At 49.4% G+C, this 64,869-nt stretch overlaps 7 protein-coding genes across 11 annotated transcripts; 5 read left to right on the top strand and 2 right to left on the bottom strand.

The window, feature by feature from the left end:
- The first annotated feature begins 9,459 nt into the window (after window positions 1-9,459).
- Window positions 9,460-10,530, top strand: G0S2 (G0/G1 switch 2). The gene is made up of 2 exons (XM_076357808.1): window positions 9,460-9,513; window positions 9,891-10,530. Exon 2 carries the CDS (start codon window positions 9,933-9,935, stop codon window positions 10,239-10,241), a length of 309 nt encoding a protein of 102 aa, XP_076213923.1. The 5' UTR covers window positions 9,460-9,513; window positions 9,891-9,932; the 3' UTR covers window positions 10,242-10,530.
- A 6,619-nt stretch (window positions 10,531-17,149) lies between these two features.
- On the top strand, window positions 17,150-21,955 carry LOC143169994 (11-beta-hydroxysteroid dehydrogenase 1-like). 2 transcript variants are annotated; one of them, XM_076357880.1, is made up of 6 exons: window positions 17,150-17,276; window positions 17,889-18,019; window positions 18,617-18,728; window positions 19,381-19,566; window positions 20,393-20,536; window positions 21,793-21,955. In XM_076357880.1, exons 1-6 carry the CDS (start codon window positions 17,189-17,191, stop codon window positions 21,942-21,944), a joined length of 813 nt encoding a protein of 270 aa, XP_076213995.1. In that variant the 5' UTR covers window positions 17,150-17,188; the 3' UTR covers window positions 21,945-21,955. The 2 variants fall into 2 exon arrangements, with proteins under 2 accessions (XP_076213995.1, XP_076213994.1); XM_076357879.1 differs by lacking the exon at window positions 21,793-21,955 and adding an exon at window positions 21,354-21,574.
- Window positions 21,956-23,296: 1,341 nt separating this feature from the next.
- Window positions 23,297-27,094, top strand: LOC143169960 (11-beta-hydroxysteroid dehydrogenase 1-like). Its single transcript, XM_076357817.1, has 6 exons — window positions 23,297-23,482; window positions 24,070-24,200; window positions 24,792-24,903; window positions 25,036-25,221; window positions 25,776-25,919; window positions 26,376-27,094. Exons 1-6 carry the CDS (start codon window positions 23,395-23,397, stop codon window positions 26,594-26,596), a joined length of 882 nt encoding a protein of 293 aa, XP_076213932.1. The 5' UTR covers window positions 23,297-23,394; the 3' UTR covers window positions 26,597-27,094.
- Window positions 27,095-27,661: 567 nt separating this feature from the next.
- TRAF3IP3 (TRAF3 interacting protein 3) lies at window positions 27,662-43,935 on the top strand. Of its 2 annotated transcripts, XM_076358076.1 has the most exons (16): window positions 27,662-27,745; window positions 30,571-30,932; window positions 32,224-32,326; window positions 32,875-32,932; window positions 33,146-33,170; window positions 33,591-33,620; window positions 33,892-33,987; window positions 38,004-38,075; window positions 38,342-38,482; window positions 39,220-39,357; window positions 39,610-39,745; window positions 40,500-40,562; window positions 40,642-40,701; window positions 41,238-41,389; window positions 42,769-42,882; window positions 43,063-43,935. In XM_076358076.1, the coding sequence occupies exons 2-16, from the start codon at window positions 30,636-30,638 to the stop codon at window positions 43,144-43,146; spliced, it is 1,569 nt and encodes a 522-aa protein (XP_076214191.1). In that variant the 5' UTR covers window positions 27,662-27,745; window positions 30,571-30,635; the 3' UTR covers window positions 43,147-43,935. The 2 variants fall into 2 exon arrangements, with proteins under 2 accessions (XP_076214191.1, XP_076214192.1); XM_076358077.1 differs by lacking the exon at window positions 42,769-42,882.
- Window positions 43,936-43,948: 13 nt separating this feature from the next.
- C22H1orf74 (chromosome 22 C1orf74 homolog) lies at window positions 43,949-45,103 on the bottom strand. Its single transcript, XM_076358079.1, has one exon. The coding sequence runs from the start codon at window positions 45,101-45,103 to the stop codon at window positions 44,270-44,272; it is 834 nt and encodes a 277-aa protein (XP_076214194.1). The 3' UTR covers window positions 43,949-44,269.
- A 519-nt stretch (window positions 45,104-45,622) lies between these two features.
- Window positions 45,623-53,896, bottom strand: IRF6 (interferon regulatory factor 6). Of its 3 annotated transcripts, none has more exons than XM_076357752.1 (8): window positions 53,876-53,896; window positions 49,597-49,773; window positions 48,484-48,688; window positions 47,910-48,032; window positions 47,660-47,806; window positions 47,037-47,429; window positions 46,505-46,623; window positions 45,623-46,190 (listed from the first exon to the last, which is right to left on the bottom strand). In XM_076357752.1, exons 2-8 carry the CDS (start codon window positions 49,768-49,770, stop codon window positions 45,969-45,971), a joined length of 1,383 nt encoding a protein of 460 aa, XP_076213867.1. In that variant the 5' UTR covers window positions 49,771-49,773; window positions 53,876-53,896; the 3' UTR covers window positions 45,623-45,968. The 3 variants fall into 3 exon arrangements, with proteins under 3 accessions (XP_076213867.1, XP_076213866.1, XP_076213868.1); XM_076357751.1 differs by lacking the exon at window positions 53,876-53,896 and adding an exon at window positions 53,343-53,405; XM_076357753.1 differs by lacking the exon at window positions 53,876-53,896 and adding an exon at window positions 51,528-51,540.
- A 4,358-nt stretch (window positions 53,897-58,254) lies between these two features.
- GUCA1B (guanylate cyclase activator 1B) lies at window positions 58,255-63,006 on the top strand. The gene is made up of 4 exons (XM_076357909.1): window positions 58,255-58,458; window positions 60,545-60,694; window positions 62,130-62,244; window positions 62,879-63,006. The coding sequence occupies exons 1-4, from the start codon at window positions 58,255-58,257 to the stop codon at window positions 63,004-63,006; spliced, it is 597 nt and encodes a 198-aa protein (XP_076214024.1).
- The last annotated feature ends 1,863 nt before the right edge of the window (window positions 63,007-64,869 follow it).

The following is a 64,869-nucleotide window of genomic DNA, read 5'->3' as shown; positions in this document are numbered from 1 at the left end:
TGAGGATCAGGAGCTCAGAGAAAGGGTACACACAGAGCTGGAAAAAAAAATATTGTCCCTTAGGCTACAGTACGTGAAACATGGGCTCAGCTTCCGCCTCCGCTGAGGTGTGCCCGCAGCTCTGGGTGTGCCTGCCCTTACCCTGTTATCGCTCAGCAATGCGGTAACACCACATTCCTCCTCCTGCAGCGAAGATGCCTCCTCCCCATCTCAGCTGGCAAGCAAAAAGGAAGCGGGAAGAAACACTGGAACATTTTACAGAGAAAGCAAGAGATGAGAGGTGCCACGAGCTGCCGACACCATTCCTGCACCTGGCTGTGAGCAGACCCCTGTGCAGTCAAACCCATCAACAGTGTAACCTCGTGCAGTAAAGTGCTAACCACCTACCCCAGGCTCTGCGAGAAATCACATCAAACCCTCTAACTTCCTCCTCTGGTGGAGTGACTACGCTGGAGAAGGCAAAGGAGAGGAAGGTCTGACGGATTTGGGTTTCTGCATGGCTGCTGGTGATGCTGGACGTGGCACTCTCGCAAGCCTTTGCCAAACGTCCGCTGCTCGGTGCCTGTTCTGCCTGGTTTAAGGCCATCCCCTAAAGCACTGGTAGTCAAACTGGGAGGCTGAAGCTGCTCTTGGAAAGACTGTAAATGCCACATAGCGATCCTGCCAGAGCCTGCAATGCTGAGCATTAATCGCTCTGAAATGGTGATGCTCCACCCCAAATTACTGTAAAGCACAGGACATTGCAATTCTGCCACACAAACAAGGGTAGGACTCCAAAATGCTACCTCAACCACACGCTGTTCAAAAGAATTATCCAAAATACCTTGATCCATCCTTTCCTCCTCCAGCCTGCCCCCAGTGTCTTGCCAAAGCAAGGTAAACCATCACCTGGAATTTCAGGCTCTGCAAGTTCAAACAAGAACAAAAGCAAGGAATAGTCTCATTTACAGAATATCTACTGCAAATCAATAAAAGCACGAAAGAAAAAAAAGCAGCTGTGGTCAGCTGGGTGCTCAGGGACAGCGTGGCTCAGTGCAGGGGATCCCAGACACAGCCCTGTGCCCCTGATGGGACTGAGGAGATTCAGGCTGGAATGCTGCTCCAGGCTGTACTCTGCCCACTTTACCATGCACAGATGACAGCGCTGTCCTGAGTACCAGGGAGTGAAGATGCATTTCAGATTGAGACACATCAAGACAGCAGGGCCAGCTAAATAGAGAGGAGACCTAATGGTAAAAATGTACTACAAAAAATAAGTGTTGGAGCAATCCTCTGTGATCAGTGGAAGGGACAAGAAAGATGCTCTCAGGACTTCCAGTGCCTTTTCAGTTTAGCCTACAGCTGCACCAATCTGTGCCGAGCTGCATCAGAGCCCACAAGCCTCGGAGGGCTGGGTAAGACATTCCCTGGAAAACAAAGAAAACTAGCTCCTGCAGGAAACTGTGCTCCGAGTCATGGGACATACCCTGCCCTAACACGGCGTTAGGGGACACAACTCTGCTGGAAGAATCTTCTCCAGGACGAGATGCGCGACCAGCTCCTGAGGAGCTCCCGCTCCCCACCGCACCATCACAGAGCCGCTGCCTCCTCGCACCCGGTGACGTTCATGTGGGTAGGATAATTTGACATCCTGCTCTGCAGCGCACGTGTGACCTGCTAAGCAGCTTCTCTATCCTATCCTGGATAGAATATCCTGCTCGACAGAGGCAGAAAAGCTCCACATCATGTGATCCTGTACCCATGGCAATGGGCTGGCATCAGATCTTAGTGCCAGTGATGGGCTGACAGGGACACACTTTAGAGGACCCTGTCCCTTCCGCACTGGCAGCAACCAAGAAAGATGCTGCTGCCCTGGTTTTAAGTTTCAGGTGGAAAGAGATCACAGCATTGAGAACAGAAATGCATCACAGCCAGCTGTTTAAAAGCAAATCTCCCCCTAAAAATGAGGGAGGGTGCAGAACAGCCATGTCAGCTGGGGACACGTGTCACTCAGCATCACAAGCTCACATTCTGCAATGGCTAATACCTGCCAAGCCACTGCTTTTATAATTAGGGTCCTTAGCCAGACAGGCAGCCAGAGCCCCGCTGCCACGTGCGGTCAGATTCCCCACACTCTTTCTAGGCTCTGATGTCTGTGACGGAGCAGGACGAGCCACGGTGGAGGGAGGCACCGCGAATTCATCATCCGGCAACTCCCCGGGTGCTGCACCCAGAGTGCACTCGGTAACGAATGCACTCAGGCGGTGGCAGACAAAGTTGAGAAGGATGTGACTCCTGCATGAGTAGCTTTGCTTTACTTCCTCTGATCTGACATTCACTTTCTGTTTGGATTAAAGGCACACGAGTACTTTACTCCTTTGGGAGCTTTTCTGAGGACGCCATCCAAGTTCAGTAGCTTTCGATTCAGTTGTTGAGGTGTGATACTAGTTAGTCAGCACTGACCAGTCTGGTACAATCATGTTCAATTAGTTTTTAACTTCTCCCTCTGGAGTTCCTCTGAACACAAAGGTAACTGGAAATCAGGGGCAGAGCACTGCATGCAAGAACACTTAATCTCTTGAAACCTAAAACCTCCATTAAGGAAAAAGGATGCTAATTGAGCATAATTTTATCGCTTGAGCATATCAACATTAAACAATACTTAATGCTGCTGTTGCATTTTTCATTGAAGGACTAATAAATGCCTGAAACACAATTCCTGAAAGCACATTTACTATATGGGCAGCTGCTATTACAAATGGAAAAATAAGGCAGAGGGATGATTTGCATAGTGATGCTGAGCAGGATCTTGGCACAGGGGAGGGCAGATTCTGGAGTCCCAGTCCCCTCCGGCCCCTGCCTTCCCAGAGCTGGGATGAAACCCCAAACACTCTCCATCGTTAGGCCAGGTACAGCCTCCGTGCGTCTTGTCAGATGCATACAAATGTTTGTGGCAAAAACCTGGAAGGTGGTACGAGACCTGGAGGTGGAAGCACTGAAGCTGCACGGGAAGAGGGAAACTTGGCAAGGGTTTGTCAGGGGTAGGAAATGCTGTCCCATGTAACTTTTTGACAACTCTCTCTGCTGATTTCAGTGATAAAACAATGTTTCCTCCTCCACCTAATCTTTCCATTTCCCATTTTAATTAAAACCTGACCAGCAAACCACCTCTTCACTCCAGCGCATGCAGATGATTTAAAACAGTCTTTGCTACTTGTCATGTTTTCTTTTAAAAGCATTTCAGGAATTTCTAATGGAATTCCAATTCATGTCCTGAAAACCCTACACCTGCTCTGAAAGCAAATAAAACTTTGAACCGAAAACCAGCTGTCCTAGTTTAGGTCTAAATTCAAGTTACCCTGGGAGCTGGCTCCGGAGGGCAGTGCCCCTCTGACTCAGCCTACATAGGCTGCTGCCTCCCTTTGTGGCCCAGCTACGGCATGTGCCCGGTGCCGGCTGCAGGCAGGTCTGGGATGCCAGCTGCATGCTGCCTCGGAGGTGGCCGGTCCCCCCCGGCACAGCAGCGCGGGACCTGCTAGATACTGCCTGCAACCAGCCAAATGCCAGAGGGCAGCTGATCTGTGCACAGCAATTGCCCCAAATCCCAGTGAAGGCAGGACTAGCTCTCCTCCTTCAGGAGCGATGCACCAGCTGTAGGTTAAAGCTAAAGCAAAGCCTGTCAGTATTTGCCCTTAAGTCAGATTTTTCCTTTTTTCCCCCTCCACCTCCTTTCCACATCCAGTGGAGTTTCATGTGCCCAGACACACACAGGATTGGCACAGGACCCCACACAGAGCCGAATGGTCTGTGGCTGCCCACCTCCCACGGCACAGCCCTCCCCAGGCACCCACCAATACGGGCAGCAAAGCCGGCAGGGTCAGCGGGCTGGGAAGCCTGCCTGCTTTCCACTGGGAGGTTTGATAAAATTATCCTTGCAGAGAAACATCTTTATTTTTGTCCTGTCCCCATTTTCTAAAGGAGAAAATATTCCATTAGGAAAGCATCCAGCTGCCATCTGGATGATTTTGGCTTTTCCAGGCTATGGTGATGGAGCAGGGAGGGGGTCTCTGCTATCCCGCTGCTGCCAGCCAGCGAGCCCCTCAGCACAGCAACCCTGCCTCCACCTGCAACCATCAATGGCAGAAAGTTTAAACTAATGGGGTATTTAGGAGCCCACTTTAAGCCATGTGTCCTCCTTGACACCCCAAGTGGTGACCGAAATGGAGGTCACACTATTTTCTGCTCCTGGTTGCCAGCTTGTTCCTCCCCCCAGCTGCTAGAATTGAAACAAGGGACTCGCTGTGCATGGGTTTTGATCCTGCCAAGGTAAAATACAAGTGTTTTGCCCTGGTTTTACTCCCCTCCCCGGGCAGCACGTCAGGCTGGAGTGGGCGAGCACAGCCCCACGTCCCAGACCGCACTGTGGAGCTCACACTTGTCGTGGACAAAGTCCAGCAGCGCCTGATCCTTATCTGTGCATGGACATGTGGAAGATGAGGCAACACATCTTTCCACCTCAGCGGTGCTCCTGCCAAGACCCACTGAGATGATGCTATGCCACATTTTGGGAACTGTCACCAAGAGGCAGAGGTTAGCCTGACGTTTTGTCTCAAGCTCCCCTCCGCGACTCTGCAAAACCCACAGCCCCAGAGCCACGGCCTGGGCTGGTGGGAAGGCACCTCCAGTAGCCATCAAGGCCAAGGTGCCGCTCGGCACGGGGCTGGCCTCCCAGCTAGGTCAGGATGGGCCCCCAGACTCACAATTCTTGCACAAAAGCATTGCATTAATTACATTTTAATGTCATAATATTAAATAAAAAAAAATTTTCAATTCAAAATTTGGGTTCAGACAAGAGAACTTTGCCAGGCCTACAGCAGGTGGGCTAGAAGAGCACCCGGGTGCAAAACTGCATGAAACGGGGGCAATACTAGGTGCTAAGCACCAAAGTCCCTGTGGCTGTTCCTCTGCAACCTCCTCCCCTCCAGAAGGCAGCCATCACTCCTTGAGATGGCACAGCAGAGCACAGCCACAAATTGGCCGGGTGTCGACAGCCACATGGCCGTCTCGCACTCCACGCTTACCTGTCTTCACTCTGTGCCCATCGCAGCCCGTGGGAAGGCTCTTCTGCGCCCGCACCAAGCAGGCACACAGCGCTTCAGTACAGCAGAAACTGCCGGGGTAAACCAAAGTTTTATCATTTTATTCATTTTTAATAGGGACAGGCCCTTAATATGGCTTGCTGGGCTTTGGGGTTTCCTTTTCTTTTTATAGCCCTATTTTACTTAAGTGTTTTGGGGGGACAATGCCTATAGCACACTTGTGCCTGAGCAGACCAACTCTCCCAAAGATTTCTTGGCACTTCATATGGGGATGCTCTGGCAGCAGGGGCTGGTCCTTACGCCACGGTCATTTCCCTTCCAGCACCTCCCAGCCCCTCTCCTGGCAGCTCTCCCCCCCCCGAGCCACCAGCACGCACCCGCGGCGTGCCCAGCACCTGCTGTGCCCCTGCCCGGGACGGGCAGCTGCCCGTGGCCCCACTGCCAGCACGGAGCTGCGCACCGGCCAAGGGACGCAGCTGAAACCAGAGCCGAGCCATCTGCACGCCCTGCGGCTCGCCAGCCCGGGAAGCCGACCCCTCTCCTGCAGAGCTGGAAATGCTCACCGCTCCTCTCCTCAAGCACGTCCACCCACAGCAAGGGCAGAGCTGACGCTCCCGGTGCTCCCATTCCCAAGACTGTCACCAAGGTTACCCCCCATGCAAAACGAGCCATGCCAGCAGGAGGGTTAAATTTGGGCTCCTGCGGGCAGAGCTGCCCCAGAGCAGCAGTGGTTGCAGCACGGCTCCGCCTGCACCCTCCAAAGCAATTTCAAAGCAGCTTTACCCAAGCTGGAGGCTCCGGCACTGTGCACTGGCCGAGCTCAGCATGTGCAAAGCCGGTGAGCAGAGCCAGGCTGCGGAGTGTCATCTCCCTGAGCTGCTCTGAGCGGTCGCACATCTCTGCCTTCCCCAGCCGGCAATATTTAGGTTAAGCCTCAGGTGCTTACGCTGCCTTGCGAATTCAGGCAGAGCTCTTCTTCCAGATGACATTAAACTCATGCAGTTTTCCCAACTATAAAGCTGGGTTTAATCAAAGTTGCAATTAAACCTGACAACCTCCTTGTGCAGACTCTCCTAAATAAGATTAGGAACAGCTAAAATTAGTCTAATTTAATATTAATCATTAATCCTTTTATCCACTCTTAATCCAATTTAAATGTCCACACAACGAGCTTGCACAGGCTTTGTTACTCAAATTTAAAACAAAATTGAATTAAACATTATTTAATTAAATCAACACAATCTGAGTGCTGCTATAAAAGGCATTTGCCACAGATGATTATCAGCTGCTTGGTTAACCCTCAAAGTTATCCTGGGCTCTCCCTACCACTCCAGCTCTTAGTCCTTCGGGATTGCATAGACATCTCCATCCGTATTTAATGGATAAAAAGTACCCCTCCTAGCCCTCAGGTTGGAAAAGAGACTTTTCAAATATAAGGTTCAGGAGGCAAAGAAAATCCTGCCTCAAAAAAAAAAAAAGAAAACCCAAAACAACTTTTTTTGGGCAAAATGTCATGATTCCAACACTTCACACTGACCTTTGTTTCTGGGATTGCGTACTGCACAGACACGCTGCTTTCTGGTGTTTGTGCAGGGCCTGAACAGCTTACGCTGCTCGCCGCTCTCCGGGGCTGGAAGGAGAGAGCACATCTTACACCGCGAGGAGCCAGTAGCCTCACCGCACAGCCAGCCCTGGCTGGAGCTATGGTGACCTTGAACTTTCCCTGTCTAATTGCTGTCTCCTCCAGCTATCTTTTCTGCAATGGTCATTTTTCAAAGCATCGCAGAAGAGAAAAACATAGCTTGAATACAGGAATCAGCTGCAACCTTTGCTGCCAAGTTGGCAGAGAAGATAAGGACCTTTTATTTAAAGAAAAAAACCCAGACGCTGAGGAGGGATAGACAAGTCTTTAGCAACTTTTACAGCCAGTCTTGCAATACCGTTTCCTAAGCACATTCAAAACTTGCAAAAAACCCCCAAGATTTCACTGGCAGAGTTTCCTTGAAGCATTCTGCTTGCTGTGAACGACCTCCCGCCCGGTGTGGGTGCTGCGGGGGGCAGGAGGGGCAGCGACGGGGAAAGCCTCCAGCCTCCCTCCGACGTGCGGGATGTGAGGAGCGAAGGGTGACTCACTGCTCCACACAGGCCCACCACAGAGCTCGGGGGGGGGGGGGGGGGGGGGGGGGGGGGGGGGGAGAAAAACACCCCTAACACCCCCCCCCCCCCAACAAATTCAAGCACCACGTCCCTTCACGAGGCAGGCCAGCCACTGCCCACGCTCCCGCGGTCAGGGAGCTGAGCAGCGTGCGGGGCACTAATGCCTGCACCCCAGGGAAGGCAGGAGAAGAGGGGAGGAAGACAGCACGGTCCTCGCCCGGAGGATTGCAAACGAGAGTTTGGAATTGCAACTCCAACACAAGCCAGACTTTAGGCTGGTTTTAACTATAGAATCAGAGAACGGTTTGGGTGGGATCGGAAGGGATCTTAAAGATCATCTAGTCCAACCCTTATGAGCCAGTTCAGTGATTTTAGGGCAGAATTTGGGTAGTATCACCTCGCAGGGCAGTTTTTCAGAAAGGAAGGTATTTAAATCCTCCAACAGAAGAAAAAAGGGACCCGGCTAACTAACACACACTCCAGCAGTTCCCACATTTCTCAGAGCTCTCTTCTGCCCCTTTCCCACACTCAGAGACGAAACCGGTGCTCGGCCTCTGGCTGCAGCACCAGTGACGCCGCAGGGGCAGGAAAGGGAAACACGGCACCAGTTATTCACGTCACAAGTTAATCACAAGTTATTCACATCACAGAGAGGTTTCTCCCAGCCAGGCCGAGATAAAACCCAGCTCAGGGGCGTCAAACCCCCATTTCCTGTGCCACAGTCCCTCTTCTCCATGTGCTGGGGGCAGGGAGTAAGAGAACCCCCCTTTTTCCCTCCCCGGCTTGAGGACAAGCCCCTTCGGCTCCAGCTTGCTTTGGGGGCTGCCTGCCCACCCTTTGGGCTGCACCTCGCCAGGGTTTACAAACACCCCTGGGTGCCCCTCCAGGAGATTCAGCCTGGGGAGCCACCAGGCAGCAGCCTCCTTTACAGCATCTTTCGAAGGATCCCTCCTCTGAGCTTTACCTCTTTCCACATACACCAACAGCTCCTTAAAAGCGCTGCTATCACATCAACTCACACGGTATTGCAATTTCTACGTGCTGCCCTGGCAGAGCAATTCCCATCATCTCAGCCATAAGGATCAGATGAGAAATCTGTCCAGATGCCATCATCTGCTCTGTGAAGTCTGAAGTTGTAAACCCCAACAACTTCTTGTGGCTTTAGCATCTTCTCTAAGGTCAGCAGCCGCTGCAACGTATATGGTTCTTCCAGCCAGAGCAGTATATGTGCACCGATGGAGCCACCAGCGGAAGCAGATGATGTAATCTGCTGTATGTTATTGATGCAATGCTCTTCGGCAGCAAGCCAGGAAAGCAGTGTGACAGTGCTGCCTTCTGGTTTTCCCCAAAAAAGGAAATACGCTGCCCTGTAGGTGAATCACAAGGAGTGACACTTACAACGGGGTGTTACAGAGTTTCAGCATCAAGTGTAGGAAAAGTGAAAAACAGGGTCTTAACAGGTTGCCTGTAACTTTCACTAATTTAGGGATTTCCAGTTACTCTCTTATTTCCAAGAAATCAAGGTGCTGTCACACACTGCATCTATCCGCTTTCTAGCGGCTCCCCTTGCCATGAACCACCTATAGAAACCTTTAACAAACATCTTCAACGCCTTGTCCTGGGTAACACTTTTGTTATGCTTCTCTAAGGCTTTTTTTTTTTTTTACCCACTTCACTACAAGAAAGGGCAGCAAGGCACAAAACATCTGTTCTGCTGAATTGGACTTTGCACAAATCCAAGCCCTAGATCCAAACTCTGCAATATTTTACAACCTACGGACACAGACCCTCTCCCTCACGCCCAAGTTCTAGCTCAGTAAAGCTCCTACTAATATATTAAACGTTTCTTACAGAAGCAGCCACAGTCATACGGTAAGATCCCTGGCTGTGAAATCAGACTTCGGGGTAATTATTGGGGGGGGGGGGGGGGGGGGGGAGGGAGAACACTGACAAGTTTTGTAAAGGGGGGGGGGGGGGGAAGAAGAGGTTTTTTTTAGCCTGGCCGGATTAAGGGCAGGAGCTGCCAGGGCGGCGGGGGGGCGGCCCGTGCTGGCGGCATGCTCGGGGCAGCGTGCTCGGGGCAGCGTGCTCGGGGCAGCGTGCCCGCCCCGGCCCGGCCCCCCCGCCCGGCCCCGCCCGCTCCGGCGGCGATATAAGGCAGCAGCGGCGGCGGGCAGCAGCTGCCGAGCGGAGCCGAGCGCAGCCCAGCCCCGCCGAGCCCACCCCGCAGCGCTCACCGCCCCCTCCCCTGCCCCGCAGCAGCAGCCGCCGCCTCTAGGTAAGGGGGTGCGATGGAGTGGGATGCGCGGGGGAGGCGGTGGGATGCGCGCTGGGGTGCAGGGGGATGCTGTGCAAAATGCGGGGGCATGCCCTGGGGGGCCCGGCTGGATCCCCCCCCCCCCCCTCCCCTTGCCGCAGCCCGGCTCCGGCTGCACGGGGTCTGCTCTGCTGCGCAGCTCCCTCCTACAGCTGCCCGGAGGCCGGGGCGATGGGGTGGAGGTGCTTCGCTGAAGCAAGCCTCTAGCAAAAATAAAAAATCCCCACTTAAAGCAGGGCTGGGGTGTCTGCAGAGAGCTTGGACTGCCTGGAGGGCTGTGACCGCTACGGGGAAAAAGCAGCTGGATTTAACTAATATCCCTCTCTCTTCTCTTGTAGAACGGACATCTTCCAAATCTGCTGAAAAAAAAACAAACCATAATGGAAACCATGCATGAGCTGATCCCCTTTGCCAAAGAAATGCTCAGCCAGAAGCCCAACAGGAAAATGGTCAAGCTGTACATGCTGGGCAGCGTGCTGGCTTTCTTTGGTGTGGTTATTGGGCTGGTGGAGACAGTGTGCAGTCCTTTCACCTCTGCAGGGAGGCTAGAGGAGGAAGAGGAGGAGAAGAAACCTGCCCCGACGCAAGAGCAAATGCTTCCTCAGAAACAACAGGATTTGATCTTGGAAAAGAGCAAGAAGCCGGTGGTGATGCAGAGGGCCCTGGTGACCAGACAGCACGCCTCCTAAGAGCCCCGCCGCTGGAGAGGTGCCTGCTGAGCAACCAAGCACAAGAGACTCTGCTGTCCTGTTGTACCTGGTGGTGGTTCCAGCAAGAAGAGAGAAGGGTTGGCTGAAGGAGAAGACCGCAAGTGCAAGACTTGAAAGAAGTGGATGGTTATATTTGCTGCTGTGCAGCAGTGGGGAAAAATACCTTTTGTTGGTATAAAAATGTGCAAGATGCACAGCATGGTTTCTTATTTTTATTACAGATGCATTTTACAACATTTTGCAAAATCAATAAATATTTTATATGGTACCAGTGCTCTCCAGCTGCATTCATTTCAAACCCTTCTCTTACAGATTTGCAAGTAGGTTTCACTTGCACCTCTGGCTTCCCTCAGGCATAGCTGGGGAGATCCAAGGAACAGTTGAGGATGGTGGCTGCACCCTCCAATAAAGCCTCCCTTGGTGAGGCCCCTCTGGGACTGAGGGGGCTGGCATTTCCGTACCTCCAGCAGCTGCTCCCTTCCAAAATGGGCCAAGTGGGGTGAAGGGAGGAGGTGGCATTTGTCTCACACAGGTGACAGACACATGCCCTGAGCTGGGGTTGTACTTCATGGGGTTATCTGGGTTTAACGGCACAGATTTGTGTCTCTTCTGGGCACACATGGCCATGGCACTGTTTAAAAAAAAAACCCTGACCAGCCCCTAGCAATCCTCTAACAGGCTACAGCTGCTGTACAGCTAAAAAAGCTTAAAAAAAGTCTTCTACCTTTCCTGGGATCCTTCACAAACCCACCACAGACATCTAATTGTGCAGAATAATATTAGCTTCCAGCATTACAGGGGTGTCACAGATAGAAAGACTGAAGCATGGAGAGACACAATAGCACAGTCAGCCTGGAGTGTGTGGAAACAGGGATCCAAGCTTCAGGGCTGTACCCAGGGCACTACCAGACTCATTAGAGGACTTTCATGTATTTAAAAGTCTTTCCTGGGCTTAGTAAGAATCTGTTGCATTCAGGACTATGTCATGTTAGTCAAATAAACCCTCCAGACAGCCACAGCTGAAAGATCCTGACCACGCTGCAGAAGGGAGGGAAGAGAAATAGTCGCTGCCAGTCATGACTGGGGCAGAAAAATCCCTCTTTAACTGCTCAATGGCAAAGGCATGGCCAGCGGGGCAGAGGTAGGAGCAGGCTACACACCTTGCACAGAAACTGGGAGATGTACCAGCAATATGCCACTATCTAGCTAAGAGCAAAACAATTGATACAAACAGCAGGAGATAATGGAAAGTGAAAAAGCGCTGCCTGACACCAGTGCCAAATGCATAGCTCCTCCCAGAGCCGCACAGGTCAAGACCAGAATCTGAAAATATAAGGACGCAACTGAAGTTCACCCTTACGTTTTCATAATACATAACCATGCAATTAATTTTGTTGACAATTATTTCTGTCAAAAAACCCAGCAGCACATTGTGGAAGAAGAATCCTACTGAGTCTGCACAAAAACTCTGTTCAAGCTTTGAATCAAGTATAAAGCACCTTTTCCTCATGGGGAAAAGAGCAGAGTCCAATTAAATTAAAAACAGCCTTTCAGAAATACTTCATTTAGTCCATAACCAAGCCTTTTGGTCTCTGGCAATCCAACACCTCATTGATACCAGTGGAAATTTTGTGGGCAAATATGAGAGGAGAATTCAGGCCTGAAGAAAGCCATCAGCTGACGAGTGTCCATCGCGCACACACACACCCCCCACTCCAGCTTTAAGCAGGTTATACGTTTGCAGCATGGCCTCAGGGACAGGGAAGGCTGACCTGGAATTCCCTGTGGCACGCTCGGTGCATGGATAAACCAGGGACCTGAATGTCCGTGGCTGTGTCAGCCATGAAAATATTGCCAGGTCTGAGCTCTCACACATTACTGTAATTCAGAAGCATCACTGCTGTGGCAGAGCTGAACAGTTGATAAATGGATTAGATTGAGATGAGAATCACGTCTTTGTCCAACACAGCTGCAAAACCTGTCAATCGCACATCAGTTCCCAAGATTAGCCCTTCTCTACACGTTGTAGGTGTCTCACCCTGCCCTATGGGAAAGGGAAAAAATTTAAAAAATTAAGAGAGAGAGCTGGTCTCAAGCAGCCCAGCTTGCAAGTCCAGGGGTGACTAGGGAGCTCCAGGCAAGCCCATCCGGGATGACCTCCACCGCTTCTGGGTTTGGACCTCAGGTTGTCATCTTCACCCCACATACATGGCCTCCTCGCATCGTGCCGGCACCCTGCTGCCCACACCTCCTCTCCACAGTTATCCAGTCGCAGGGTTTATAAGCTTAAATCAAAGAGGTTTTCAAAGAGGTTTGTGGAACAATCAAAATAGTTCCTCCTAAGACAGTTAATGGGATTAGACAGCTAAACCATGCACTGCGCCAGCGGTTCTGGAGCCAACTCGGTAAAATCATGTCCTGCGGAAGACAATCTCCTGCCTCCTGACGCACTGCAAGCTCAGAGGTTGTTACCTCTCACATATTACCCCAAAAGGTTAGCCTGAGAGGTCAAGCCATTACCATTTCCACAGCAGATTGCATTGATATTAGACAGGACCAGCTCTCTGCGGAGTGGTGAATTAGACACATATTAATGGCTGATTTTACCACAATGACCATATAAAGCCTTATTTAAACCACACAATGATAAATTCAGTGTGCATGGAGGCTTAGCAATCCATTTAACATCACCTTAACTATACTGAATGACAGACGTGCCAGATGCAGTAGATTAAAAGGCTTCAGCAAACTTCCCTGTCTTTAAACCATGGCACAACTCTCCAAACCAGCCTCTTTCCCAGCCCCATCTCCTGAACACACACCCCCCCCCCCCCCAATCTCTATTTCAACACCAGACAAACTGCAGAAAGTCCTGGCCAATACAACTGCCACAAATACAACCCCACGCAACCAGCAAACAGCATCCACACACGCTGTCAACGGAGCATGGTGGAGTCATTCTGAAAGCCCGTGTGTGAATTGCAAAGAGAAATTTTAATTATACATGCTGGGATATACCAGAGAGCAACCAGATGGAATAAGATGTACAGTCAGTACTAGTAAGGACACCTCAGGCGAGCTACAGTGTAGAAGCATATGGAGCATTTAAGACTGAGTTAAACCAAAGTCCTGAGGGATAAGCTCCTGAAGAGAGCTACATGTTGCCCAAGGTGTGAGTTAGATTGCCGAGCGTCACATGAGATTGATTTCTGTTATTCTCTTTCTTTTAAGACTTGTCTGAACCCAGTTTACTTTAACCTGTAAACGTGACATTTTCCTGGTGCATTAAATCCTCAGGAAAGTTGCAGCTGACATGAGATCCAGTCGGTATTTGTCTGTACCCATCTTGCAACACCTCTTCAAAGATCTTATTTCAGCTTGGAGCCGCTGTCCAGGCTTTCATCATACGGAGTTGAAGGCCACCTAAAACCCAGCAGCCCTCCCTCACAGGCCAATCGCTTCAAGGGCATGAGCCAAATGTTTGAGAGTCCTTACTCGCTATTTGCAGTTTGGACTCTGGATGTTTCAAGAGCTGCCAGGCTAAAATTAAGAGCCCAGATAAGCGTATCAGCCTCTGCCACCCAACACCAAGGGCATTGGGAACACGGGCAGCAGCCAAAACTTAAAGCAGCCACAGTACGAACAACCAAATAATCAAGGCAGCAATTCCTGATTTGGTCACACAAGAAAAAAAATAAAATTTAGTGCTTAGACATGGCTTAAACATCACAGTATTTTCTCTAAACCGGCAGCGAGTAGAAATATCATGTCAAACTAAACCCAGTCTTACAGTCATCTCAAGTCTCCCTTGGGACCTGAGTGTGCATTTTTCAGGAGCGGTGCAGCCGTGACAGCGATAGCGTTCGCAGGATGTCGGCACTGCCCAGGGGCCGTGCCCGGGAGCCATGGTGAGGCGCTGTGTAGCCGTGCCGAAAAACACACGCATCTGTCACAGCTTAATAGCATCATGTTGACACGCACGTCAGCCTAACGCAAATATAACTGAGAGCAGCCCTTTATATCGGTGATATGTGTAAAGAAAGGAATTAAATCTGTGCTTGCGGTAAAGTATGCTGGGAGAGCTGGGTATGAGAAACAATGTTTTAATGTCTACAAAACAAAGGAAGGCGGAGGGGGAAGGAAAATCCTCTGCATTTAACAAAGATTGGATAATGGGTTGAAAAAAGCCAAATATCACTCAAAACAGGAAAGAAAAAAAAAAAATAAAGAAGAAGAACTGGTATCCCAGTTCCTGCCAAGCGCTTTTGAGTCCCTGAGCTGCATGCACAAACCCGCCGGAGGCCCAGCCCTGCCCCTGGAATGCGCTCCCTCCAGGCAGCGCCGGGCTGTGGGCATGGCCGGGGCTCTCCAGCAGCTTGCCTCTGCTGCTCTGCCAGTTTGTTGTCAGAACAAGTTTCCTTCACATCTTCGTTTCCTTCCAGTGAGGTCCAGGCAGCACGAAATGAAGAACCTCCCCTGCACAGAGCGGTTAGCACAACACCAAGCATCACCCCTTGAAAAACACTGCTTCAAACGGACGAGTGATACAGAAGTGATGTGCAGCAGGGGGATACATCCAGGAAAATTCGGGTGAAGCCGTTTCAGAAGCAAGAGGCTGCTCCCCTGTGCTTCTGGGGCTCCATCTCACCGGGCCAGGCACGCCACCGGGCTCCCCTCTGCCAAGGTGCAAAGGTTCGGCAGCAGCGGGGCCAGGACCGGCCTCGTGGGCTAACATCAGAAAACATTTCTCTGCAGTCACCTCTTCCCACCCTCCTCTCCCTTCCCTCACTCCCCACCTCCAAGAAAAGGTTAAAACAAGTTCTTAAGTTGCATACAGCAAAACAAACCCAGAAAAAGCTGCGAGTGGGAGTGAGGAGCAGCAGCACCCTGGAAGGGTGACAGATGGCCAAGAGCAAACCCACGTGGGCAGTGAAGCGTGGCCAGATCCGGCAGCTCCTGCTGCTGCCGCAGCCCCAGCTCTCCCAAGGACCACACTAGCAACCACCCGGCACACTTCATTTCAACACAGGACACACACACACAAATTTTCTTTTCTAAAAAGTTTATGTCCAAAATATTCAGTATTTCAGTCCTTTATTATCAGCTACTTTGTTTCACACAAAAACCCAAAGCAAACTTGCAATTCTCATTAAACAACACACCAGCAAGGCAAGTGCAGCATCTGGCTCTGTACCCACCGGGCTGCCTCTGGCCCCGTCTCCCCGCACCGATGCAGAACAAAGAGCACGCGGACGGTGCACAAAGGTTGACAGTTATTGCTTTACTGCAGTATCCTAATGCTAGTAATAAACAACAATATCTGAAAAGAGCCTCTCTCCCTGCCAGCAACACAGACAAGATCCAGCTGAGGTAAGGTTAATTCGTTCATTTTTTTCAAGCCAAGGAATGAAGTGGCCCCATGATCGCGACCCAAGTTCAATGCAAAGGGAGGCAGGAAAAGGCAGAGCTACTGTACTGGTGTTATCTGACCAAGTGTGGGTTGAGTGCTTCTTATCAGAGGGAAAGTTGAGACTGAAGTAGAAAGGGGGGGGGATATCTATAAAGCTGAATCAATGCCAGAGAGCTCCACTGCCCAACCAGATATGTCACTAAGTTAAATAATCTTTATTTTAAAGCTGCAATAGGGGGAAACAAAGTTTTCTTTAAATAATTCTTCCTGGCTGGTTATGGTGGAGGGGTCTGAGAGGGACAACCACAGCATTATGCCCATGTAAATCAGACCGTGGTGCAGCCCCTGCACTGCAGATGAGGCTCTCGTCCCAGCAAACACGGCTTTCCCCACTGAGAAAGCGGAGGCTCTAGCGAGGCAGCTCCAGGACACGAAGCTCCTGCAGCATGCCCCCATCCCACGTACCAACAGCAGGTACTGGTACTCTGCGATGAAGATCCCAGCGCCAGACCAAAGCTGAAGCGTAGTTTACCTATTGCACGAGATCGACGGCATTGAATTTGCTGCTGCCTAGACTCAGGGAGCTAGCAGACATTATGTGTTTTTTCCTCAGACTACATTCATTTAAAAAGAAGAACAAAGCTCTTGCAAAACTCGAAGCAGGAACCACGGCATCAAGGACCCTTATTTCTCTGCAGAAATCAATATTCAGTATTTCATTGCAAACCTCCCTGTGCCTGAACAGCTCCTTGGCGCTAGGGCGGTTGCACCCCCAGTGATGGGTTCAGCTCAGCCCCTGCTCCCTCATCTGCTCACAAGAGTAGGTAGAGGTGAAAAAATAAACCCTGCCTCAGCAAAGCATTTTTGGAGCTGTTTGGGGGCGGTACACGCTGCTGGGCCCCTACTGCCCAGCATCCCGGTGGCAGGCAGCTGCCTCAGGGCGCAGAGCAGAGATACCCCTGGGGAGCACGGGGCCTTTGCTGCATGTCCTGCTGCATGTCCCCCTGCAGCACAGCGGCCCCCGGTTGCTCCCCCAGTGCCTCACCCACCATGAGGCTTTTAGCAGCGATCAGACCTGGGCTGCATCTCTGCACGCACCCGCTTACTGTGCCAATGGGAATAAAAGACGATGTTTAACCACCTGCACTAGGCTGCCTCTGATGTTCTTGAAGTGAAACTTGATGCTGCTCAGCAAAGACACACCTCTTCCAGGGTGTTGTGCAAAATTCTGCATTTTAACGTAGGACAGGAAATATGAAAAGAGCCAGGCAGAACCCAAACAGCACTGCCGGTTAGGCCGAGGTTCACCAGCCCCAGCAGGGAGCAAATTGGAGGGTTTGCTTCACTTACCCATCCACCCGTGATTTTCCAGTGCTTTGGAAGTTGCAGTTCCTTCACTAACAGGTTTTCAAGGATTGGCATTGCTGCTTCCCTCTGGAGCAGCTCTGCAGAGGGTTGGTTTTTTTTTTTTCCCCTCCCTTCTCTTTCATGCTTTATTTCCTGACTCCACAGTGGGATGGGTTGGTTGCAAAAGATTCTCATTCCCTTTTTGGGATTGGTTTTGGCCTTCTGGTTTTATTCTGCGAGGGAGAATTTCAAACCGGGTAAGTATTAAAAGTGAATCTGTCTTTAAGGAAAAATATTAAACGCCACATTTGAGTGTTTTGCATAGAAACTGTACAGAGCTTGGACCAAACCATGTCTGAGCCTTTGTGTGGTGGCTGATACTGGAAAGTTGTTTTAACAAAGATTTGAAGTCAAACGAGCAAGTAATATGCAGAAATAGTTCCTGAGGGAGCAGGTGAGGCAGGGGGTCTGAGAGGGAGAGGGCTCTGAACACTCCATTTTCCAGTGTGTAGCAAAAGAATTTATAAACATGACTTTTAAATGTTGGATTTTAAGTTTTGAAGCATGCACTTAGTGGATGATTTTTATTACAAAATAGTTGGGGTGTTTATAAGTTGTGTCCTGACTTGTGGAAAAGACTGCTGGAAGTCGAGCGCTGTCCCCGTGTCACTGCATTCAGTGAGGAGCTGCAGCTGCTTCTCAGCCCAGCTTTTTCCAGCAGACGGACGAGACATCCTGGTGCCAGATGCTCTGCACTTGCAGGCTCACTTAGCTTCCAATTAACTACTTACTCTCAGGGGCATGAGGGGATTTTATTTTATTTTTAAATAGGGTTTGGATAAATTAAATCCCTGTGCCTTGGTCCCCAGAGATGCTGAAAGGGAAGCGGGTGATTGTCACTGGAGCAAGCACTGGAATTGGTGAGCAGATGGCGTATCACCTGGCACGGATGGGATCCCACATTTTGATCACAGCACGGACAGAGGCCAAGCTACAGAAAGTAAATGGCAAGCTGAGCACTCACACATGCATGTTCATGGCGGTGCACACACAAACATATGAAGGCCAATCTCACATCACAGGTACATGCATGAATATATGCACACGTAATTGCCATGGCACAAATACCAGATAGGCGCAGTGACATTCACAGGTATGCATACCTGCACTGTCTGGGGCTCCTGCATGCGCAGAAATACCTCTCATGCAGATACATGCACTCTGCATAGCAAGCACATATGATATTTGAACTTGCTTAGTTATGTACACATATCCCCATACACACAGGTTCCCTCAGCACACACACCCTCATTCCACTGCAGTGATATACAAGCTCCTGCTCACCCTATACGCATGAAATTCCAGCACAGACTGCACCGATAAAGAGCCAGACTGCCTTGGGTAATGCATTCACCAAAGGAATAATTTTTCAGGCTCCCTTTAAAGCTTAAAAGGCTCCAAACCTACTCCCGAAACTCCAAACTGCTGTTTTAAGGCGGGGACACACCACAGGGAGCACAGACACCCTCTTTTGCTACCACACCAGGCTTCCCAGGGCAGGGAAAGGGATTTCTGACGCGTCATGTTGGTGCGGCAGGTGGTGGAGCGGTGCCTGGAGCTGGGGGCAGCCTCCGCATGGTACATCAGCGGCACCATGGAGGACATGGCCTTCGCTGAGCACGTGGTGAAGAAGGCAGAGACCTTGCTGGGTACGTTTGCAGCCTGCTCTCTGCAAATGACAGCAGAACATTCTGTCTCTCCTTGGCCATGCCACTTTTTGCCACACGCCCACTAAAAAAAGCAGGAGAGATGGAGATGGGGTGAGACAGGAGAGATTTTTCCCTAATTATGCCCTTTGCAGTCCTGTTCCTCTGCCCGGCTTCATCGCTCCAGCTCAAACTGAACTGCACTCTCGATTTCAGCTCTGTGCCCTCATGATATCCTGTTCCAGTATCATAATCCTGGATTTCATCACCCCCAGCTACTGTGGTCTGAAACCGTCCGTTAGGCCCGTGGCAGCCTTGGTATTGCAGTCACGAGTCACGGCTGTGGAAATGCAATGTTTCAGCTCCACGTGGAGCACACCCTCTCCTGCCCCAGGCCCACAGACAACTCAAGGGTGATCCCCTTTGTGCCATGGTATTTGTGTTTTGAACCAGGGCGGGGGGGGAAAATCACAACAAAACTTTTACTGGCAGCCACCATCCAGACTATATCTCTACTCCAGAGATGACAGACCATAGCTCTGACCCAAAAACCTGATTTCTTTTGATGACAGTTATCCTGCTCCCAGGAAAGGCTCTGCTCTGCTGGTTGTAGCCCTCTCCCACCCAGCACTAACGTCTGCTCCTCTGCTTGCAGGAGGCCTAGACATGCTGATTCTTAATCACGTCGGCACATCGTACTTTGGTTATTTCAATGGGGACGTTGGGCACGTACGAAAGCTCCTGGAGATCAACTTCCTCAGCTATGTGGCGATGACCACGTCCGCCCTGCCCATGCTGAAGGAGAGCGAGGGCAGCATCGTAGTGGTTTCATCCATGGCAGGTGAGTGGGGAGCGAGGTAGGTGACATGGGATTCAGTCGAAAGACACTGTGGGCCGATTTTCAGAAGCAAGCAGCATGCAGAGACACCAGGCATCATAAAGGAGCTGTAACTGCTTAATGTGCAAAAAAAACCCCACCAAAAAACCCAAATCTAGATCTTTTTTATATTTTCTTGATGGAATTTGTTCTCTGATGCAAGCCAATCGCCCCAGCTTGCTTTTTGACCAGCCCTGTAATTAAACCCCACACCCTAGTGTCAGGCTCATTAGAGCAGCAGAGCTCATACCTCCAGTTTTATGGAGAAAAGTGGAAACGCAGTAATTTCTCACTGCGTTGGATCTCTGACTGTTCATCTTGGTTTGGTAGGTCAAGTTCCTGCTAATATTTGTAGAGCGAGTTATTGACTGACTCTATTCACAAAAACATGACTCTGTTCTAATAAATTTCTGTTAAGTCAGAAAACTAAATTACTAACAGATGTGCCCACTCACAGCCGGTATGTTAGTTAGTCTTCTGGCAATCAGCTTAGCTCAGTATCCAGAGACAAGAGTTTAAACTTTGCTCCACCTCTCCCCTCCGACGGTTTCCTGGTTACTGCTGGCTGCTCGTACCCTGAGCAGAGACAAAAGACATGGTGTTGGCCTTAAGACCTTGAAAGAGCTGGAAGCTGACAGGAATACTTGTAATGCTGCTGTTCAGGTGCCAGGATGACATTTCACTAGCAGTAAACTCCCTTTGGGTAAAATACTTTATCTGATGAAGGGCAAAACACAGGTTTGGGCAGAGCAGCTTTCCGTGCTATAACAGAACTTCACTCTGTGTCCAGGTAAAGTCGGGTTTCCCTTTACGGTCCCCTACTCTGCAACTAAGTTTGCCTTGGATGGATTTTTCAGCTCCCTGAGGCAGGAATTCAGCATTCAGAGCGTTAACGTTTCCATCACACTCTGCATCCTTGGCTTCATTGATACGGGTAAGATCAGTGCTGTTTGATCCGGCTGATGAGGAGCCGAGCATCACCTTCTCAGCTTCTTATCCTGCCCTTCGCGTCCCTCTGCCACCGACTCTCCCCTTTCACCTCTGCTGCTGCTTTTCCTCCAGCCCTGCTGTAGCACGAGTGCATGCAAGACACTCCGGTCTCTGGGGGGTCCTACCTCTTCCACCAAAAAAAAAAAACCCACAGCCTCAGAACTAATTTCTTTCCCCCCGCTACATAAAACCAGCTGCCGCACACGGGCTGGCACAGCCTAACATTCGATTAGTACAAACGGGCGTGCCAGCCACCTGTACTGATGCAACAAGGTACGGGAACGCACGCGCACGGTCAGGGCAGCGGAGAGGAATTTAGCCTCACGAATTTCATAGAATCATAGAGGTTGGAAAAGACCTCTAAGATCATCGAGTCCAACCATCGACCCAACACCACCATGCCCACTAAACCATGTCCCTAAGCGCCTCATCTACTCGTCTTTTAAATACCTCCAGGGATGGGGACTCCACCACTTCCCTGGGCAGCCTGTTCCAATGTTTCACCACTCTTTCAGTAAAGAAATTTTTCCTCATGTCCAGTCTAAACCTCCCCTGGCACAACTTGAGGCCATTTCCCCTCGTCCTAAATTTTCCTCCGTTTTGACCCGCGTACCGATACGCCCGATTTTAACAAGCGTTTCGCAAGCCCCCGCTCTCCCCGCTTCACGTTAACGCAAGGAGCCGGCCCTCCTCGGCCCCTCGGTTTTGCTCCTCGCGGGCCGGGAGCGTCCCCCGCCTGAGTCCCTCCTGCTCCCGGGCAGAGAGCGCGGTGCGCGCCGCCGCCGACCTGCTGCTGGTGTCGCCGGCGCCGCGGGAGGAGTGCGCGCTGGAGATCCTGAAGGGGGCGGCGCTGCGCCGGCGGGAGCTCTACTACCGGTACGGCTCCACCAGGATCCCCCTCCTGCTGCGGGACTGGGCCGCCGACCTCCTGGACTACCTGGTCAGGAGCCGCTACCGGCTGGACAGCCTGAAGAGGAACTAGCCCGCCCCCCCCCGCCCTCCTGCCTGATGGAGTTGTAATTAACGGCGGCCGCCGGCTCGGGAGGGTTCGCCGGTCCAACACCCTCCTCTGCCGGCGGAGACGGGCCTCGCCGCCGGGGCCCCGCCGCTGAGGTCTGCTCCTCGCAGGGTAGGACGGGCCTGCCCGTTAGAAATCTCCGCTTGCGCTTGGAAAGAGTTAATTATTTCATTTTTAAGCAGATCGTGTCGCCCCCGACGGGGCTGGTTGGGACGGCCGCATCGTGCGGTACGAGGCGTGGAAGAGGGGAAGTCCCTGCAGCTGCAGCATCCCATCTGGTCAGACCCACTCCTTCCCCGGACTAGGGAAAAGTAGTAACAAGCTAATTAAATAAAATTTACTAACCTAACAGTTTTGTGTGTCCCGTGGGGGTTTTTTTTAATCCCCTCTCCCTCCATTACTAAATGCTGCTGTAAGTGGGCACAACTCCACTGACTTGCCTTTCACGGGAAGGTTGAACCCTTGCAATAATCCTTCATTATTTCATTTTAGGAATAACTGCTTTTTTAGCCTACTTTTTTGTTAGTTTAATGCCCAAATTAAATGCAAGTTTTTACCCCAAGCAAAGCTTTCCAAACGTGGTAGACAGTTTCTTACACAAATATTTTAACTGGAAAACGCCTTCCAGGCGCGCAGGGCTGCTGCATTGCCACCCTAAGCCGAGAGCTCGGGCCCCAGGAGCAATGCATGCTGAATGCGAAACCAAAGCACAAGCCTGCAGCGAGCTCTGCACTGCTTCCCTGACCCTGGCAGCAGTGCCCGAGCTGGTGCATTTACACTTGACACGGTTCTGGCCATTGGAGCACCAACTGTTACCCGTTCTGAGACAAAGCGATGCGAAACTTTCCCAAACCCTTCCCACTGAAGCACTCCCCAGGATCGGTTTGCTCCTCGCTTTCTAAAGGAAATCAGGAACTGGCGTTTCTGTTCTCCTTATCCCGAGATCACCTACGCAAACCAGCGCGCACGGAGTGGGTTTTGCCCTGTAAACTTTCTCTTTCAGAAAATGAGTTGCAAACCCGCTCGCCATATGCCCAGGCAGATGCTGAGCAGTGTGACACACAGCGCTTGTGAAAGCTGAAGATCTTTAGTATTCACCCGTTTGGCTCTTTTACTGCCTTTTGCAATCAGTGGATTCCTCAAGACAAGACTGCAATTTTTTAGGTATAAGAGCCACCCAACAAACTGTCAGTGTTACACCAATGGTGATACCACGTAGGATAAGCCAGAAGCACCAATAAGGGTCTAAACCCACAAACTTTGCCAGCCCTGCTCTCTCTAGATACTCCTATGAACCTGTACCACAGTGATCATTGCTGATCAATAAATCCTTGCAGCAGCCAGAGAGGAAGGGAAGCGTTGCCTCGGCTTCAGACATGGAGTGAGAGAGAAGGATGTCCATCCTATGGAGGTCTGCACTGAGGGGACATGAGTGTCCCAGCCTTAAAAGCAGCCACCAAACACGCCCACCACTTTATCGAGCTAGAAGCTTTTCAGGGCCTTCCCTTCAGTGCTCTCAAAACCACGCTTGAAACTCCTGTCAGGATAAGGGTGCAAAGGGACAGACTAAAGTCCAAAGCGACGCTCCCCATTAGGTTAATGTTTGCTAAACCACAGGAAGCACAGAGAAAAGGTCCAACAGATACCAGCAAAATTGTGCAAGACGAGAATCAGTTCAAAACTGCTAGCACTCCTAGCTCCGTTTGCAACCTACTGACGCATCCACCTCCCCACGGTCAGAGCCGCAGAGTTTGTCTTGCTCCTGCCTGTACTTTTTCAGAGAGATGGGTGTGCTCCTGAAGATTTTCATCCCCTTCCTGGGACTGGCACTGGCCTTTTATTTTTATTCAGCACCTGAGAATTTCAGTGAAGGTAAGTCATTGGACAAACACACTTTAAAACCGCAATCAGGGAGGCTGCTGCCAGAGTGGCAGCGTGTGCCCACGCAGAAGAGCACGGGCCATTTGAAGGGCCTTTCAAAGCACCGCTGGAAGAGCCAAAGCATGGGAGGGCTGAGAGCTCAGAGGGGAGCGCAGGCAGCCCCCAGTGCAAGGGGTCAGAGCACCCTGTGCCACACAGGAAAGCTCATGGGATTATGCTGGAGTCTGCCGGGACACATGGGAAGCGTCTGATCTCAGCAAATGATTTATTTGGGAAACATGCAGTTATCCACTTAAAGCATTTAATCGTTTTATTAGTCAACTCTCGCCATTTCCAAAAGCTGCTCCCAGACCAGGCTGGATACAGAGCTCAAGCCTCGCACGCGCTCCCCAACCAACTGGGACTAACAACCAGACTCCAGTTGGGGTCTGCACGAGCAGCGCACGCTCCAGCGGGGCAGTGCTGCTGCCTGCAGCTCCCCGCACCCAAAGGCAAGGGGCAGAGAGGAGCCGTGGTGCCCGTGTGCGGGGGGACAGTGTGGGCTGCGCCGGCTCTGAGCCCTGCGCCCTTCTCTCCAGAGATGCTCCGGGGGAAACGGGTGATCGTGACAGGAGCAAGCAGCGGCATCGGGGAGCAGATGGCGTATCACCTGGCACGCATGGAGGCCCACCTACTGCTCACGGCGCGGACGGAGGCCAAGCTGCAGAAAGTAAATGGCAAGCAGAGCATGCCAAGCAGGCGAAACACATTTGCAATCCAGAACCCCGCAGGCAGGCAGAATGCAGATATTCACCCTGGCCTGGGCACACAGGGATGCCAGATACCCTACAGATCCACCCCAGCATTTCCCCAGTACAAGCCTGTTCTAACACATACATCGCACTGCAACAAACTACATTTTCAATGATGACAGCACAGCATTTCTTTCTCTGCAGTCTTCAGCTGTGAATTCTGATCTCCACCACCAAGGACAACACTAGTCTGCCCAAGTCCTGGTCTCATCAACCCTTGCCCTTTCTCAAAGTCTGAACTGTTTTTGCATCCTGTATACAACAGAATCAAAATTAAGCAGTCGTATCCCTATTTATAAATGCTATGTGTTTGGCTCAGATGTGCCATTGTTTAACTCCGCAGCCAGAAACATTCCTCTGAGCAATGTGTCTCCTCCCATGAAGGGAGGAGGGTTTCCTGCGGGACAGGGAGATGCGCTGCCCACCTGCCCCAAGACAGCAACAGCCTTTGTGGGATGGCGGGGAGGTCCGTGGAGGGGGGTCCATCACCAACACCGCTCTCACCACAGGTTGTGGAGCAGTGCCTCAAGCTGGGTGCCGCGTCCGCCCACTACGTGAGTGGCTCTATGGAGGACACCACGTTCCCTGAGGTGGTGGTGAAGGAGGCTGAGAACACCTGGGGTAGGTGATGGGGAGCTGCCCCTCCTCACTCCCCAACACACCCCACGCTACATTGTGGGGCCATCCCAGCCACCAAGAAGCTGCTTTGTTTTTAGATGCCGGTTGCTAATAGCAAACATGCTCTGCTTCCAGGAGGCCTTGATATGCTCATCCTAAATCACATCGGTTACACCTACTTCAACTACTTCAATGGGGACGTTGGGCACATACGAAAGCTCCTGGAGATCAACTTCCTCAGCTACGTGGCGATGACCACGTCTGCCCTGCCCATGCTGAAGGAGAGCGAGGGCAGCATTGTTGTTGTTTCTTCCATGGCAGGTGAGCACACGAGGGACCAGGCTTTCCCTGCCCACATCCCTTCCTCTGCCTGCAAAGAGGCTGCTGCGGCTCTTCTTCAAAAGACAGAATAAGGACCATAAGGCAGAGAGCCACCCCGCTGGGAGTCAGGATCAGCATATGATTTATATCCTGGATGCACAATTCAAGTCCTCTGGCTGATTTATATTCTATGCCCTGTCATTCTAGTCTCTTTGCACCTACTGGTCACCTTCATGCATTGCAGTCAATGGTACACCACTGCAGGTTATTGTATGTGCATGGCCACATTACACATGCATTTGCTGTACATGGGTACATATGCAGGAATATAAGAACAGTATCACCCACAACTGAAGGTACTTCATGCCATTGTATGCCATATGTTAAAAATTTAACATTCCTGCATTTGTTTATTTCTCTCAAGCATTCATTACAGCTTACTCCGTCACCCTAGATCACAATATTGTAGCTACTTGAAGGGCAAGAGGAAGGGAGAGCCGTGCAGCCTGGTGTCTGCCCAGTACATGAACCCTAACATTGTGTGTCTGCTCCAGGTAAAACTGGCGCCCCATTTAGTGCTCCCTATTCTGCAACTAAGTTTGCCTTAGATGGATTTTTCAGCTCCTTGCGACACGAATTCATCATAGACAAGGTCAACATCTCCGTCACACTCTGCATCCTGGGCTACATCGACACAGGTAAGCTTAGCAACACTGGGGCCCCGCAACTCAGTGCATTTCCAGACAGACCCAAGCCAAGCCCACCACCCACCCTCTGGCCCCAGGCTGCTCAGCACGCTGCTTCACCACCGCTGCTGGACCCTCAGCCTGCAGTGGCTGTACAATTGTGGAAATGGGACCCCAGCTCTATAAAAAAGTGTGGCCTGAGACCTTTGACTCTGCTATCCTTGCAGTAAAACCAGGGGAGGTGGGGATTCCGTCCTACGGTCACTCAAGAGGTGGAAAGGAATGGGAAGGACATAGCTGTAATTGTTATTTATTTTAACTATTCTAAGCCTTGTTAAGTAGGTCTGATCCCCAGAGTTTGTTGGTTTGTTAGAGGAAGCTACAGACACCCCAACTGAGGCGGTGGTGCCTGTGGCAGCCCCTCCATCCATCACTGCTCCTTCCCTCCCTGTCCTCCCGTTCCTCCAGAGAACGCCGTGCGAGTGGTCTCGCATGCCGTACGGTACACGCCGGCACCGAAGGAGGAGTGTGCGCTGGAGATAATCAAGAGTGGGGCGCTGCGCCGGCGGGAGCTGCACTACCCATCCCAGGCGGTGGGTAGCCTGCTCCTCCTCCAGGGCATAGCCCCCGACTTCCTCGACTCCCTCATCAGGAGCAACTATAAGGTGGAAAACATCAGAAGGACATAGCCCCCGGGACAGCGAGCATGCCGGGACACCTTGGGCCAGGCACGAGGGATTTGGGTGTTAATCCGGCTACTCGGGTGCCCTTTTCCATGCCACCGGGGCAGCCCCACGCTGATGCACCCTGGCAACCCAGACAGGATGCACCAGAAGCCTAAACACACAGCATGAAAATGTCCTTTTTAGTAATGAACTCTTGCAACTGGCTTTTTCTGACCAAGCACTTCAGAGAGGCTCCTGGCAGCAGGATCTGCTGCCAGCGTCCTGCTCACCAGCAGGTTTCCTGCTCAACCTCCAGAAACTGTTTCCCCCACTGAAAGCCACAAAGGCAGCGGTGCCGAGCACTGTGGGAAGCGAGCCGAGCCACAGCCCAGAATGAGGATTTGGGCCAAGCAGCACTAACCACCCAAAGCCACGAGAGGGTCTTTGAACCAGGAATTTTTTTGTCATGTATCCCTTCTAGGCTGGTCTTTGTAAAAATAAATCCTATATTACTTTACGAGATCTCTGCTTTTACTTGTGTTCCTTTTCCACATGCATAGGCAGAGCCCTTATCAGCGCCCAGCTGGTTAAACCGACCTCCCTGCATGATTTGCATTAACACAGCTTTCACTTCTCTAAAGACCTTAATGAATTTCTGCCATTGGTGACCTCTCCTCAGCTGCCGATACACACTTTTTTTCCTTTCCAATCTGCAAGAAGCCTTAAAATAATAGCATTACTGTACTTCCCTAAGTCTGGATTTCTCTACCCCAAAGCAGCTCAGGGAGACTCAGCCACCAAGTGCCACAAGCAGCTCCGTGAACCAGCGCTCAACCTCCGCGTGTTGGAGACCGATTAAAGGGAGACAGCCCAAAAGATAATTGCGAGCTCTGCTTAGAGAGAAGCTGGAGACTTTGGGGTCCCAAGATAACCCAAATCCCGCTACGAGCCGGGCCCCTGCGCCCCGCAGCTGGGCTGCGAGCAGAGACAGGAACCAGGGCTCGGCTGCGGCTGCAACGTTTCCTGTCTTACAGAGCGAGAAAAAGAGCGAGAGCAGCAAAATGAGGTGGTTGGCATGAAGATGGCAGTTGAAGCGTGTTCGCGCCTGATAACCCCCCACTCACCCTGCTCCTCCACGGCGGTCGAGGGGTAGGACGGGACCCCTCAGGCCAGGTAAGTGTCCGCAGCACCGGGGGCCAGTGAGGGATGGAGGGGAGCGGAGGCTGCCACGCTAAAGGCAGCGGCATGCACCTTTTTTCCTCTTTTTTCACCCCGTTCTCAGCCTACACGATTGACACAGGGAGGCTGTAACATGAACCAGCAAGAAGCACTTTTTTTTTTTGTTTCCCTTGAAGCAAGAAACGTAACAGCTTGGAAAGCAAAAGTAAAGGACATGTCTGTTAATTAGAGAGGGTAATTTGGGGGTAACAGAAGGAGGAAATAGAGTATTAGCTTGTCAAGAAGGCCACAACAGTTTGCTCAGCATGGGGTGAGTAATGGACCGTGTATTTCTTTAAGCTTTACCTTGCTTTAAAGTGCATTTTTGGTTAACCGAGGATATTAAGAGCTGTTGTTGGGATGCACGGTGACAGCCTGGGCAGCCCAAAGGCAGCACAGGTGGGAGAGGGGCTGAGCTATTCCTGACTGGAAGAGCGGGGACAGAGCAGGACATCCGAGGCCCGGATTCAACATGCAATTGGGTCATTTCTAAAAATCAAGAAAAATTAGTTGAAAAATGCTTTTAAAGTGTCCTGAAGAGTTCAGAGCAGGTTTGGCTGTAGATACACACTTTGTCCCAAGCTATGGAGTTCATACCCAGCTTCAAGGCAGCGCATTGCGGGGCGCTGGCGTACGCCCACCTTGTGTTTCTGTGTGCAAAGCTGTTGGCCAGACCTTGCCTTGCCTGCTGGGCCAGGGAAAGCATGTGTGCAAGCACCGAGAGGAAAAGCCCTGGGTGAGCACAGCAGGATTGTTATGGTACGGACATGAAAGCTGCATAGGAATAACCTGCTCAGCCTTTTGTACCCCCAGATTCCTCCAGCTGAAAGCATATCCCAATAAGAAACACCTGAATAGTGAAACACCATTGGGATCATTCAGAAAATTTAAGCTAAAATTAGAGATGCTTCATAAGCTATTCAAAGAAGAGAATATTCAAATAAAAATGAATAAAAGCACATAAGCAAGTGCTGTACTTCAGGGGTGTCTGAAGCCCGCATCCCACGTGGGCTCAGCGTTGGGAGCAGTGTCCTGGCTGCGGATTTGCAGGCACCTTCCCTGCCCAGAGCAAGAGCTGACCACCTCAGAAGAGCCGCTCTCCTTCCAAAGGAAGCCCCTACAATGAAAAGATGGCAGTAGCAACAAGCTTTGGGTATGCCACAGCTAGCATAAGGACAATAAAAAGAATTACAGAGCAGATATTAATGCAGACTAAAAAGCATGGAAATATTCTATATGTAAATGGGGTTTACTTGTTCCCTTTTTTTTTTTTTCCCATTAGACTCAACAACTTCCTAATTGCTTGAGACAGAATGAGACAAATGAAGCTTTGGTGGTTTTGTTTGACACTGAAGAACATTTAACCTGAATTTTCAGAGACTAAAATTACTTTTTTCCCCTCCTGCCTACGTTAACATGATTTACTAAACATGAGAAAAGCCCCACACCAGACACAGCAGCTCCCAGGCTGAGCCCCCTGGGGCCAGGCACCCTCCGAGCAACATTCACAGGATGTGCACGGGGATGACGAGCCTCTTCACTGCTGATGGGGCGAGGGGACAGGAGAGGAGGAGGCAGCTTTTGCTCAAGGGGAGGAAGGCAGAGGAGCAGCAGTTGTGCTTAGTTATTGCTCAGCTTTCTTTTTAGCTGATGCAGAGGCGAAGGCCCAAATACACTCAATACGACCGAAGTCCAGTAAAAAACAATGCACCGGTGGCTTGCAACTGTGCAAAGAAGTCAGCAGGAGGGAGGAGGTTTCATATCTACACCCTGCGTGCGCATGTAGACCGTGCAATAGTGCTGAAACAGAGGAGCTCCTCCTTCGGCCAGGCCACTGCCTTGTTTGGGCCACAAAATCCCCAAACAGAGGTAGAGGTAGAATTCATGCCTGAAGCAAACTGGTACCATTGAAAGCGTAACGATCAACCACTATACGTGTATTTGCAATGAAGGAACCAAGTTGCAGCTTGGCAACATACAGACCCAGGGCTGCAGCCAGGAAGGCTTTGGGAGGACAAGTGAAGGCGAACAAGCAAAGGGCAAAGCGTTACACAGCATCCGAGCCAGAGAACTGGGGAGGGAGGTAGGGGGCAAAAAGGAGGTAAGAGAAAGCAGGACTCAGTAGCTGGGATCTTCAGAGAGTAGGTGCGCAGGGACTTTGCCAGATACTCCATTGAAAAACACCCTACAACACTTTCACTGCTCCAGACCTCTGTGCACACAAAAGAGACAGCCACACTGAGAAATATAATGCAACTGCTTGAAGAGTAAGTCACACAACAGCTATATCCACACTATATTTGGATCTATCAAAAAAAATTGGCAAAAGAAATGCATATTTAAAGAAGTTTACTGAAGGAATAGCAGCTATTGCTCTTCTTGCATTTTCATCATTTTCTTTAGGTTGGCTAAAGAGCTACAAGAGCGTGCACCAAAGAATTAGTCTGAATAACAGAGGGATTTTATTTTATCAGGAAAGCAATTCTCCCAGAGGAAGCAGTGGAAGCATCATTACTTGGTAGCAAAGCCAACTTCATGAGGCTGCGTTAATTGTTTGAAATTCTGTTTCTGGCATCCCCTGGGTCAGCACCGTCCAACAGAGGAGCAAGAACAGCACAGTGTGTTTTACATAGCCAACATGTATGAGTTCACGGACAGATTTCTCCAGGAACACTGCTTGCATCCATTGTATGAGGACTTCAGAATCAGCATCCAATACCTCACATGCATTTAATCTCAGAAATAATTAGTTTTCACCCAAATCATGTCTTTTCCCTCAGTTTCATCAGGACAGAGGACCCTAGAGCGGACAGGGCAGTCACAGACCAGCAGAGCTGCACCCAGCATGATCAGCCAGCCCGAGAAGGCACGGCCACGGCACTGGCACGAGAGCTACGATGAGAAGTGTGAGCGGCGGCACGAGACACGGGAGAACCTGCGGCACCGAAACAACGTGACGACCTGCCGCCGCCTCAGGCGGAGAACGGAGGAGCCGCCGCAGAGCCCCCGGCAAAGGGAGTTTCTGAGGAGGAGAAACCTGGTGAGCGATGCTGGAAGGACACTGCCAGGACAGAAGCCTGAAGCACGCATACCCCCAGACCCCTCCTCGTGGGTGGAACCGAGACCACCCGTCCTGCTTCAGGTAACATCAGCCCCCGGAGCGCAGGTCAATGCTCTGCCTGCTCCAGCTAGCACCCACTAAAGCACTGGCAGCCTGTCCACCGATCGCGACAGCATCGGGATCCAAATCAAAGTACAGACAAAAAGTGAGAATGCACCGACAAAAACGTGCATTTCCTTATGAACTGCAGTCAGGCACGGATAAACGCTGTCACCTCCCTCCCAGTGTGCTCCTCTCCCATTTTCAAAACCCTGAACTTTGCTAACCTTGAACCAGACAGAGATTTTCTGCCATTCCTCCAAGTACAACCCCACATCCTAGCTGCTAGATTGCAGTTCTGCACTTACAGAAATTATTTTTGCCCTTGAAAACTGAGCTCTAAACACATGCCTTCCCTCCATCACCTTCGCTGTTAGCAGGAAGGGTGCAGGAATTAGGAGACTCCCTGATACTCATTACCTACCCTGTGCTGCACAGCTAACAGCAACCCAGAGGGCTCACTGCCTTGAATAAATCTATAGAAAGATGCAATGCAAAACACCTCAATCTGAGAGCCAAACAGATTTCCTTCTAAACTTTTATCCCGTGCAAAATGAACAATTCCCCTGGTACGTTGTGAGTTCATCCTGGGGGCTTCACAAACCTATATGAGCAGAGACAGTCAAACACGAGTCAAACAGGCATGCCCTCAAGATCCCTTTGCAGCCAGAGAGCATGCAGAGCAATTACCTACCTCCCACTGCCATTTGGTTCACCAGGTTTAATCACCTGCTAGACAGCAGGAATCTTGAACAAGCATTTACACGTACATGGCCCATGCACGGTGCCTTCCTCTGTTTGCTTTTGCAGAGGTAACAAGGGGTGGGAGGCTGCAGGGGGCAGAGGGACAGTGGGCGAGCACCCTGCTCCCTCAGCCCTGGGGGGAAGCCAGTGCAGAACAGGTACCTCTGCTCCAAGGTAGCCAAATGGTAGCAGAGACCCAAGCCAGGACCCAGCTCCCTGCCGCCAAAAGTTCTCATCTTTTCCAAAAATATCTCAAGACACTTCAGGGCAGAGAGCGGCATTCCTTGTCCTGTTCTGGTGTACCCCCCCAGACACCAGCAGGTTTTTCCCCACTTCCCCACAGAGCTCTGGAGCTGCTGCAGCCAAAGCAGCAGATCCTTGTGGATTTGCCATAGTTTCTTGGCATGTCCTTGATGCTCTTCACCCAGTCACTGCAGGGACAAAGCCTGACCCAGCCACAGCCCCTTCCCCTCCATTCCTCACAGCCCATTTTGGAAGGACGCTGACTCAAGCTGCCCTCTCATTCCAGCACCCACGGAGCTGCCCCACATTCCCCCCTGCACACTCCCTGCTCAGCCTCAGCATTTTGGCAGAAGCTGTCCCCAGGCGAGGTGCCTCTGTGAACACCCGAGGTAGGTGAAGGATGCTTGGGTTTTCCAGCATAACAGCAGCTGTGACGTTTCCCTCCCACCTCTAAGTCTCCATCGAGCAGTTTGGGATGTAAGCTGGTAGCTCCCCTCTAACCCAAGCTCCCTTGCCAGCAGCCCTACGCCTGCGATTTAAGTTTTACCGTCCCAGTCTGAGTTTTCCCTGCAGACTGCAGGTGTTAAGAATATTTTTTTTCCTGTGGAGCTATAAACCAGCCCAGCCCATGGCTTAGCAACCAGTGCTGCTGAGCAGATGCTCTGCCCTACGGCTACCCTGTAAGTGCCCCAGATTATCTGGGGGCTGACTCCAGTCTGTAGGATTACTTAACTTCCCCTTCTCTGTCTATCTGAGAGCAGGCTCTTCTTTGCCTCTGGTCCCTATTGAGTTGTGTTACTGGATGCTGCTTAAACAACTGCTCTCCATCCTAGAAGCAATGCCATCTGAGATGGACACTCAAACAGAAGAACTTCATGGCCCCTGGGACGGGATGGGGGGGGGAAATCTGTCACATCCTTTCACTTTGCTTTCACAGGAACCCAGACCCTTACAAAGCCAAGCGCAGGAGTGAAAGACTCGAGCCAGCAGACAGAGTAAGCCGGTCCTCCCCTCCCTTCCTCCCTGGGCTGTAATTCAGATACCCGCAGGGCAGTGGCCTCTGACGCCCAAGCCCAAACAAGTTTCACCTCAGCACAAGCTTTTGCTCTGCTTGGGCTGGTGGGGAGCGGCTGGTGTCCAGAGCCATGGGTTGCTGCAGACCCCTGCATCGCACTCACCTCAGTAACACACTTTCTTTTTTATTTTAGTTGTGGAATAGCAGTTTTAAATAAGGTAAGCGAAACACAGATAATAACTAGCCTTGAACTCCTGCAAAAGAAGTAAGTTCCTAGAATTTCTAACCAGGATATGGACTTTTGCTAAATTTCTGTAGTTTCAAAAATTATGATGCTGCTCCTATAGGAGAGAAAGGCACTTCTGTCCCATGGATATCTACTGTTCTCATTCAGTAACTGCCCCGATTTAATACACTACATGGCAAAGATGCCATAACTCCGATGCTGTAAGTTGCTGCAGAAAACATTTTCACTTCCCTGGAAAAGCCAAACAAACGAAGCCCAGCAGGCTGTCCTCCTCCGCCCAGAGCCAGGCTGTTAACTTCAGTTTTATTTTAAAATATTTGGATTTTGTAGCCAGTTCATAAAGTGTTTATAAACTGAAACAATCCTATTGTTTTTGCCCTTTCCCTTTCAGGAAATGGTGCAGCTGTCCAACTACCTGAAGGTAGGTACCAAATATTGTACGTACCCACAGGGAAAGCAGGTCTTCAGTCAGTACAACAATATTTTTTAGATTATAATTATTATTAAATAAAGACGTGTTACATACCCAATTTTAACGTGGCCAAGAAAGCCTACAGACAAGCCACTGAACCCAAAGACCTGACTGAAACGCCCCAAGTGGGGGAAGCCCCGACCCTGAGCTGGAGGGGGGAGCTGGGCTGTCCCCACCAGCTCTGGGGGTCCCCGCTGACCAGTTCTCCCCTTCCCCGCAGGAGGCCCTACACCGCGAGCTGCTGCTCAAGCAGAAGATGGTGATTTTGCAGGAGCTTTTCTCCACGCTGCTGCAAGCATCAGAAAAATCCTGGCAGGTACCAGGGAGCTGCACGAGGCGATTCCTGCTGGGCTGGGGGGAGGTCTTGCCTCGGCAGGACTGGGCTTGTGTGCAGAAGCAAGAGCACCCCACGGGTCTCCCTTTCTTTCCCGGAGCTAAGTTCTAGCTCTGCCTGGCTTCAGTGCTTTACAGGCATGGAGATGTTACAGGTTTAAAACGCAACGCCGTCACCTAGCAGACGAGACATCATGCAGAACTGTTCACCTGCAAGTAGCTGCTTGCCCTGCCTCTCTCCTTGCTGTCACCTTTCTTCTTAGGGACGGTTGAACACAAACTGAGAAGTTAGGGGGCTACTTTGCTTGAAGTTTTTCCCCTTTTGTCCCCCGAAAGACTGTTACAAAATGTACTTTACTTTCAGATCAACAGGAAGTGTAAAACACTTTTCTTCTGTAAGGTTTTGTTTGTTTGTTTTTTTAATACTTGCCTTTCCCACTTTTTCTTAAATAAAAAGCAAACAGAAGTGTACAAGTGGGGAAAAAAACTGAATGAACCCAAACAACCATCTTCCACCAAATTTTCTTTCCTAGTCAAGAAGAGTTTCAAATATTTTGAACCAGTTTTTTTTTTTTTTTCCCCAAAAAATAAAAATTTTAGATGCACCAAACTGGTGCATCCAAGCGCCAGTGAACACCACATTAGATGGGAGAAAAGACAGACTGTTTCTTAATCTGGAACACAACGGCTAAAAAAAAAACCCACCCAGTGCACACAGCCTTCCTGCCGAGCTCCCAGCCACCCAGTCTGTTCCTCGCTAGGACCCGTGGGGACATCCTCCGCCCCGGTTCCTTTCGGGGACGTATTCTGGGCCCCAAACACAGGTCAGGGGACCCAATACCACGATGCTCTGGCACACCTGCTTAGCCTTAGGGGCTCTGCTGAATCGTGGCCCTGCATCAAGCTATTTCCCCACAGCTCAAACAAAATCCTCCAGGCAGCGCTGAAAACCAGGGCCCATTTTTTTGCTCTCAGGAGGTAAAATTGAGGTGATGCATTTTATGTAACACATGAAGTTTTTTTATATAGGATTATTAAATGAAATATAAGTTTACAGTTCATTGTGCCATTAAAAGAGTAGTTTGAAAGTTCTGTTGGGGCAGAAAAGTGATTGGGTGAGATGGTGTAAAAAACTTGTATTAGATGTACTGCGGTTAGAAGCTTCCGCCTGCGCTTGCTTCTTCAAATATAATATGAGCAGGAAAAAAACACCCTGACACACTCTGCAGGAAGTAGCCATGAAACCTCAGCTTAGAAACAGGTGGGTGCACTTTGCTTCTCGCTATCTCTGCTACAGAAGACAGACTTTGCTGCTGCCTCTCGCATTCAGCCTTTATTTGGACTAAAAATTAACTCGCCGCTGGCACTGGAGCCAACGGGGCAAACAAGGCAGATGCTGCCTGCTTGGAGGGGATCCCCTGGGAGCTGCGCGGAGGGGGGCAGACGGGGGGCAAGGGGCTTCTCTGGGAGGTGCTGGCAAAGGGAGGTACAGACAGGTCCTGTACAATAATGCTGTGCCGTGGAAACTGATGGTTGGTTGCTCGTTTCCAGGCCCAGGTGAGATGCCAAATGCTTGTTGCTGAGGTTTTTTTAATCCTTTCCAATATTTTGGGTCTCAAAGAAATGTGATTGCATACACTTGAATGATCTGGTAGTGATTCTTGAAACAGACAGAGAGTCATTTTTGAGATGCTGCTCGTGTTTGTGGGTGCTTCTGGTTTGATGGAGCAAGCAAATACTCCACAGGAGGATAGGGTGTAGTTAAACTGAAGGGATAAAGCATTTGGTTCCTTCCCCCTCCCACAATTTTACTTCTAGGTTAGAGACACCTTCCTACCACAGGTCTGTACCTTAAATCCCCCATCTGTTGTAAAACTTGCTTAGTTGATTCAAAAATGCTGCCAGATGAAGGAAGCTAAGCAAGTCTCAGTTATGATTATTAAGAGTAATTAGTTTCAAGCTGTTCTCTTCTTTAAGAAGAAAATTGCTACCTTAATATATTTTCTTCCCTTCCTGACCTCTGAAGTTGAGCCTGACTTTTGGAGGTACCTTGCAGCTCTGCAGAGTTTAAGATCTTTGCCATTTCCAGCGCATTACTACTACTACTACATGGACCCATTTTTCTAGTGCAAAGATTGTGTCTGGGCAAACTGGAAGCCTTCCAGAAACAGCATTTATTATTACTGCTTTAACCAGCTAGTTAAAATGACTAAGGGAAGGCTTATCAAAGAATTCACCGATCACAGGAAAACCAAAACACTACAGCTGTCAGCCAAAAACAGTTAAGTGCTGTGTAAGTACGTTAAAGTGACAGCAGTAGAGAAATGCAGAAGAGTTTGAAAAAGCTTTTGGAGCTGCCCGTTCAGGTAACCTCAGACTTTCAGGTCTCAGGTAATCAGACTTTCTGAAGATGAGGGCTACAGAGGATTCAAATATGGTATTTGCAAGACAGTGTATTTTGAACATCTTAGCCCTAAATCCTCTCCTCTGCCTGGCTTTCAGTAGGTGCCTCTGGGCTCTCTAGCAAGGCACAGTGCAAGGATCCCCAGGTGGTGTTCAAACAGTGTCACCAGAGACACTGCAGAAGAGAGGAAAACCAACCACCACCTGATGATAGCGGCTATGGGGGTTTTTTTGTTGTTGTTTTGTTTAGTTGGGGGGGTGGGGTGTTTTGGTTTTGGGTTTTTTTTTTTAAAGCAGCCCCTTTCACGTAGATAATCTTCAACACAAGGGCTTGACCAAGATATGCTCACATAACTTTTCTGGTCAGAAGCATAATTTCTGACACCCTCCCATATATGTGCACATGCTTACTCACCCCTCGCTGCCATGCTGTTCTGGTAACGGCCCTAACAGACAGGGTATTCCATTTAGGGAAGTCTTTATGTTCTTTTGCCAATTTATAAGCTGCATCTCCATGAAAGGAGTTTGCCAGCACGTTTCTGCTCTCAAGCGTAGGAAGGGCCTGGTGCTCTGTTGCCTTGTACTTTGCACAGTCATTTACCTCTGTGCACAACGGCCATAACACCACCACCCTCTAACGTGGGCCTTTGCAGACAGCAGACTAAAATAAACTGCAGAGGAAAACTAGGCATAGTATTTCACATATAAAAATGCTTTTCAAAATTTCACCTACTTTCTAAGAGGCTAGAGTCTTTAGTATTTTGTACCAACAACTGGGAAGGTTTATTCTTTGGGACTGTAAACTTACTTTTGTGCAAATTTAAACAGTGCTAAGACACCAGAGAATCTGGTTTTGCTTGGGTCTAACAGCTATTCCTGTAACATCAAGGAGTTGCTTTTTCAGAGGCTTGACTTCAAACAGCAGTAAGCAAAGCGGTTACAGGCGTTCTCAGTAGTGGTGGTGGAAAAACAGCCTACGTGATCTCTTTACTAGAAATTTTATCTGAATTTGCATGCAGTCTGGTTTCACAAAACTAAAGAAGCCTGACTAACGCTGACAGGAGATTATAAGGAAAATGAATCATCCCTGTTGCCCTCTTATCCCCCTGCCCAGCTGCTAGGTGTTGCAATGCAGACCCAACCCATTTCCTAAGGGAACCAGCAAGACAAGACCTTAGTACCAGCTGGAGCTTTAGGCAAGGAGCATTGCAGGGAGGAACCGTCAGCCAGGGAACAGGGCTGTGCGCAGGCACAGGCGGCAGCTATGCTTCTGCCAGACCCATCCAGACTAACCTGAAATCTCCTTGCTCTTAACTTCTCATCTCCCTGCAAGTACCTGCACTCAGTAACCAGTAGAACTGCCTCAGGAGAGTTTTTCAACGTGTTAAGAGTCTTCCCCCATATCCCATTTATTCTGAGATTGTGAATGGCTTATTTGAACTCTGTGAGCATTGAAAAGACTTTGACCAAATTTAGGCACAATATTACAGATGAAGAAAAGGGAGAAAGTGAATCAAAACAGAAGCTAACAAAACATTGGGGGCATATTGTGTAGTTCATGATTCCACACATCAGTTCAATTGTTTTTTTCCCCAGGGTCAGCTGAATGAAGATAAACTGAAGTGTAAACTAAGGGCACTTGAAAATCAGCTGCAGGCCTGCACCCAGGTAATGTCTGATTGCTGAGAAACAAACATGGGTGAAGAAAGGCATGAAAACAAAATACCGAACCACGTAATTAGGTCGGGTCTCAGTTTCTAGAGCAATCTGATTAGATATGGATCTGAAAACAATTTTTCCTTTTTGCTGAAGCAATGCTTCACAGCAAATTAGCAGTAGCATTTACACACTCTGGATTTGCTAATATTCAGGCTTAGCAAGATTAGGAATATGTCAGAGAAGACCCTTCAAGCACTTTAATTCTTCCTTTGAAGAGCTACTCAAAGGAGTGCGTGAAGAAGATCCTGATAGAGATGGAAGACCAGAAGCAGACCTATGAGCAGAAGGCAAAAGAGGCTCTTCAGAAGATGCTGGAGGACAAACTCCAAACAGAGCAGCAGCTACAAAACTCTCAAGTAAGCAACATGTTTTACACATGCTTTGCTTTAATCTAGTCCAACTGTGACAAAGAGCCCCCACGTTTCAGGGAAAGGCAATGACTAGCTTACCATCAGTAACAAAGATGCAAAAATATCTTTTTTTTTTTTTAGCTACCAAGCAAAGTCCAAAGCAGCTTTGTGGCAACCTGTGCTCATTTTGTGAGCCATACATCAGGTTATTAAAAACAGCACAGCAGTATGTTTCCCCAACTGTGTATGGCAGTTTTAAATGTAATCCCTTCTCCTCTACCGTCCCTTCTTCCCATTCCCTTCTCTGCATGCACAGAGCAACAGCCACACACAGCGACATCCAGGCCACGAGGTCTCCAGAGACACTTTTTCTGGAGTTCCTCTTTTATATGAAAATGGGTTTTCCCCAAGAGGTAGCGATTTGCTTTGACCCACAGGATAACTGGTATTTTCACAAAAACAAATCAGTCTTATCCCAAATACTACCATGCTTCTAAATCCTCCCGGCAGCAGAGGAACTCGGGTTCCACAGCCAACCCTCTGCCCGTGTTTGCTCTGTCCATCAGATGGCATCAGACCCACACAGGTTATTATAACCCTGACGCAGGAGGAGGCAGCGCTGCCCCAGCCCCATGCACAGGCCAGCTGACGTGAGTGCCCATGGATGCTGTTCAGGGCAGCCTGGCACAGTCCTGCCGGGTGGTGGGTCACAGCCCACCCTTGGGTCCTTGTCTCCTCCACAGAGAAGCCTGGCAGCGACAAGAGAGGACCTTGCTTTCTGGAAAGAGCACTATACCACACTCAAAGCTGAATTGACCAAGATGACCACAGCGCACACTGAGCTCGAGAACAGCTTCCACATTTTGCAAAGCGAACTGCAGGTACGTTAGTTCTCCGCAGGAACAGCATCCATGGGAGCTCGTGTTTTCCAATTTGCAAGCAGGGAAGCCCCTGGGTTGAGATCACTGTATAATAAATCCTGTTCAAGGAAGCACAGCAGTTACACCTGCAACCTAGTTCTCAGCTCGGGGCTGCCTTTCATTGCCAGAAAGCTGGCCGACGCTGCGTGCTCACAGGCTGCCCACGGCATGGTGCCAGGGCTGGGCTGATGCCGGGGCTCTTCTTGCCCCCAGCGAGCAGACGCACAGAACGAGCAGCTCCACCAGGCCCTGCACAGCCTGCAGAGCGAGCACGCCACGCTCCACCAGCGAGCCAGCGCCTTGCAGGAGGACAACAACCTGAAGGCAGAGCACATCAGCGCCATCGAAGGTATCGTGTGCGGGGGAATGGTGGGGGCGTCTGTCCTTCAAATGAACAGAGGATATAAGGAAAATAGTCTTAAAATCCTGGTCCTTAAAGCCAAGCACACACACATGCAAAAGACTCTCCACGCTTGCCGAGAGAGCCTCTGGTTTCCAAAGGGCCCCTAAAGTCTTTTCCAACCAGATTAAAGGACTTCAGAGAATTGAAATGACTTTTCTAGAAGAAAGGATGGAATGAGAGACTTGGGGGAAAAAAAAGAAAATCAAAAGATGAGTCCTCAGCTTTGACGAGGACCTTTGCATCCTTGTCAGACCCATCGAACACAGCAATGCAAGCCCACACAGGTGGCGGGCATCGCCCATTACTGTCTGAGGTGCTGCTGCATGGTGGTGGATATGCTAATAGCACCTTCAAGTACCAATTCAGATAGAGGCAAGGAAACTCACACATCACTCTTATGGCTATTTTAAAACACAATTAAGGAAGAGTAAATAGGTGGCAGTTCTATTTTCATAACAGGTCTCACACAAACAGCTTTAAAATAAACCATAAATTAATAGAATGTAAGGCACACTAGAAAAAGCTACCAAAACTGAAAGGGCAGTTAACAGCTCAATATCTGATCTTCAGAGAAGAAAGTTGAGTGTAGCCAACAATATCCACGCCACTTAACACATGTGGAGAAAGGGAAAGTTGCCATCCTCGCGTAAAGATACAGAGACTTACATCAACATTGATTTTCTTCTTATCATTATTTCAGATAAGTTGCAAAAAGAACAAAATCAGAAGGTAACGCTGGAGGCAACAATCAGCCATTTGCACAGTAAGTAACACAAAGAAGTGCAAAGTAAGAGAGCTGCGGCAGCGCTGTGGACGATAACAGCGGCTTTTCATGTTCACAGACTTGATACAGAACCAGACCAACCAACAGAAGACCCAGGAGGTGACAGTGCAAAGGAAAGGTCAGCAAACTTTGTAACTCCCACCTAGCACTCCTCTCACTGGATACGGGAATGTTAGACCTGACTCTAAGAGAAGTCTACAGTGGTTTAGAATAAAGGATTACTTTAAAGCTGCACAAAGCGAGTTATTATATTTTGCTAGTTAACATTAAATGTAAGTGTATTTATGATGGCAAACACTTTAAAAAATAAATGGATTTCATTGCAAATTCTACTTCAGTGGCTATGCCATTTCTTTCCCAAGCAAAATACATTCCAGTTTATAATTGCAGCTACAGTTGTACTTGAAAAAAAAGTAATAAAAGGCATTTTAACTCTCCCTCCCTTCCATTTCTGGCAACTAATTATAAATATTCCTCTAAAGAGGATTAACTTGTAGCTACAGCAGAGGCAGGCCCATAACTAACTCAGCTCCTGTGTCCTCTGCTGTGTGCACAGCACACAAATATTATCTTTAAACTGCACTGAGTAAACAAGATCTAAAGCAAACTGAAAGCCTACACCTGTTTCTCATCAGAAGCCTGACTGTTTTCTAGACCAGGTTTTCACCACACAGACCCCACCTCTCACTCCTGCCAAGGAAAAACAAAATGCTCTGTTAGAGCACCCCGAGGAGGAGGAGGGAGAAGAAAGTCTGAAGGATGAGATGCAGAAAAGGACATCCCAGCTTACAGCAAAGGAGAACGAGGTGAGGCAGTCACTGAATCATGGCAGGGACCAAGTTCCCTTCTGGGGGGCGAGCTGCTGGTGTTAGTGCTCCAGCAGCAGCAGCACAACACAACGCACCAAAGCTCATGGAAGTAACCTGAGCTTGGTATCTCCTGTAAGGATTATTTCTGCTGAATTTTTATCCTGATACCAGCCTCAGCTAAACCCCAGATGCAGTGTCCACCTGCAAAGGCAGGGCACCAGCAGCCTGGCGCCCGGGGCTGTAGCAGCAGAGGCCTCTCCATACAAACCTATTTCTGCTCTCACAGACAAGAGAGTCTCAACAGTCTCACAGGGAAAAGCCAAAGCCACACTTTAAGAGCTGAAGCCCCGAGCGCAAAGGAAGGAGAGGAGGAAGAAAGGCTTGCAAATAACAGGAAGGGTCTGCTAACAAAAGCAATGCCCTTACAACTGGGCTGCAAAAAACTTCAAAGCTTTCTGACCCCTTACATGCACTTTCCCATCTAAAAGACTGTTTGAGGACACAAGACTGGTAGCACAAACTGTGCCATGTCCTCTGCCAGCCAACAGCCCCATAGTTCTTACAGCAGTACTCACATAGCAAGGATTTATAAGAAAGAATTTATAACTTACTGTAGCAGAGCTTAGAGCCACGCAGAAGAAGAGCTTGTCCTACTGACCCACGCTGGTGAGTGCAGCACCAGGCATCACCCAGCATCACCTGGGGAAGGGTTTTGTAAAGCACAATCACAGCAAAAGGGAACAGCTGGGGGGGCCCAGCTGCCCCCGCGGCAGCTCTTGCAGCCTCTCGGTGCAAGCAGCCTCCTTCCACAGCTGCTGCTAACGCACCGCTCACCGGGAAGGCAGCCGGGTCTCGCGCTGTGTGGCCGTTTGGACCAAAGACGCTCCCTGGGTTTTGGGGTTGCACAATGCAACAAAGGCACCTGTCCTGTGTGCTCCATGTTTCAGAGGGTTTAAAGGACTCTGCAACTGCTCTCACAGTCAGTGAAATGCAGACTGAATTTCAGAATGAGAGGCAAACCCTGCCACGAGTTTGCACTCCATGTCTTCTTCCTGACCTGCACGCTTCTGTGGTCATAAAAATAACTATTGCTTCTTTCTCCCATGTGATGTGAAAGATGGCAGCAAAGCCAAGCAGGTCACGGGATGGTAACCGACCGGGCATTGCCTCTATCACCACTTTCCTGGTAACACTGAGATCTACTCTGTCCCCTATAGGTATATATGGGCATACAGGTAGCAGAAGTGAAAATCCCCCGCCACTGCAGTGCCCGTGCATGGGCAAAGCGCTGCAGCCGCTGCGGGAGCCCTGCCACTCTCGGCATGTACAAGAGTGAGGGGATCCCTCCTGCTAACGGCCCCTCGCTCTGCTTGCAGTGCACGGAGCTGCGCTCGGAGCTGGAGGCCCTGAGCGAGGAGTACCGCTCCTGCCTGACCAGGCTGCGCCAGTGCCGGGACGAGCTCAACCACTTCCAGAGCAAGCAGGCAAAGGTGGGAGGCATTCTTCGCCCTGACTCCCAGTGCTTTCGGACCGAGGCTGCAGATCGGTCTGGGAAAAATTCCCCCATTTATTTGTGCAGTGCGGAAAGATGAATGACATGTTTGCTAGGGATGAGATGAGAAGTTTCTTTTCCCCACCAATTTACTAGAAACACTTCCTTCTCTTTGCAGAGACAGCGCAGTCACTGGATCCCTCTCCTGGTGGCAGTGATAGCAATGGCCATAGCCACCTTCCTCGCAAGTTACAGACCATGAAGGACCTTCTCGATGACCAGTCTCACTGCAGGAGCCGACTTCTGCTTCACCAACAGCAACGCGCTCTCACCGCAGTGCACCGTCTGCTGTTTTGCACTTGCCTGTTTGGTTCATATCCTGAGCTGGTCTCACTCCAAACTGCCGTGGCTCCAATAAACGCTGGGAGATCACTCCTTCCCTTGGCCGCTTTGGTTATTCTGTGTCAGCTGAAGGTTGTGCTGCCCAGTCCCCGCGGCACTGAGGGACAAAGCCACTCCAACCACCACTCCCACGGCTCGTGCAGGGCAGGAGGGAAGGGGCATCCTGTGCCCTTGGGGTCCAGCCTCCCTGGTTTTCATGGCCGGTGGCTGAGAGGACTACAAAATTCTCTTCCTTTATTTATTGCCTCCCTAGATGGCAGGCATTCGACCCTGGACCACCTCTACTGATACCTGGACAAAGAAACCCAGCTCAAGGAGGCTTTTTAGCACCGTCCCCTCCTACTCCCCCCATGCACTGCCTGTCCTGAGCAATTTTCCCACCTCCCGCCCATCGGGCCCAGTTCGGCCCACCGCTTTTTGAGCCTGTCTCATGGCCAAGCATCCCCACAGCCACGTCCACTTCCCTTTCACTGCCAGCACCACATTAATTTGACAGAGACAGGGGTTTTAAGCCCCTTTCAGAGCTGCACTACGCAGGTTTTACAGTAGCACTTACCCCTCGCTCAAGCGCAGGCTCAGCTATGAGGCGGTGCATGACACCACCTCGCATGAGTAATAAATGTGATACGGAGCCTACAATAAACTTCACAAATTCAAAATACTGTGGTGTTCAAATTTTTTATTAATCCTCAGCTGTTCGCAGCAAATAAATATACCCTGACTTTACAGGGCACACTCCGTAGTCCGGATGGAGGCTGCAGACCAGCTGCGAGAGCGTACATCCACACACTGGTCTTCTGGGAAGTACAGGTATTTGATTTGCAACTGGCCTATGAGGCCGGGGGCACGAGATCGTCAATTTTCAGCCTTTGTTGCTCACAGACCTCCTGAGAGCCTCAGTGGGCTGCATGTACAGGAACCGGATCTCTTGCTTCAGTCCCTGATGCAAGTGAGAAATAGGCCAAAAAGTCTGAGTTTGTGTTTTACAAGGCAACCGCTGGAAGAGACACCACCTCGCTCAAAATGCGGAGATCTACAAAGTCATTCTGCACACTGAAGGCCTCCTTCAGCTCATCGCACCAGGCGTCCAGCACCTCCTTCAGCTCCGCGCAGAGGCTCTCCGGGATGCTGAAGGAGTAGATCTGGACCCTGAGACCGTCCCTTATCCTGGGGCAGGAGGCCTGGACTGTGAACACCCTCAGCGGTGTCAGCGCCAGGCAGTTCTCAGCGCCCTCCTCCACGGAGAAGGTGTACACCGCCGGGTAGCCCAGCAACACCCCGACGATGGTGCAAAGGTTCCAGCCCGCGGGGACAACCTCGCTGGAGGACACGGGGCTGGTGGCGGCGGCCTCGGCGGCCCCTAGGTGGGCAAGGAGGGTGGCGAGGTGGCCCCTGATGGACTCGGCCTCCGCTGGCCCGCAGAGAGCCGGGCACTGCCGCCCCGCCGAGACATCCATGAAGGGCGCGGGGCGGGCGCGCAGCACGGCCGCCAGCCTCCGCCGGGCGAGCCCCGGGTGCAGCAGCAGGGCCGAGCCCTCCGCGCCCAGCAAGTGGAGGCGGCGCGGGGCCAGCCCGGCCTCCCTCAGCCGGGCCAGGTACCGCCGCAGCTCGGCGGGGCCCGCCGCGCCGCAGTCGTACAGCAGGGCCGGCTTCAGCCCCGCCGCCACCGCCAGCACCTCCCCGGCTAGCTGCAGGGCACGGGCCGCCGGCAACCGCCACCGCCGCCCGGCCCCCAGCTCCTCCCGCGCCGCCGCCACCAGCCGCGGCGCCGACAGGGCGCTGCCCGCCGGGCCCTCCGCCCCGGCCGCCGGGCCCATCGCCGCGGCGAGCCGAGGAGAAGCCACCGCCGGGCCCACCGCTTCCGGGTCGGCCTCGGCGCTAGCGTGGGCGGTGGCCCGGGGCGGAGCGGCTGGGTCCCGCCCGGAAAGGCCGCTCCGCTCCGCCGTAGGCCTGGGCCCGGGACCGCCCGGGAAGGCCGCTCCGCCCGGGCCCGGGCGGAGCGGCCTTCCCGGGCGGTCCCGGGCCCCAGCGGCCTCACCGACAAGGAAGAGGCCGTTTAGGAGCAGGCCGCTGCCGACACCCTCAGCCAGAGCTTGGGAAAGCAACGGGGGGGGGGGGCGGGCGAGCACAGCACAGAGCCATCCCCAGCTTTCGGAGATGTAGTATTAGCGTGCTTTCAGCTTCAGGTGGTTTCTCGGAGCATGCAGAGCCGTTTATTTTCAATATGTATGTGTGTACGTTCTGTGTGGGTATACATATTAAAAAAGCCTGCTGGAAGAAGGGTCGGCATCCCAGCTTGCAGCTACAGACCAGTTAAAGAAAACTAGACAAGGTGATATTGTCCAGGCGGTTTTAATAGAGCACAGATATCCCCCCCCCCAATGATCAAGTATTTATATACAATGTATGAATAGTGGATTAAAAAAAAAAATACAGAATTGAAAATCTGATTTATACATATCGGTTGTTTAACCAAACAGCTGAAAACGGTGAAGGAGCTAGAGGCGTTCCTGTAATCCCCTCTGTTTTAAACACTTCCAAAACAAAAGTACCACAGGCTGCTGAACTTGATTCAGATGACCAGATTTACAGACTTTATTCAGATTTAGGCAAGGCACTCTTTAAGAAATAACTTCTCTGTATGTACAACATAAGAAACCATGGAGCAAAGCAAAGCGTCTGTCACTGTGCCGGGAGCGGCTGCGCCATGTGCATGGCGGGGGCCTGCATCGGCCACCCTTCCTGGTGGTTCTGCAGCAGCCGGTACAGCTGCTTCAGGTGAGCCACGATGTTGTCCTTGATGTCAGGCGTAGAGATCTGGAGCCGCACGCTGCCGCTGTCAAAGGAGCGCGTGAAGTCACCGGAAAACATTTCGTAGATCATCCGGGCCACAACTGGAATGACCTGTTTAAGAAGAAGTCAGTTGTTTTAGCCTAACGGTCACACAGTACGGTCCTGTTATTTTGCAGGAATCCCCTGCCCTGGATGCAGGGGATGGTTTCCACAATAACCTAAAGCACACTCACAGACCATTGCTATTTGGCACACGTAGCGTTTGTATTTGCCGCGACAAAACCCACCAGCCCTGTTGGGGTTCCCCAGTGTCAGCAACCACGACAGAGAAGAACAGGTATCTGGTATCCACGGGCATCGATCCAGAGCCAACGCACTGGCCCCAGCAAGGTTGGCATGTGTCACTTCAGAGGCTCAGCTCCTACCTGAACCACAATCAGCTTCCTCTCCCTGGGTTTTCCATCAGGCCATTCTTCTCCAAAACAGAAGTAGATTTCGTATGGTGGCTGTTTCTCAATTTGTCCTTTCTGATGGGCAATCAGCTCTAGGAAGAAAAGCAGAATGCTGCAGGGTTGTCCTTCTTTCGGTCAGAAACACTCACTACATCCCACCTCATTACACTGTCCCAGGTCTACCTACACACTGTCCTTTGCCAGAGCCACGTCTTACACACACAATTACAGCTTATTTCTTGCACCCAGAAGAGCTCTCTTTAAAAGCAAGGCCCTCCAATGTTTTTCAGAGCATTAAATGAGTGCACATTCACTTTCTTCTGACACTCACCTGCTCCACGGTCCACTGAAGTCAGGGAAGCGGTGGCCCTACCCACGCTCCACTCACGAGCAAACTAACTGGTGCCTCCAGGCTGAGCCCCAGTGCAGACCACCCTTTCCAACAGTGCCACCAAGTGCCCAGACCAGTATCCAAAGCTATTTTCCAGAAGCAGAAGCTACCTACCGCTTAGGAACGTTTCCAGACAGAAGAGTTTGACTTTCTTTTGCCTCTCAATCAAATTTGGTGTGGTGGAGGAAGGCGCACAGGGACCAGACCAGTACACCTTGCACTGGCAGAGCCGGACAGCGTAGATGGCATGGCCACTGACCTCCAGGATCAGTCCCCTGTCCATAACATCCAGCAGCCGACTTGTGAAGATCTTCTGCCTTTCATTGGTGATTTGCTCTGTTCCTGGAAACTTTACTTGCTCCAAACTAATAGGCCCGAAAAGCTCTTCCTGGTCTGGCATAGGACCCAGCTCTCCATAGAAAAGTCTGCATCCCTGCGGGTTGCTTACAGTCGTCGTTGGTCCAGTCTCCTTTCCTCGATACTCAAACTTGATTTCTAGGTCTGTCACTGAGAGAGAAACTGTCAGTATGGCTTTTCCTGGACCTTTGCATGTACTGCATCAGCAGTAGAGACGCACCACGCAATCCACGCTACAGTCACAGGGATGTTTAAACTATACCCAGTTCTCCATGCTAACAAGCAAACAGCCACAGGAAAAAAGTTAACACTTGGTTTTGGTTGGGTTTTGTTTTTTTTTTAAGTGCAATGACAGAAGCACCACAAATCCATATACATACTTGGCAGAGAGCTGATCCAGAGCTCAGGGCTGCTGAAGAAGTCATGCTGCAGCGCAGTTGGGGGCATTTCCATATCTAGAGGTTCATTCTTAGGCCACACAGCTTCAGGGCTGCAGTTTTCCGCACTGGCTGGAGCCATTGGAGAATCTACAAAAAGGAAACAATTCTTCAATAAACCAAGATTTTATTTCAAGCATGCACCAATTTACAAGCAAATACCTTCACTAATACATTAGTCTATGCCACCAACCATTGATATTAAGAAATGGAAATGTCTCTTGTATAGGAACGTGCTGAGATTGATTCAATTCTTCCTCTTCTTCATCATCAAGATCATTATCCTTTTCATCCCACGGAGCTGAGCCAGTGGAACCTGCAAACAAGCACATTCTTGTGGGCAGTCGATCAGTGTGAAAGACTGCAATGCATTTCTTGAAAAAATAATGTAATCTTCACATTGGCTTTGCACAATATTGGAAATGTGTTTGTGTATTTGACGAATACAAGTAAAAGGAAAAATCTGATCTGTACAACATACTATTTTCAGTTTAATATGTAACTCTAGAAAGCTAAGGATACAGAGAAACTATTGCCAACATTGGACTGTTTAGCAGAAAACATGCAACTGTGTACAGCTTTATTAATTTTAGTACAGGTACACTATGGTTCAAAGTCCTCTTAGTTTAAGTACAGCTGGGCTCACGCGTGGCAGCTGCTTCCTGCTGCGCACAAAGGCAGCCTGAGAGTTAATGCCGCGGAGGGAAAGGAACTCGCATTGGAAAACGCCTGCTCAGTAACCAGCCCTGTGTCAGCAAGGCCCTCACCTGGATTAATGATTGATCCCTGGGACTGTGGGATATCGCACACTTCATAAATTTTAATAGGATTCATGGGCACCTCCTTGGTGCCATCATACATCAAATTAAATTCCCGGCTTTTGTTAAGAGCACATCGTAGCTGGGCTTTCCACTTTGCAGGGTCTGGCTCATCGACTCCTTCCTGGTACTTTCCCGTTTCCACAGCCCATGCCTGGGGACAAAGTACACTGTGCTCAGTTGAGCCCTCTCAACAGAGCAGCTTTTATCAGAAATCAAACTTCCAAACAAATTCACTGTAAAATCCTCTTGTGGAAGTCTTAACTACAGCTCTTCTGATAACAACAACGGAAATTCCTGCCTTGATAGCTTTTCCCATTGAAAGAAGGGGAAGAAAAGAAAATGTAAATCCAAATTTCCAAAAACCATTAGCAATTCTGAACACACATCTTCATAAGTTAAGAAAGTACAAATTGTACAGGATTGTGCACTGAGTTCTTCTAGGTGTCTCAGGTTCAATACCAAAAGTCATTTTTGACAGCGAGCCATACCCTGCGTAGGAGGAATGGACTCGGTTAAAATGGAGTGGAAGAGCAGCCACAGACGTGCAGCTGGCCCTCTCCCTCTCTCACCCCAAAATCAGACTATCAGTCCAAGATCCCTCCAAGGCAGAGGAGGTCAGAAATTCCTCAAAGGAGTGTAGGAGTTATAATGAATCCATTGGGATAAGAACATTGAGGACAGCAGTGATGAGTATTGGAAGTTTGTGGTGGACCTGTTAAGATTTATGTAACAGTATTTAATGGTTTGCTGCCAAGAACAAGCCAGCTACCACATCCTAAACCGAGCAGATGAAGCAAACAGCAGCAATCTTCCAGAGTCCATGCAATCAGACATCGTCTGGCCTTTGGTGGTCGGAAAGGGTTAAAGAACTCAACACAGTTTCAGGCAGTGCCAAGCCTGGCATCCAGGTGCACAAAGTGGCTTTTCTGAGGTCAAAGACATAGGACAAAATGTGCCTGGAAACAGCTACTGAGATGCCTATCCAGCTCCTGGGCCAACAATTCAACCCTTTGTCCCTGTTTAAGAGCCGTGGTATATCCGAGCTCTCCCCTCCCTCACCTTGAAGATGGTGTTCTCCTCCTCGTGCTGCGGGCTGTGCCGAGTTGCGTGCTTCCAGGGGATCTGAAACCGCTTCGCTTCTCGGTTTAGCCAGATAAGGCCGGGATACATACCGCTATCTACCTGGGCTACCAGCCACGGCTTCAAGCGAACTCTTCGCGGGTGTAACGCCATTGTCTACAAAAGACAGGGATAATAGTAGACCGACTGCTAAAGGTTAGTTGAGACTCATATGCTTTAAAAAAAAATAATAATAATGCAAAAGGGCCCTATGCCATGTTACTGCTATTGTTTGTTATGTTACTGCACATTGAAACCACTAATTCAGATTAAGCTAGATAACTCTTCTGCCAGGACGAGTTACAAACGTATCACTAAGTGGGGACCATAATTGTTACAAGAACAACTCACTATTAAATATTCCAGTAAGCAGAGACGGCGCGTTATTTGTGTTAACTGAGCGGACGGAGGGCGAGCCCCACTCAAACCTGAGCTGTAAACGCTGCGCAGGAGATAAAACCACAAACAAGCCACAGCAAGAACAGGCAGTAGAATTTCAAAAGCCTCCACGTGTGCCTTAGCGAAGGGGCCTATCTGATCTAGTTCTTCTCCAGTTGTCTCAGACTTACATCCAGGAGGAGAAAAACTAAGGTGCTGAACCAGAGGCTTTTGCCCCAGTTGAGGTAAAGGAGGAAGCATCAGGCTGAAGCAGAGGGGACCATTTTATCAGACAGACGTTCCTCTGAAAGTCATTTCATGACTTTCTCGTAGAATCATAGAATCATAGAATAGTTTGGGTTGGAAGGGACCTCTAAAGGTCATCTAGTCCAACATCATGAATGCTCTGAATGCAGTATAATCACTTGCAAACACCACTGACCTACAATAACCAGGATGTTTATATAGAAGGACATGAACTGCAAGTCTGCCTGCACTTGTGCTAAAAATCAAGTGATGTTGACTTAATGTTAAGGTTTTTTTAAAAAACAATGCTGCAGTTAACTGATCAAATCTGTTGTTGTTTAAGTAGCCTGTGTTGCTACTACATTTGCAACCAACCAACAATATTTTTCTTGTGCAGAACAGATACAAAGCCAAACAAACAAAACTAATGACTGTCCCTCTGCAGGAAGAGACAGCATTTGGTATCTTTAGATTTTGGGAGGGGACTTTTATGCTACACGTGTGCTTAGAAGGTTTATCTCCCATATTCATTTGTAAATCTTGAAACAGACATGAGAAATGACAAACATTCCCATTAATAAAGCAGTTATGGGATAAGTAAAACCTTTGCCATAAGCTCTGAATACTGCTGCAGGAGCTGCAAAATGTGTCTAGTAGCAGAGATAGAGGAGATTAAAAAATCCTATCCAAGAACTAGTCTAGGAACAGGTTTTATTTGTCCAAATACCTGCAGATCCCTTTCAGATGCAAGTGCGCACACAAAATTAATCCGAACACAACTTATTTTATCTGCTAAGCAAAGAAAATGTTCAGATTCAATTGCAAATCATCTTTAAATAATAGTTTGAAAATGTGCTTCGTCAAGGACCTGGGGACCTTAGCAGACTGCTTCCCAGGAGCTGCAAAGGATCAGAAAGCAATCGTCAAAATTATTTTTGTGCTTCTGAAACTCTGCTGTATTAGTTATCCATGACGAAAATCCTATCAGAATTAAGCTTTCAGTAGTGTGTTTGCAAAGACACAAAGTCCAGGTTAATCCTGGACTTAGAATTGAGACCAAAACCAGGTATCGATTTCCCTTGCAAAGGACAAAAAAGTCATTTCTCACTGTAACAAAGAAATCCTAACTAAAGCTTGTTTCCACAATCTCTTCTACAATTAACTCTACAAGCAGTCCCCTCTGCTTCTAATAACACACTGTGTACACACATATTTGCAAGACCAAGAGCAAATTCAAACCTACGCACCAGGGAGAAAAACTCATGCCTCTCTCAAACAAAATACATTCGGTCACGTGGAGGGTGCTGGCGCTGCCGTATTAGGTTTGAATTGTCCCTCGGATCACAGACAGCGTCTGTCAATACGCGACATTACAATGCTTTATGACCTTTTATCACCAATGACTTGTTGACACAATAACCGAGAGCAAATCAACTTGAATCCCATTGCTCAGCTCAGACAGTGAGTCAGCCTCTTAGAACCTTCAACTTCGATCCAGAGGTGTCCACTAATGCCAGAGGCTGCTCCCGCTCCGAGAGCTGCAAGGGTGAGCTTGGGGAACGTCTTCACACTGTTCATTGGATTTGCCAAGGGAGGCTTGGCCCTCACTCAAGACTCCTCGGTGCACATACCCAGGAATCCTCCAGTTTGCTTTATTCCCACTCAAACTGGCTGGTGCGGGAGGGGGGTAGTAATTAGCACATCCCTGTGCTGCTAATGCATCTCTGGTCAGTCGTGTAATTATTCCCTGCACCCCAATTATTATTAACTAAGTCGCACATCTTTCCTTGGAGGGGAGACATTCACCCCAGCAAGGACAACTCAAGCAAACTCAGGAACGAGCAGGCATCCTGCAGCCACTTCCCTGATGGCCGCAGACGAGTGACCAAGGTCAGGGACAGCCCCGGTTAACTGTGGTGACTCTCAGGGCTCCGGCACGGTGCCAGCCGGCGTAACAACACACAGCGCACCAGGAAAACCCGACCTGAAGCCTGTCTCAGCCTTGCTGCACAGATGCTTTCACTCTCCTCCTGCACACCCAAGTGTACTCAGTGCCCCCGCTCCACCCCGTTCACGAAGCCTCTAAATAAGGAAGGGGTCTTCTCTGGGTTCATCGCTGCGATGCCACAGACCTCATTCCTTGCTCGTTACCTTTGTTTGATTACATTATCCTGTATTTAGTGGATTTGTATTGATTTTTTCAAAGGCAAGTGGCTCAACCCTTAACACGAGCGTTCCCACAGAGGAACGGGCTGAATTTCCACCCGAGTGCCCGACACTTAGTCACCTCCCTACACCGGGAACCTATAGCTCCCACATTTCAGAGATCTGCACATCACTTCTCTCGCCGCCACCCGTGCTCCCCTGCCCCGCGCTGGGCGAGCCACACACCTTGAGCACAATTAACTCTTACAATTCACGGTCCCTGCGCCCCAATCCGGGGACGCTCTGCCATGCCCGGATAGCCCATGAAGTTGGAAGGGGCATGAGCTGTTACGGATAATTTGGGTTTTTGGGGTGGTAACAGCTGTGGTCCAAAAACAGCTGTCGGTGAACGGGGTGGGGGGGGGGGGGGGCAAATATTACCCTTGCCCTAACTCTAGGCCTCGGTTTACGCCAACTTGAAAGACGTAGCCTAGGGCTAATACAGCACAAGCCGCGGGAGCAGACGGGGAAGGGAGCAATAAACGGACGTTTTCAGCGGGCTTTACCCTCCCGGCTGCCCTCGGACCCGGACGATCCCCCCCCCGCCCCGCACCGCCGCCCTTTCCAGCCCGGACGGGGACGCTCCCGCCGGCCCCGAGCCGCGAACCTTCCCACGGACACCCGCGAGCCCCGCGCGCAGCCCCGCGCGCGCCGGGTCCCTGCCGCCCCGCGTGTTTTGCGGTTCAAACCGAACTCCCCCGCCACGGCAGGGGAGCGGCGAGGAGCCCCACGCAGGACGGGGCTTCGCGAAGGGCGCGCCGCCGTCCCGCGGGGCCGGGCGGATCCGCGGGGCGCGGCGGGGGGTCGGGTCGGGCCGGGCCCGCCGGGCACCGCGACCCCCGCCCCGCGCAACTTACCCCTCCGGCGGGCGGGGACCGGCTCCGCGCCCGCGGGGGCTCTCGGCCGCCCCGCGGGGCCCGCGCGTGGGCGCAGCGGCGGGGCGGCGCCGGGGAGCGGGGCGAGGGGAGCGCGGCCGCGGCGCACACTCACCGCCCGCTCCGCCCTCACCTGCCCAGGTGCGCCGGGCGCAGCCGCGCCGCCGCCCGCTCCGCCCACGGCCGCGGGGGTGGGCCCCGCTCCGCGCCCGCGGGGCTGCGGCAGCGCCGTGCCGTCCCCCCGGCGGGCCCACGGGGCATCCGCGCCCCGCCGTTTTACCGCGTCCCTCTCCTTTTTCAATGGGACATTTGGGAAAGAAAAGAGGACAGAAAGTTCCCGTTTTCTTCGCAGTTCGAAGCGTATTTGGCCCAGCCGGTCCGTTGCGCGGGACAAAGGCAAAACTTAAAGTCAGCTACGACTAACGCAAAGCCACGGGCACGCAGTTGTCCCCGAAAGGCGTAAACGCGATCCTCCCGGCCCCCCGCCGCGGCTCCGGCCCCGCTCGCACCCCCACCTTTGGCTGCGGGGGCTCCGCGGCAGCTCCCCCCGGCCCGGCCGCAGCCTTCCACCGCGACCTCCGCAGCCTCGCGTTTTGTGTCTTTCCCTCGTAGGTGGAGAACCGTGACTCAATGGTGAATCTTGGTTTCAAGAGATCGTACAATACTTTACTCTTCAGTTTCAACGAAGCAGAAAAAAAGAGTGGGAATTTCCCTTCTTCCCATCATGAAGACTAAGGATAGTGCTGAATCCTGATTTTGGAAAGGCTGCCTTACACCCAAAGCTCCATCCTATGCCGAGACTTTGGAACCGTGCAAAATTTTTAAAATCTTCACGTGCAGAGAAAAAGTAATTCTGCATTTTTCTTGGAAAGTTTGCCTTGTAAGATAAATATTTCAGGCTTCATTCATGGCTGAAATGTGGCCACTCAGAGGTAACATTGAGCAGGAGTTTGTCAGCACATAATAAAATCTTTCTGGCAATAACGAAAAGACAGTAAGTGACACTCAAAGGTTAGTGGTTTGGTTTTTGTTTATGGGATAGCACTGCAATGGTGGATTTTAGATGTGTCTGGTTTGTTGTACCTGACCATTTTCAATATGCAAAACAAGGCACAGCTGCTCCTGTAATAATACCGTCTACGCTGTTGTTATTCCTGCTGTATAAAAATGTGCAACGGTATGGCCAATTTGGTGAGCAACTGGGAAGAGATGCACAGAGATGTTGGGCTGAACTCTCAGCCAAAGTATGAGGGATCTTTGATCTTTCCTCAAACGGGTCAGCACAAAAGCTGCTGTTCATTCTCCCCGCATTCCTCCTGTCCACGTGTCTGTCCTGCCTGGCGACGGGTAAATTTAAGGATGCCTCAGGTTTGCTTTCTTTTGTGGTCTGATGCTCGGGGAGCTTTGGAAGGAGACACCGACAGTGATACTGCACATTCACCCGCACGCCCCGAGCTGTCTGCAACGGAGGGGCTGGGAGCAACCCCGGGCAGGGCTTTGCTCTTTCTAGGCCCACTGCAAGGACGCTTGAGATCTGCCCTAAGACCCCTCTCGTGGGTTGGGCAGTCAGGGCTGGGGGATTTAAAATGATGAAGCAGTGCAGCAAAATGACTAGGCAAGGGCTGCTCCAGCGTGGGCGAAGGATCTAGTCTTGCCTCCAGTTTCATTGAAGTTGGTCCTTTTGTGCCAGGCAACTGTGCCTGCCTGCACCCTGCCGCCTTTGTTACAGCCTCTGCTGCCTTCACTGAGTGGTAACGCAGATGCCAAACAAATGAGTCCTCCCAGCCCTCTGCAGGGTTTGGTTTTTGTTTTTTTCCCTTGAGTTTCTACCAGCCTCTGCTGAAGCATGTGGCAGCACGTTGTGCCAGTGAACTGACAGGAAATAGGCTGTCTTTTTCCATGCTCTTGGCTGGGAAACTCCACAGCTTTTGAGCTGTATAGGTGATAATCTAGGGACAGCTCATTAGGCAGGACATGTAATCAGATGTTACCTGTTTGCAACTAATCGTCCAAAGGGGTCACTCTGACATGATATATAAAGCATTGATCCTAACCCTTCAGGCAGCCCAAATAGCACCAACCTCTTTCTTACAGTGTTTTCTAGAAATCATTCTTTTTATTTTTAGTTCTCTCTGCTTATATTTACCTCTACCTGCATCTTTTTTTCAAATCAAATGAAGAAATCCTTTGGCTGATAAACTGTACTTCACAAAGTGACATTCTACCGGCTGAGAGACAGCAGCTCTGTCAGTACAGTCTGCAGAGCACACGCTTTGGACAATGAGAGTATATGCAGAGGAATTTTCATACCAGGAGCTATGGGATTTAATTTATTTCAGTGCCAAATTACCATCAGTACTTTTATCAACACGATTGTATATCATGATACCTGCAATAGCACCAGCTAGGCTTTGTAACCCAGGTCTCTTGCAGTTCTTTGTTCCTAGCTGGAAAAGATTGTAGTCATCAAAACAAAAGGGAACCATTTTCTCTCCTGGGAACAGATCACTAAGTTCCCATAAGGCAAAACAAAATTATGCAATGAGGCAAGACAGTGTCCTGGGCATGTGGAGTCTTGTTGTGTGCTCTCAGCACTCACATTCCAGCATGCAGCCTTGGTGCAGGAGAGCAGCACAAAATGGTGGAAGGCGTCACACCAGCGCATGCAAAACTCCCCAGCTGTGCTACAGGAAAAACTGCGATGAGCCCTCCCCACCCCTGTCCCAGCAGCAGGGCCTCTACTTCTTGAAAGCTCTTTGTGACCCAGAGGGAGAACCTATGCCATCACCAGCTATTAGCCAAGATGATTCAAGAAATACCATTGAGGAAATACCATGTATTTCTTTACATGGTATGCATAACAGAGCATGGTGAAATGGAGAATGCAACAGAACTATTTTACAAATGCCACACCGACTGTAGCTGCCAAAGACACCTTTCTAGTAGGTCTAGCTAAGGGACAAATGCTGGGGGACAGATCCAGTATAATTTTTTTTTGATGAGCCAGACCTCAACCTCTGCAACAGACAAGTTATCTTAGAGTGAGAGGCTGAAGTTTGTCTGAAGCATTTACAAAAGGAAGGATTGAGTCTCTTCTTCTAGGCACAAAGATAGGCAAACAGGATTCCTCTACCTTATTACATAAAAATATACCTTTTCATTGGAAGAGAGCGGTCTGAACAGTTCTGGCAACTCCTCTAGTTCTTCCCATCCATCTCCATACTTCTGCTGTACTGCCTGTATCCTCTTCTTGCTCACAACATTTAAATGAAACCACGCATTGCCTGGGCATCCTTATGTACAGAAGTGCAAAGTTATGCTACACTCCTGCAAATCTGTATGTATATATACACATGCAATACCACCGATGGGTTACTTACGGGTGTGAGTAGGTTCAGAGCAAGCTCTAGTCTTACAGTGGAGTATGAATTGCTGTATTGTTCTGCAGTATCAATTTTTAGACTGCTTCTTGACCAGCACTTTTCCATGTGAGAAATTCTTTTTTCCAAACCAATTAAAAAAAGTTCCAAAAAAGTGAACAGCTTAAATCCTTCTGGGCCTTAGCATTATTATAATGAGGAGTCTATTGTCTCCTATTAATACTGCTTCAATCCTCTTAAAAGAAGAATCCTATCTGGATGTGAGGCTGGCTCAGGCACGTTTATAACTACAGGTCATCTCTTTCCAGCTGACACAGATAATGGCTGGATTCAGAACACCAGGTATGATATAGATAAAAGCTGGTGGCTCCAGTAAAAAAAAAAGGAAAGAACAGCAGGTTGCCTGTGGAGAGGAGGAGGGGGGCTTGATCTCTAGCAGTAGGGGGCTGTGAGCTGTCTGCTACCAGGCTGTGGTGAGCAGCTGCAGAACAGAAAGAGGCTAGAGGTGGAGCTGCCTGTTGTATCTGTAATAAAAGCAGTAAACAATGTTCAGTAGTAAGGGTAAGCAGGAGGAGTATTCCCATGGAAAAAGGCACAAAAGGGGGAAGGGGAATAAGGAGAACTCAATACTTTTAAAAAATAGAGAAATAGAATGTTAAAATGTTCCTGTTCTTTTTAACTGAGAGTTTTAAGAATAAATTGTAAAAATGAGAGAAATATGCACATTTGTATCTATGTGCATTTACTAGTTCTCACAATCATTTTGTATAGAGTAAAGCCTATAGTAGGCATTCAATTAACTTTATGCATTAGCAGGTTTTTTTATGTGTGAATGTTGTTAGTTGTATGTGTTCGTTTTGTCAGGATTTGCTCTCTGTAATTGTTGTTTGGCAATATGCCCTATTTCACTGAAATGTTGAGTATCCCCCACAAGCAGGTAGTATATGCCAGTGTTGAAAAACTAATGTTAGGGAAGTTCACTTACGATCTATTTGTTTGTGGGGTTTTTTAGAAAAACTACAGTAAAGTGAGTGGGGATGTATGTCGTGTGTAAAGGGAACCTTGGCTCCTAAATTCTTTGACATGAAGGTATTAATGTGCAGAAGCGCCTGAGCCTCTGGAGTCCCCTCCTAAATAGGGCACAGCTTAGAACATCTGAAGGTCTCTGACTTATAGGTGGGAATCTCCTAATGATCTTAGTTATTTTTATACGTGCCTGATACTACATGTCACACAGCCCTAATGCAGAGAAGCAACTCTACGACCATCAAGTGAGCACACCAAAGCTGTGGCAGTGAAAACTGTAGGAGAGAAAGAGGAAGAAAAAAGTAAAACACAAAAAGAAGGTGAAATATCAAGACACAATATTAACATCAAATAAAGGCACAAGACAGCGAGAAGAAAAAGAGCAAAGAAAAAGCAACGAAAGGTGATAAAAGGACAATACGAGGAAAGGACTTTGGCAGGGTTTTCCTTTTGTTCCTTCTTTTTTAAATCTTGCTTTACGGAGCAAAATGGGACAGCAGTTCACCAATGCCAAAGGGGAGCAAGGAGACATAGATGTTGCTGAATTGCAGGAATGGTATAAGAAATTTGTGGTTGAATGTCCCAGTGGGACCCTCTTCATGCACGAATTCAAGCAGTTCTTCGGGGTCCAGGATAACCATGAAGCAGCAGAGTATATTGAAAACATGTTCAGAGCTTTTGATAAGAATGGGGTAAGTAGTGAGGAATTTTTACAATTATTTGTCTAATAATTTGCACCTCTTCCTCCTGTAATTTGGAGGTGTTTTGGTGCAGTTCCCACCCTTGTTCCCATGCGTCATGAGACAAAGGCAAGGGCAATGGACCTGCTAGGGCAGGAGAAGGAGCTCACGCTGCACCACCGTGTATGGGCTGGTATGGATTTATCCTCTCATAAATCTGTACACAAATTAAGGACAGAATGTCTCCTTAAGGGACTGAGGATGGATTAAAAGGTTGAAATTTAGGCAGTTGCATTTTGAGACAGTGTTGTTGAAAGATCCTCAAATAGCCAAGGTTGCTACATGGAAAAAAAAATATTTATCTGTTATGATAGAGGGGGAATTATAGTAAAGTCCTACTCAGGCTTGCTATACATTGGAGGAAGTGTATATATACAGTATGAACAGGTGGCATGTAACAAAATATTGATTTTAGCTGCTCAGAAGCTAAGGAATGCTGAGCAATTCAGACATTCTGGTTTTGATTCCCTTTGCTGTACTTGTCATCAGACACCTGGGAAAAGTGGGCTTTCTGGTTTAGTAGCAGTTCATGCATACCCATGTATTGGTGCAAAGGATAGCCTAATACTAGCCTGAGATATTTTAGATAGTCAAAAGAAATGTAATATGGTTGCCTTTCTCATCTTGAAATGGGTAAGCAAGGCTTGCCAAACAGTTCAGGTTTTTTCCCGAAGCTCTTGATCATATTCCAAGTATGGGGTTGTTTGTTGCTGTATATCAATATAGGAAAAGGGGAGACAAGTACACCATCTCTCAGATATACCAATTTCCCTTAAGCTTCCTTTGAAACCAGTGGCAAAATCACATTGAGGTGGCAACAAAAGTCGGTTTGTGAGGAAGGATAAAAAAAGCTACGGAAGATGTGGGCAGGTCAGACTTGTCTCAGAATTTGAAGTTGGGAAAACCCAAATTCCTGCAAAAAACTGAAGGTCCAGGTCCAAATTCTGTTACGAAAGCTGTGCAGAAAGGGTTGCAGACCAAACGGTGTGCATAAAAGGCGAAGTCCCATTCCTAGTTTATAGGAATTTTCCTAATAAGACTGAAAATCTGTTTTTAAGGGATGCTGGTACTTGCATATATTAAGAACACTAAATTAGGCCTAGATTTGTGTGTTTGCTTCAATATGCCCATGGCATATAATCAGTCGAGCAGGACCTAACAATCTAAAGGATTATTAGTAATACAATACGAAAATAAAAACAATTCCTCAGTTGTCTTTTTATGCTTACTGGCCTTCAAAGTCCAGTAGTAGCAGGTTTTGCTCACAGTTACTGCAGAGCGTTTCAGTGCCTGCAGCCGAGCGTGCGGGGAGGAGATGTGTAGCCCAATCTTCCAGGGGGTTTTGCTATGTGGGTCGAGAAGGCTGTAGGGTGACATGGGGCCCCGGCTTAGCCCTGGGGATGGTGTTGATCTGCATGAGGGCCATCTGCTGGAGGCTGCTGAGGGAGCCCTGCATCCCTTCAATGTCTCTGATGTTTTTAGGAGGACGAACACCTGATGTAAATCCTTTATTGTGGGTGTTCTTGCTGCCTCCTTCTGAATGGTGACTTTTTCATTGTCTGTCTTCCTCAGATGAATCAAGATCAAACAAGGGGGAAGGATGGAAGAAAGGGGTAGCGGTTGGGTGTTGGTCTCATTGGTGAAGCAGCTGAGATTGTGGAGAATGGCAATCTCTTCCCAAAAAGTCAATGCCTCCTGCACTGATCCTCATCTGCCTCCCCATCCTCCATGCAATCTGTGTTGTCTTGGGGTATTTAAATTGCTCATTTCTGGAGTCCTGGCAGGTGTCCCCCTTTATTGCACTGTAGGAAAACTGCTTTGCTCTCCGCTGTCACTCCTTGGGAATTTATCCTTGGTGCAGAGGGGTATGGCTGTACTTAGTGATGGTCTTGGACTGGCACAAGTCTTCTATAAAGTGGAAAATAAATAGCTCTCCCATGGAGTATCTTCTTGGCAGTTTTTTATCTAGGTTTCATAAGCAGTTTTCTATCAACTATTCCCAGTTAAGTGTCATTCATCTGCTTTTCTGTTTCTACAGGATAATACCATTGATTTTCTGGAATATGTAGCTGCCTTGAATCTTGTTTTACGAGGAAAACTGGAACACAAGCTGAAGTGGACATTCAAAGTATATGACAAGGATGGGAATGGCTGCATAGATAAACCTGAGCTGCTGGAAATTGTTGAGGTAAGTAGGCATTGCCTAATCACTTATTTAAGCAATCACAGTTCTTTGGCAATGTAATGATGTATATGGGTTTTGTGATACTCAGGTTTCAGGGCAGCTATGGGCAGTGATGAAGTGAAAATGCCTGACCTTGCTGAAAGGGTCATGTGTGCAGTGGTTCGGTGGAGCCTGATGGGGTGGCTGAGGGATCAGTTAAACCCACTGCGGGCAGCCTGGCCCCTGCTGCTGCTGAAGCTGTCCAGAAATGCAGCATTTGGGTGCTGTTGTGGAGTTCCTGTATCTCTGCTCTGCCTTTCCTTTCAACCTTTTTACACCAGGATTCATTGCACTGGCCAGTGGAAGAGGGTTTCACCCCATGCCCCTTACAGGAGCCAAGTTTCCTGCCTGAGTAGCTGGTCAGAATACACTGAGGGGCACAAATTGGTACAGGAATCCCTTTTGTAATTACTCCTTTCTAGGTTTCTGATATGTTCTGCACTTAGTTTTAATTAGTGACTGTGTGAAGGTGTGAGGGGAGGCATGGGGCTTAGCAGACAGTCAGACACAGAGCACCTGGGTTCTTACTTTAGGTAAATATCTTGGCAATTGTGCTAGAGTTGCCCCTGCACCACAGATGCTGTTACCCTTGCGCAGCAGTACTTGTGAGGCTTAATCAATGGTTATCAAACATTTTAGGGTCTTAGGTGAAATGCAGTATCAAGAAAACATCAGAAATTGAATCTGTGGAAAGCAGGTCCTTTTGGCTGGAAAGTGTGACCAGCTTGTGACCTGCAGCACCAGCAGCAGGTGTGAGAGCATCTGGGGAGCTTGTCTGGGGCAGGTACAATTAGAGTTTTGAGGTTAGCCAGGAACTGGCCAGAGCTGTGTTAGGCCCTTGCTAATCCCCTCTCTGGGAAGACTTCAGACAAAACCCTTCAGCCTAAGGAGTAAAGTTAATAATGAACAGTTGTCATGGGGAGGAATAGATAAAATCTGTCCCTTTCCAGTGACAAAGTAGAACAGAAACTATAGGTCAAAATATGTGCTAATACAGGTTTGATCTTGCAGCTTGGGCACAAGTTCCCTGGGAGGGAGGGCTGGGTAAGTCCAGATGTGCCTGGCCTCGGATGTTAGGAAAAAATACTCAAAAGTCAGATGATTTTTCCCATCTGTGAAACTCTTGCCTTGTTCTTTGCAAAGGAACCCTGAGATCTGACCAATATGTGTAAGGAAAATAGGAGGGCAGCAGCTTCAAAGAGCAAATGAAGTAATCTGCAGTGTGTGTGAGCATAAGGTCAGAGGTTTCATTAAAGTTCTGAGGCGGCTGAGTGGCAGATCTTTCTGGAAAGGTTAAAACCACAGCCTTTGTAAAAGACCTTTACACTGTTGGGAAGATAATGGAGTTTGCTGCTTTTCACTTTCCAGTCCTTCTCCTAATCTGTGAACTTCTTTTCAGTCTATCTACAAGCTGAAGAAAGTGTGTCGGTCGGAGGTGGAGGAGAGGACTCCATTGCTCACGCCGGAGGAGGTTGTGGACAGGATATTTCAGTTAGTGGATGAGAATGGGGATGGTAAGTGATCGATGGCTCAGATTGCATTCATGCATAATGAGAAGTTATCTGTGCTGGGCAGGCTGGCTTTAATTATGTCTATCAAGAAATCACTTAGGACTATTATGTTACTCATATTAGACACATTGGGTTTGGTTCTGGTCTGTTTGTTAGAATCAAGAGTAACTTCGTGCAGCAGGAGGAAATAATTTTCCTTGTTATTTTAATGTAAAATACAGAGGGGTCACTATTCTGTCTGGATTTTGATGCCACACAGATCTCATCCTCTGAAAACCCCCAGTAGCCAGAGTGCAGGTCCCAGTCCCAGCACAAATAGCCTGAGTAAAGACAGCGGCTCCAGTCAAATTGGAGCTTGCAGGATCAGACTTGTAATCCTCCTGGAGGAGCATGTGTAAGCTAATGCAACATTTCATGTCAGCCGATGGGATGGGGTAGGCGTGAATGCATTGGGTCACAGCGTGGTGGTTTGTCTTTCAGCTAGCTGGCCTAAACTACATGGGGAAATGAAGTATAGCTTTTGTCTTATTAGCATATTTTCTGAAACATAGATGGCTTTTACTTCCTGCCTTCCTCTTCTTGTCTTATCTGTCATGTTTTGTCTCCCCATCTTGTGTCCTCCTCATCTCATACACAGGGCAGTTGTCTCTTGACGAGTTCATTGATGGGGCCAGGAAAGACAAGTGGGTGATGAAGATGTTGCAAATGGATGTAAACCCTGGGGGATGGATCTCTGAGCAGAGAAGAAAGAGTGCTTTGTTTTGAGAAAATTCAGTTTTGATACAGCTGAAAATGTGATGCTGACTACAGCTGTGGCTCTTTTACTCCAGGGTGGTGGTGGCTTTCCTTTTTAATACAATCTCAGCATCCAGATGAAAACTTCAATGGTTTAAGAAGCCGTATCTCAATCTAAAACCCATGTGCTGCATACCGTTGGTACCCAGAGACTATTTTTGGCCCATGAATAAGTCTTTCTGTGTATACAATACTGTGTTTGCCAGCTCTGATTTTTGATTACGCCCCAAGGAACAAATTTTTCATGGCTTCCTGCAGCAGATCCTGGGCAGGGTTTTAGTCTGATGACAGAGGAGGAATCCTGATGCAGGGGTACCATCTCCAGTGCAGACTAGTGTTTGCATCATTCATGCCTGCAGAGATACAAACACATCAAACCAAAAGTGACAACAAAAGAGGTGCTCCGGCAGGCTTTATACATCCAGGATGTCTGTGTGCATATTTAGGAGACTATGCTACTGCTAATGTAAAATTATGGAACACCAACCTATTGCTATCAAAAGTGAGAATTGGGTTATAAGCGGTGGCCAAGGCAGTACACAGAGTTGAGGAAAACATAATGTGTGGGTTGGACAGGTGGAGCAGTAACTCTTTGCATCTCCCTCCTGTGGACCAGAGTCTGCTCCTTCTACCTGTTCAGAGACCGGGGTTTCTGTGGGGCTGGAAAAATGCTATTTCCAAACACTAAGCAGCAGTAGAAATTGTACCTCTTCTTGACAGCCGCATTTAGAGGACAGATTTGCACCAGTGTGATTCTGCTCCTTTTGAGCCCCTTTTTCTTACTGAATCATCGCTCTAGAACAGCTTTTCCTGCCCTGTGAAGACTGGCTGAGCTCAAGTTGCTCCAGGACTTTCAGTGCCCTGGGAGAAGTTTTGTGTGGACTGAGAGATAAGGGAAGAGCAGAGTTTTGCTTGGCAGGGTCTCTGCAATGAGAGGATTAGTGCTGCTTAATTGGCAGGACCACAAAATGGAACAAGCGACAGAAAATCCGAGTGAGTTACTGAAGTAGTACAGTGGTTTTACACTGGACTTAATTTAGCCACAGACTATAGATATAAAATTTGCACAGGCTGTAGGCTGAGCTCTGCTATTCGAACCCATATTCCTACACATACACGTGTATGTGGAAAGAGAATTTGCATTGAACCAATATTTTGGTTCACCTTTATTGGATTTATTTATTAGTTTATTTGCAAGAAAAATTTCCTCAGGAAAATAACAGGAGTTTTTGTCTTTTATTTTAATTTTCCCTTGGGATCAGTGGGCCAAGTCACATCCATGAAAAGATTTGCAATCCCTTTTTTGTGGCCTTTAATTATGACTGTAGTATCTTTCATTAGATGATTAGTTTGCTGGTTTGTGGTCTTGTCGATTTAGCCAATGTTTCAATTCAGGAACGTGAGGAAGTATTCAGGATAAGACACAGTCAGTGCTAGAGGTCAAATCCATATACATTTCCACTTCTAAATAGCCTTTCTAAGAGTTTTCTGCAAATACACACTCGCTTGTGGCATGCTTACTTATCGGAACAGATTAGACTTCTAGTTTATGCTGCTCTAAGGCAGCTGTTGGAAGCTCATTCAAGTCAATAGTTTATCAGCCAAAGATCTGAAAGAAAAATCTTACTTCTGTCTTGAGGGCCTGGAAGAAAAGATTCACTTTACTGATTTTTCCAACTTGTGGACAAGTGTTTTCATGGGAGGATACAAATCTATAATTCCTTCAATTTCAGCATCTCAACCAACCTAACACACTGCTTCTTGCACGGTTTTTAAGTGGATGTTTACTTACTTTAGTTGCATACTGCAGTTTTACTTAAATGCTTTAAATTT

This window comes from Aptenodytes patagonicus, chromosome 22 (genome assembly GCF_965638725.1).
Source record: "Aptenodytes patagonicus chromosome 22, bAptPat1.pri.cur, whole genome shotgun sequence".
NCBI lineage: Eukaryota > Metazoa > Chordata > Aves > Sphenisciformes > Spheniscidae > Aptenodytes > Aptenodytes patagonicus.
Note: the sequence above shows the minus strand (reverse complement) of the source record. Positions and strands in the feature narration are given on the sequence as shown.

Coding starts and splice junctions, on each gene's coding strand:
- C22H1orf74 (XM_076358079.1), bottom strand. CDS start 45,103: ATGGGCCCGGCGGCCGGGGCGGAGGGCCCGGCGGGCAGCGCCCTGTCG.
- TRAF3IP3 (XM_076358076.1), top strand. CDS start 30,636: ATGATCAGCCAGCCCGAGAAGGCACGGCCACGGCACTGGCACGAGAGC. Junction 30,933..32,223: donor GACCACCCGTCCTGCTTCAG/GTAACATCAGCC, acceptor CTCTCATTCCAG/CACCCACGGAGCTGCCCCAC. Junction 33,988..38,003: donor CATCAGAAAAATCCTGGCAG/GTACCAGGGAGC, acceptor TTTTTTCCCCAG/GGTCAGCTGAATGAAGATAA.
- LOC143169960 (XM_076357817.1), top strand. CDS start 23,395: ATGGGTGTGCTCCTGAAGATTTTCATCCCCTTCCTGGGACTGGCACTG. Junction 23,483..24,069: donor ACCTGAGAATTTCAGTGAAG/GTAAGTCATTGG, acceptor CCTTCTCTCCAG/AGATGCTCCGGGGGAAACGG. Junction 25,222..25,775: donor TGTTGTTTCTTCCATGGCAG/GTGAGCACACGA, acceptor TGTCTGCTCCAG/GTAAAACTGGCGCCCCATTT.
- GUCA1B (XM_076357909.1), top strand. CDS start 58,255: ATGGGACAGCAGTTCACCAATGCCAAAGGGGAGCAAGGAGACATAGAT. Junction 58,459..60,544: donor GAGCTTTTGATAAGAATGGG/GTAAGTAGTGAG, acceptor CTGTTTCTACAG/GATAATACCATTGATTTTCT. Junction 62,245..62,878: donor AGTGGATGAGAATGGGGATG/GTAAGTGATCGA, acceptor TCTCATACACAG/GGCAGTTGTCTCTTGACGAG.
- G0S2 (XM_076357808.1), top strand. CDS start 9,933: ATGGAAACCATGCATGAGCTGATCCCCTTTGCCAAAGAAATGCTCAGC.
- IRF6 (XM_076357752.1), bottom strand. CDS start 49,770: ATGGCGTTACACCCGCGAAGAGTTCGCTTGAAGCCGTGGCTGGTAGCC. Junction 48,033..48,483: donor GGGATCAATCATTAATCCAG/GTGAGGGCCTTG, acceptor GCTTGTTTGCAG/GTTCCACTGGCTCAGCTCCG. Junction 46,191..46,504: donor GGAAGCTGATTGTGGTTCAG/GTAGGAGCTGAG, acceptor CTTCTTAAACAG/GTCATTCCAGTTGTGGCCCG.
- LOC143169994 (XM_076357879.1), top strand. CDS start 17,189: ATGGGTTGGTTGCAAAAGATTCTCATTCCCTTTTTGGGATTGGTTTTG. Junction 19,567..20,392: donor AGTGGTTTCATCCATGGCAG/GTGAGTGGGGAG, acceptor CTCTGTGTCCAG/GTAAAGTCGGGTTTCCCTTT. Junction 20,537..21,353: donor CCTTGGCTTCATTGATACGG/GTAAGATCAGTG, acceptor GCTCCCGGGCAG/AGAGCGCGGTGCGCGCCGCC.